Source organism: Benincasa hispida, chromosome 5, assembly GCF_027475165.1.
Source record: "Benincasa hispida cultivar pf3 chromosome 5, pf3_genome.v1.1, whole genome shotgun sequence".
NCBI lineage: Eukaryota > Viridiplantae > Streptophyta > Magnoliopsida > Cucurbitales > Cucurbitaceae > Benincasa > Benincasa hispida.
This window is the reverse complement of record NC_143482.1, coordinates 1,743,458-1,815,546: the sequence shown is the minus strand read 5'-3', so window position 1 is coordinate 1,815,546 and position 72,089 is coordinate 1,743,458. Positions and strand designations below refer to the sequence as shown.

The 72,089-nt window shown below is 34.1% G+C and overlaps 4 protein-coding genes and 1 pseudogene across 24 annotated transcripts in view; 3 read left to right on the top strand and 2 right to left on the bottom strand.

The window, feature by feature from the left end:
* The first annotated feature begins 28,987 nt into the window (after positions 1 to 28,987).
* Positions 28,988 to 39,644, top strand: LOC120078027 (RING/U-box superfamily protein). Of its 15 annotated transcripts, XR_016529738.1 has the most exons (8): positions 28,996 to 29,253; positions 29,356 to 29,486; positions 30,042 to 30,300; positions 30,418 to 30,472; positions 32,376 to 32,491; positions 33,910 to 34,134; positions 36,718 to 37,740; positions 38,676 to 38,946. XR_016529738.1 is itself a non-coding variant. In XM_090313990.1 (7 exons), the coding sequence occupies exons 3-6, from the start codon at positions 30,067 to 30,069 to the stop codon at positions 34,123 to 34,125; spliced, it is 621 nt and encodes a 206-aa protein (XP_090170116.1). In that variant the 5' UTR covers positions 28,996 to 29,253; positions 29,356 to 29,486; positions 30,042 to 30,066; the 3' UTR covers positions 34,126 to 34,134; positions 39,076 to 39,644. The 15 variants fall into 15 exon arrangements, 14 of the variants coding, with proteins under 14 accessions (XP_038888129.1, XP_038888131.1, XP_038888132.1 ...); XM_090313990.1 differs by lacking the exons at positions 36,718 to 37,740; positions 38,676 to 38,946 and adding an exon at positions 39,076 to 39,644; XM_039032205.2 differs by lacking the exon at positions 36,718 to 37,740.
* A 6,035-nt stretch (positions 39,645 to 45,679) lies between these two features.
* LOC120078592 (putative CCR4-associated factor 1 homolog 8 pseudogene) lies at positions 45,680 to 46,724 on the bottom strand (annotated as a pseudogene).
* A 4,897-nt stretch (positions 46,725 to 51,621) lies between these two features.
* Positions 51,622 to 55,343, top strand: FHA2 (SMAD/FHA domain-containing protein). Its single transcript, XM_039032605.2, has 3 exons — positions 51,622 to 52,506; positions 53,793 to 53,953; positions 54,956 to 55,343. Exons 1-3 carry the CDS (start codon positions 51,861 to 51,863, stop codon positions 55,163 to 55,165), a joined length of 1,017 nt encoding a protein of 338 aa, XP_038888533.1. The 5' UTR covers positions 51,622 to 51,860; the 3' UTR covers positions 55,166 to 55,343.
* A 314-nt stretch (positions 55,344 to 55,657) lies between these two features.
* LOC120077544 (ethylene-responsive transcription factor-like protein At4g13040) lies at positions 55,658 to 60,802 on the bottom strand. Of its 7 annotated transcripts, none has more exons than XM_090313803.1 (7): positions 60,601 to 60,802; positions 59,189 to 59,293; positions 58,839 to 58,966; positions 57,779 to 57,878; positions 56,790 to 56,967; positions 56,396 to 56,521; positions 55,658 to 56,312 (listed from the first exon to the last, which is right to left on the bottom strand). In XM_090313803.1, the coding sequence occupies exons 2-7, from the start codon at positions 59,229 to 59,231 to the stop codon at positions 56,282 to 56,284; spliced, it is 606 nt and encodes a 201-aa protein (XP_090169929.1). In that variant the 5' UTR covers positions 59,232 to 59,293; positions 60,601 to 60,802; the 3' UTR covers positions 55,658 to 56,281. The 7 variants fall into 7 exon arrangements, with proteins under 7 accessions (XP_090169929.1, XP_038887390.1, XP_038887391.1 ...); XM_039031462.2 differs by having other exon boundaries at positions 56,400 to 56,521; positions 60,365 to 60,795; XM_039031463.2 differs by having other exon boundaries at positions 56,400 to 56,521; positions 60,601 to 60,737.
* Positions 60,803 to 70,864: 10,062 nt separating this feature from the next.
* LOC120078208 (wound-induced basic protein-like) overlaps positions 70,865 to 72,089 on the top strand; it is a 1,964-nt gene continuing 739 nt past the window's right edge. The window contains exon 1 of the mRNA XM_039032434.2: positions 70,865 to 71,074. Within this exon, the coding sequence (XP_038888362.1) occupies positions 71,001 to 71,074 (74 nt within the window). The 5' untranslated portion in view covers positions 70,865 to 71,000. The remainder of the gene's footprint in view (positions 71,075 to 72,089) is intronic.

Here is a 72,089-nt window from a genome sequence, read left to right as displayed (position 1 = left end):
ATCATTATACGTGATTGGGCCATGATGGTTTTGGCAAGATTTTTCTATACAATCGTATAGTAAATGCTAAACGATCGTTTAGCTCTGGGAGCGCTGGTAAACAATAGAGCAAAGCGTTTTTTTTATCGTGTAGACAATCGCGGGATGCTTAGTACACGATAGTTGGAGAAGCGATGCTTTGCCCGAGCGGTTCAAGATCTGGTTCGCCTGTTTGAACCAGAACTCCTTGTCTTTGTAATAGTTGGCTTTATTTTTGTGTTTTTAAGGCAATTTCACCCGGTTCATCAACTTTTATTGCTTATACATGTAATGTATGGTGCTTATATGTCAAAGTGTTTGTCATATAGTTAAAACCCACCGGTTGTGCAATTATTCATGCATCATGTATTATAAATGTTATAATATTGCATGAAGAAATTACTTGAAAGCATGCGCATGCATCATGAAATATAAAAGTTATATTTTACATGCAGTGAACATTAACATGCATCATCCTTTTATTATAAGTGTTATAGTCTAAGGGTGAATGGAAGCATGTTTTGCTTGTTTCATTGTTGTTTTGTATAAGTGTTATATAAAAGAAGTAGCAATGATTGGACAATGCATTGAGCATGACATTTAGGCTGTTTATAAACGTTATTAATGCCTTGCATGTGTTAGCTTTTCATTGTGCTGGTTGTTTCTGTTTATAAGTGTTATAAAGGAAACTAGACCTAAAATTGATAATTCAGAGTTGCATGTGGACTTAGGGTGAACTCAAGTTTTTTAAAAGGGTTTTAAAATTGGATTGAGATATACCTAAGTTCAAGTGGTTCTAAAGAGTTTAGTAACCTAGATTAATCTTTTAAAATCGGTTTAATAGGATTAAGTTGGTTGAATAAAAGTTTAAATTTGTTGTAAACCTACTTATAAGGGACCTTTTGTCTAAGGCGAGTTTCTGGCTAGGTTGGGTTCTTAAGTTGATGGAAACATAACACCCCTACTTGGGAACCTACTTGGAAAGGTGAATTAGATAGATTTTCAACAAGCATTCGACAATTTTGTCAAAGATTCCGTTAAAGAGTTTAATGGATAATGATCAAAAGTTGTTTCACTATCCAAGGTAAATGTTACTCTTGAGAAAACCTAAAAGTCACTTAGTTAAAATCCTTAGCCATGTTTTTTCTAAGTAAGCTAAATCCTAGGTTATAAAATACTCAGTAGAAGGAAGAGGCGTATCAGATATGTCTATGATTCCACCCTATCCATGTATGTTCACACCATGAGATTCATGCTTGGCCTCATGGTGCCCAGGATGCATCCCCCTTCGGATGGTGTTTACATGAGTCAATATCAAGGTGAACGGAGAGAGTATTTATAGTATGTGGGTGAAGAGTGTGTGTCAACACGTCCTATGGTCTCTGTCATTGGTTCACACTGTGAGATCATTCTGTAATCCCTTGTGTCGCCTTTGGTGTGTTCCCATTCGGATGGGTTTTGTGCAGTTGGTCAATATCAAGGTGAACTCCATAAATGGATAGGGTCGCTTTAGGTTTTGGCCCAATCGGATTTTTTCCCTTTGGATTGCCCTTTTGGGATGGACCTCTAGGGCTTAAAATGATAGGTGACACTTACAGGAGATTGTTAAGCAAGTTAATGATCTCTTGGCCAAACCAATGATGGCTAGTCATTATAGGAGCAAAAGTTGTTCTGATATTAATGACTGGTTGAGAACTTCTCAATTCAGAGGAGGGATAATTGACCTCCCTTTGACGGCTTTTGTCCTAAACCTTTGAAGCGTCATTGCGAAACTAGATGTCACACGGGGTTCATGTTAGTTTTTCTAAAATCTTATTGGATGTTGATTTGTTTTACAACGGGTATTTGCTTAAAACCTAACGTAGATCAATGTGTTTTTCTTTTCAGTAACTCGTTAGTATTTCCGTTTAAAGTTTTTAAAAATGACTAATTACTTATGGTGGATAGAATCGTGTGAAACAAATTTCGTGGCAAACGAACTCGAACCCACTACTCTCCACAAGAAGAGACAAGACAGTAAATATGATTTATTGGTCTTGGAGACGTGTTTGGTAGAGAATGATGATTCTACCTGGATCCTCGATTCAGGTGCTACCAATCATGTCAGTTCCTCTTACCAAGGATTCAGTTCGTGACAAACGTTGCCACAGGGAGAGATGACTCTTCGAGTCAGTACTGGTGAGGTTGTTTCAGCTGTTGTTGTAGGCAGGTTGAAGTTATTTATTGACAAGAAACGTTATTTGTTACTGGATAATGTTTTTGTAGTTCCTCATATTAAGAGGAACTAATCTCGGTTTCTTGTCTAATTGAACAAGGCTATATCGTCTTCTTTTATGAGAATAAAGTGTTTATTTTCAAGAATGGAATAAAGATTGGTTATGGTTCAATGGAAAATAACTTATATGTACTAAGGCCATTAGTCATAAAAGCCTTGTTTAACACTAAAATGTTCAGTACGACAACAATAGCTAAAAGACCAAAGGTTTCTCCAAAGGAAAACACCCATCTTTGGCATCTTAGGTTAGGTCACATCAACCTCAATAGGATTGAGAAGTTGGTGCAAATTGGACTTCTAAAGAGTTTAAAAGAAAACTCCTTGCCGGTATGTGAATCATGCCTCGAAGGCAAGATGACCAAACATCCTTTTACTGGAAGAGGTTACAGAGCCAAGGAAGCCTTGGAGCTTGTACATTCAGACCTCTGTGATCCGATGAATGTTAGAGCTCGAGGTGAGTATGAATATTTCATCTCTTTTATAGATGATTATTCAAGGTTTGGGTATCTCTTCCTAATGTAACTTAACTTTGAAGCCCTTGAAAACTTCAAGGAGTATAAGGCTGAAGTTGAAAACTTATTAGGTAAGAAGATAAAAACACTACGATCTGATCGTGGTGGAGAGTATATGGACCTCCAATTCAGAACTATATGATAGAACATGGGATTGCGTTCCAACTCTCGGCCCCTGGTACACCTTAGTAGAATGATGTATCAGAAAGGAGAAATAGAACCTTGTTGAACATGGTTCGGTCTATGATGAGTTATGCTCATCTTCCATACTCGTTTTGGGGTTATGTAGTGCAGACTGCATGTTATATCCTGAACAACATTCCCTTGAGAAGTGTTTCTAAAACACCTTTTAAGTTATGGAACAGTCGTAAAGGTAGTTTACGCCACTTCAGGATTTGGGGCTGTTCGGCACATGTGCTAGTGACTAACCCGAAAAAGTTGGAACCGCGTTCGAAGGTTTGCCTCTTTGTTAGCTACCCCAAGGAAACGAGAGGAGAATACTTCTATGATCCGAGTGAGAAAAAAGTGTTTGTTTCCACAAATGCTATCTTCTTGAAAGAAGATCACATGAGGGATCATAAGCCACGAAGTTAGCTCGTTTTACATGAGATCTCAAGTGAGACCGAGACTGCTGAGGGTTCAACAAGAGTTGTTGAATAGCCGACAGATCAACAAGATTTGTTGAGGTCGGAACGTCTAGTCAACCAGCTCAAGAGTTGAGACTGCCTCGACGTGGGAGAGTCATGAACCCATTGGATCACTACATGGATTTGACCGAGGCCCAAAACATCATTACGAATGATGGGGTTGAGGATCCGTTGTCTTTTAAGAAAGCAATGGAGGATGTTGACAAATATGAATGGGTTAAAGCCATGAACCAGAAAATGGAGTCTACGTACTTCAATAACATCTGGGAGCTTGTTGATCCACCTGATGGGGTAAGACCTATTGGGTGTAAGTGGATCTATAAGCGAAAGAGAGGTGTAGATGGAAAGGTGCAAACCTTTAAGGCTAGACTCGTGGCAAAGAGTTATACCCAGGTTGAGGGAATTGACTATGAGGAAACTTTCTCACCTGTTGTCATGCTGAAGTCTATCAGAATTCTTCTGTTCATAGCCACATTTTATGATTTTGAAATATGGCAAATGGACATCAAGACTACTTTTCTTAATGATAATCTCGAGGAGACCATCTATATGACTCAACCATAGGGGTTTATCGTTCCAGATCAAGTGCAAAGAGTTTGCAAGCTTAGTAGGTCCATTTATAGGCTGAAACAAGCATCTAGATCTTGGAACATTAGATTTGACAATGTTGTCAAGTCGTTTGGCTTTGACCAGAATGTTGATGAGCCTTGTGTTTACAAGAAGATCATCAACAGCTCAGTAGCTTTCCTGGTACTATATGTGAATGATATCCTACTCATTGGGAATGATGTAGGGTATCAGACTGACATTAAGAGTTGGCTAGCTGCCCAGTTCCAAATGAAAGATTTGGGTGAGGCACAATATGTTCTCGGGATCCAGATCATTCGGGATCGCAATAACAAACGGTTAGCCTTGTCTCAGGCATCGTACATTTATCAAATGTTGATAAGGTACAGGATGCAGGATTCCAATAGGGGTTTGTTACCCTTTATGTATGGAATCATTCTATCTAAGGATCAATGTCCTAAGACACCTCAAGAGGTTGAGGAGATGAGATGGATTCCCTATGCTTCTGCTGTATGAAGCTTGGTGTATGCAATGTTGTGTACTAGACCCGACATTTGCTATGCAGTAGGGATTGTCAGTCGGTATCAGTCCAATCCAGGATTTGATCACTAGACGGCGGTCAAGATGATCCTCAAGTATCGTCGGAGAATAAGGGACTACATACTCATGTATGGAGATAAGGATATGATCCTTATAGGATACACAAACTCTTACTTTCAGATCGATAGAGATTCTCGCAAATCGACATTAGGGTCAGTGTTTACTTTGAATGGAGGGGCTGTAGTCTGACGAAGCATCAAGCAAAGATGCATCGCAGACTCTACTATTGAAGTTGAATATGTAGTGGCTTGTGAAGCAGCTAAAGAGGTTGTTTGGCTTAGGAAGTGCCTTTCAGATTTGGAAGTTGTTCTAAATATGGATTTACCTATCACTTTTTATTGTGATAACAACGGGGCTGTGGCAAATTCAAAGGAGCCTCAGAATCATCGTCGGGGTAAGCACATAGAATGGAAGTATCACCTGATCAGGGAGATTGTGCATCGCGGTGATATGATAGTCATGAAGATCGCATCGGAGCACAATGTTGCTGATCCCTTTACAAAGGCCCTTACGGCTACAGTGTTCGAGGGTCACCTGGAGAGTCTGGGTCTGCGGAACATGCGGCATCTTGTTTAGGGCAAGTGGGAGATGATACTGAGGTATGCCCTAATTTATTGTATATTATACATTTTTTTATTGTATAGTACATTAGTCTCCCGAGTCATTAGAACAAGTGGGAGATTGTTGGGATTGGTGTTCTAATTCTTCCGGAGTCTCGTTTTTTTGTAAAAATACACATTGTTTAATAAATAAAATAAGTGTTATTTAATTATGGCATTTACTCATATCTAATAAACAAAGCTCTTTGGTTATCTTATGTGAACTTAAACACGTATATGTGATATACAAGTGGATCATGCATTAAGTGATAACCTAGATAAGTTAGTAGTATAAGGATTAAGGTGGGATACCTAATCCTAGTGACACTACGGGTACGACCCGCATTGTAGAGGTTTGCAAGTGTTCTAAACTATTACAGATGGTAGATCCTGACCATTCATGTGGAGACGTGCGAGTGGGGGTGTCCTATACAAAAAGTTTATATAAGACCTGAACCACGAGATGACTAGACTCTGTATATAACGTCGTTGATACTAGAGACTTGCATCTCACCTAAACGACCATAGGTGACACGAACTCAATCCTGAGTGTTTTGGGAACTCCTGCCTTTGAGGGTGGTTCTTTGATTAATATGGGTGAGAGTGGCCAGATTACCAACTTAACGTGCCTATCTTTTTGGGGACTTGTCTGATCTGGAAGTTGGGAACTCAATCCAACAAAATGGAATTCACTCATTTCCCAAAGCAGGGATAAGTAAAGAGATTGCTCCCTTAAGGGCTGATTTCGGGGCTTGAACATAGTGGTCATAGCTTCTCTTTGGAAGAGAAAACTCAGTCATAGTAGGACTATGACTTATGCTCATCAGAGGGAACAGTGGTACTTAAGGAAACAGATCTAACTATAGAAGCATAACAGTTATTGGCCCAGCTGTACTTACAAGCGATCTGTGAAGGGTTTTCGCACTGCTGATTGGTTAAGATGGACACATAATATATATGTAGTAAAGAGAGTTCAATTATCGGTCTTTAGTGGAGTGCCTGACAGTTAACGAATGGTGTATCTCGTGACTAAAGAGTTTAGTCAGTTATTCACGTACCGTTGGAGCTTCGAGCTACAGGTCCATAAGATCCCCTTGGTAGCTCAATGGATTTAGTTGATGATCAGTTCTTGGTGTTGATTTGAAATGTTCAAATTGACAAGAGGTATTTTTATTATATATGATATAATCGGCATGATGTATAAGATACATCTAGTGGAAGATTGATGTAAATGAGATTTATATTAAGTACTATGGAATAGAAAAAAAACTATGGTTTATATGTTTCGTGAGATGAAATATTAAAACTATAGGTTATAAATATAGTATGGTAAGTTGGTTATCATTTATATTTATAATAATATTAATTATTGGATAATTAATTCTTTTTCCTTAATAACCAATTGAGTGGGTGGTTATTGGATTTTCATGGTAACCGTGAGATAAAAAGAAAATGGTTTTCATAATTTTAGAAGATTTACAAACTGTTGAAATTTTTTTCATAAAAAGTTTTGGAGATTTCTCTCTGCGCGAAAAAGGATCTCACGGAGTCGTCAAGTAAATATAGATTTACTAAACGACGAATTGGGCGAGCTAAATGACCGCGTAGTATTTACCAAATGATCGTATAGCTTTTGCTAGACAATCACTTGCCCAAAGTAAACAATTGTATAGTGTCTGTGGCAACAGACCGAGCTAAACGATCGCATGACTTTAACTAAACAATTGGGCATCGACCTATATGATAGGTCTCCGCCATCTTCCACTTGCCCAGTTGTGTACATGATTGGTGTTTTCTCCTTCGTCTACCTCATACCAAGTCCGAACAGAGCCCACCCTCTGGATTCTCACACCGAGAATACCAAGGTAGCCTTGTTGATGGTGTCATACTAAACTCGACACTGTCGAGGTGCGTCGAGGGTCGTTCATGCTATTGCTGAGGAGTTCGTGGCCGAGACGATTATTGAAGACGGGCGCAAAGTGTTCATGTTATGTTGTGGTCGTGTAGATCGACCTTCGTTGTTGCTGTTGTTCAAGCGATTGTGCACAAAGGAGCGTGGATACGCATCTTCAAATATTCGCAGAGTTTGCTTTTTGTTCATTTGAGTTTTCATGCTGTAATTTCTATATTAATTGCATAACCTCTTGTTTTGTATTCGACTGTAAATGTAATATTCATTCATGATTATGATTTGGAATAACTTTTTTTTTTTCCGTTGCTCATGAAAATCTCATATTCGATTTCCTTCAATTACCAACTCAATATGCCTACCATTTTGGGGATTTGTCTAGGGGGAGTTGGAAATTTACTCATTACCTGATGTCGAGATATGTAGATAAATTGCTCCCTTAAGGGTTGATTCCGGGGCTTGAACAATGGGGCTGTACCCTCTTCTGGCCCGAGAGGGACTTGATCATAGTTGGACTATGACTTATTGTTTATTAGAGGGATTAGTGGTACTTAAGAAGTTAGGTGTAACTATAGGGGCAAAACGGTAGTTCTAGCTCAATTGTACTTACGAGCAATTTGTGAAGGGTCATCGCACTGTTAACTAGTTATATATAATGGATACAGAAATATATTTGTAGTGCGAAGAGTGCAGCTGTCGGTTTTTAGTGGAGTGACCGACAGTTAATGAATGTTGGGTAATTTAATTAAAAAAATTAATTAATTATCTAAGTATCATTGGAACTTCAATCTACAGGTCCATGAGGCCCCCTCTGTAGCTCAACGGGGATTATAGAGAATTAATTTTGGATTAATTTGAATTGTTCAAATTAATTTAGGGAATTAGTTATATATTATATAATTAATTTAATTGATTATATGTGATATAATTAACACAATGTATTTGATACATTATAATATATTTTATTTCAAGAGGAATTAAATATTTGAATATGATTAAAATATTATTTATATGGATGAGATTCATATAATTGAATTTAGTATAAATATGATGTATATTAAATGTCATGTAATAATGAGAGAAAATACAAACTATAGGTTATATTGTATGTTATACAATATAAAAGCTATAGGTTATATATTATATTTGATATAACATATATATATATATATATATATATATAATAAGTTGGTTATTGTATTTATATATATTTATAAATTATTTAATTTATTTTTTTGAATTAAATTAAATGATGGAGTTATCAGAATAACTCCCTCCCTACTTTTCTCTCCTTCACATAATGGGGTTGGGGGGTTACGTGAGAGATGGTCTTACACTGGCTTCTTTTTTCCTGGAATTGACAGAGAAGAAAGACCTCTCCTTCTTCTTCTTCCTCTCACCATCTTTCCCTCTTCCAAAATTGTGCAGAGTCCACCACTCCTGCATATTCTCATTCCTAAAAGAATACAAAGGTTCTCAAATGGTGTTGCCCATTTGGGTTTTCAATTTTGGAGTTCGAAGCGTTCGTGATCGTGGATTGAGAGAATTACGCGATGAAGGTATTCTTCAAGGGTATGTATTTTTCTTCCCTATTTCTCAAATAAGTATGCTGTAATTTTAGTTTATAATGCATAATCTTTTGTTTCTGTTCTGTAATTTTATAATTATGTGAAAATTAAAATTGGGAACGATCCCCGCTTTCGCTGTAGAAACTTCACCGGTTCCTTTCAGAGGCAACACTTAATTTTCAACAAAGTCTCCATTTAGTTTGACCAAAGAAAGATTCAACCCTGATGCCACACTATTTCCCTCTTCCATCACAACAAGGTGGTAAGCACTTTTTATCGAAAAGAAACCTATGGGGTCCAGTCCCCAAATAATTTCATCTCTAAAACTCCCCCTGATATGGATATTACGAATATAGTAGACATACAGAGGATCAAAGCTCGTTAAGATTCTATCAACTTCCAATCCCATTCACCAACAACTCTCTGACTCTCTTGTCTTTGAGATCCACTACAATCCTAAACGAAATTCTAGAACCTTTTGAGTTCAACCATAAATCTTGGTTAATGACTTAATATAAATGCTCGTCCCATTACCAACTTTTCATTTGTATATTTCTTGTAACAAATCCATAACCCATACAATGTTTCTCCACATCAGAGAGGGATTGCATCCAAGAGATGCATTGAAAAAATCACCAACCTTGAAGTATACACCTTTGAGGACATTAGCAAGCAGGCTGCTAGGATATCTTATAACCCTTTTGCTTGTTTTTGGCTAGCATGACGTGGTCGAACAATCTTATCTCTAAAACTCATCACTCTCGCATCTTTGATGTAATAGAGCTTTTTCCAACTCAACTAATGTGCTTTTTACTTATTCGTCGAACACAAATCCTGTTGATATCTTCGCAAATGTTCATTGGAAGCTTGAAGCAGCTCATCGTATAAATCAGGATGGCCTGGGCTATGGAATTAATAAGAACTTCCTTACCTCTCGTAGAGAAAAACTTCTCCTTCCACCCATGAAGATGAAGGAACTCTTACTCAAGAGTACCTACAAGCGAAAGCGGATCTTTCCAATTCATAGTGAAGAATTACCACATATACATTCAAACATACTAAAATGCATTCATAATGCTAAAGAGATCGAGAGATCATACCAGTTGAAGACTTCTTCTTTATAGCAAATCTAAAACTCAATCGTTTACCTCGAACAGTCTTCACACGAACAGAAGGAAACGAAGATGACACCACCACTCAGAGCCCTCAGTATTCTTTGAGTGAGAATCCAAAGGAAAGGCTATGTTCGGATTTGGTAGAGGGAAAGAAGAAGAGAGATCGTATACAACGATCAAGCAAATGGGAGATGAGCCCGTCTATCGTATAGACAAAATGTTTGATCGTTTAGGTGAAGTATGCAACTCGTTGAGGAGAGTGGTAAGGGAGTAGTCCACTTTGTTAAGAATCGTATTGCTAACAAAGTGGAGCAAGCTCTACAGCAATGAAGGCAAGATAATGCTAACCTGACTGCCCTCATCGATTTTAGACCCATTCATCTCCGCCACGTTAAAGTGGACCATCATATTCAACACGTGTTCACGAACAGAGGTGCCTCCTCCATTTTAGAGCTGAAGATGTGTTTCAGAGCCTCATGCTTGAGCTGTCCAGACAGCTTTCCCAACATTCCCCGCAAGGACTCCATGATCTCATGTGCTGAGACCATGGACTCATGTTTCTTGGCCAACACGTCACTAAAACTAGCTAAGATATAGGCTCGGGTCTTCTCGTTTGCCCGTGTTCAACGCTCATACGCCGTCCGAACATTTAGAGTAGTGTTTTTAGGTGGAATAGGAGGACATTCCTCTGTAAAGACAAACTTCAGATCCTCGATGATGAGTATCGTCGTGAGCATATGTTTCCAACTTAAATAGTTTTGGCCATTCAGTTTTTCGGCGCTAAGTAAACTGATAGTGGTTGTACCCATTAAAAACCGTTGTTGAAAAAATGAATAACCTTTCATAAGACTTTGCAAAAACCACGTTTTTTAACCAATTAGTTTTAGTAAAGAAAATTCCAAGTACCCTAAGTGATAAGACTTCTATTTTGCAATGATGCCCCAGCAAGGCAGGACAAACGTCACCGGTGGGGTGATCAGATGTCTCTTCACTGGGATGAGACATTCTCAACCATTAACAGGAACCAACTCTTGGAACTGAACGAAGTAGCCACCATTTGTTCGGTCCTGAACTGTTAACCCTTAACAATTTCGCGTAAGTGTAACCCCTTGTTTTCGGCCCTAGAGTCCCGCCCTAATGCACCCACCGTAGGGAAAAAGTATATTAGAAAAAGAGACTAAGTAACCTTATCCTCTTACAGAAGATCAAATAAATAAACGCGCAAAACTGCCATTCTATAGGGGGACACGCCAAGGGTGCCACGAGGTGATGCGCAGAAACTTTATTCAATCTAACGAGAGAGACCGTGGGATATGTTGTCGCACTTCCCACTCCCACTTATTATGAACATTCTCTCAATCCACCTTGATATTGATCTACCCAAACACCATCATTTAGGGGGACACTCCCAGGGTGTCACGAGGCCGAGGATATATCTCACGGTGTGGACTATGAGGGAGAAACACGAGAGGTGTAAAGGAAGCATCAAATGCCCCAAGTCCCTCCCACCGAATGTTCTACCTAAGGGTTTATTAACCTAGACAATTTGGCTACTGATTATAATCTAAGTCATTTATTAAGTTTGCTAAAAAACAACTTTTGTCTTTGAAACAAAAAAACAAGCCCAAGTAGTCACATTAAACTCTTTAATGGACTGGCCTTAACTTGCATGCATGCATCAAATCTATCTAAAACACCTTTCCAGGTAGGTTCCCAGGTAGGAGTATTCCGTTGCCGTCACCTTAAATACCCCAGCCTAGACAGAACCCGCCTTAGGCAAAAGGTCAATTATAGATAGATTTGCTACATATTAATATTTTACTAATTATTTTAGTTCTAATTTCATTTTATAACCATTTATAAAATAAACAACTAAAACACACATGACACATAACGAAGTATTTATAATGCTTATAAATATTACGTTAAATAAATAATGCATACATAAATATAACCCTTATATTATATGATGCATGAGCATGCACTTACGTAAATTAAATCATGCTTCACTAAATCATAACACTTATAATAAAGAGAATATGCATGACCTAAGGTGGGATTTATCTATGTGTAAAACCATGGATTAATGGATCAGGATGAACCAAAATAAAACCAGAATGAGAAAACAATCTATTTACATAATTTTGCTGAGCAAACCGGTTCACAAGAGAATCGGGTTTTGAACCATCGGGCGAAGCTCCCATCATTTAGTAAACGCCTCCAAGCAAACGATCGTGTAACGCACACTAGACGATAGCGTAAAAGTTAAACGATCGTATAGACAACAATGAGTCTGCGAAGCCTGATTGTCTAAATAATCGCTTAGCATGCGACAAGTAAACGATTTACCATGCAATTACTCCGCGATCGTATAGTCAGTAACTAAGTGATGAGGCTTGCTGAGCTATACGATCGTCTAGTGCGTGCGCGCCTTAAACGACAATCAAGCATCCGATTCTCATTGATCGTCTACCTCATCGTCTACATGACACGATCAACACTTGAACGTCTTCTTCAACGAAGAATAGCAACCCTTGCTCTGAACTTCAACATGAACGACTCAAGACTCAAACTAACTTTGAATTTACAGACTCGAAAGCAATTAATTGTGCCAAAAAATGCAAGGGCCTTTACAATTAACTTGAGAATTTAACAAACCGAGGTTACATCCCAGAAAACTCCATTAATCCATACATCCACAAACGAATTAACAATTAAAACAGAGAGTAGACATGCTGCACCCATCGTGAATGTAAATGCAATTCTTTTGCAGCAATGAATTGGAATATCAGAAACTGAGGGCTCTGATACCAATTGAAGGAACTTTTATTTAAGAGTACCTACGAGCAGAAGCGGATCTTCCCAATTCATTGTGACAGAATTACCACATATATATTCAAACATACTAAAAGGCATTCATAATGCTAAATAGATCAAGAGATCATACTAGTTGAAGACTTCTTCTTCACATCAAATCTAAAACCCAATCGTCTACCTCGAACGGTCTCTACACGAATAAAATGAAACAGAGATGACACCACCACTAAGAGCCCTCAGTAATCTTAGAGTGAGAATCCAAAGGGTGGGCTATGTTCGGTTTGGTAGAGGGAAAGAGGAAGAGAGATCGTATACAACGATCAAGCAAGTGGGAGATGAGCTAGTCTATCGTATAGACAAAATGCCTGATCGTTTAGATGCAGTGTACGATCATGTAGGAAAAGGTAAGCGATCATCTAAATGATTGTGTAGAAAAAGGTAAGCGATCGTCTAAATGATCGTGTAGAAAAACTAAGCGATCGTCTATACGATCATTTAGTAAATATCAAGAGCTAAACGATCGCTTAGGAAAAGGTAAACGATCGTTTGGTAAATAGCATGCGCAGGTGTAATCGTTAAGTGATCGCTTAGCAATATCGTATAGGTAAGCGATTATGCAGGCACTATCATATAGGCACTGATTTTCTAAGCGATGACACATTTTATAACACAATGTTCGCGTATCTCATGTTTACACACCGTGAGTTATTTATGCGTCTCAAAGTGATCTTTCAACTCACTCATCCATTATTAAAACAAAAAAGGCGCCGTTCCATTTCCCTTTTAACCGTGCAATGAATGTAATCTCATCATATTCATAAATATGAATTAATATCATACATTAATTATAGTATTTTTCCTCCACTAGATATAAATCATATTTACATCCAATTTCCTCCAAATTTAATGAATCTCATACATAAAGTTAATTATATCATATATAATTGAACTCCCTCTTGTCAATTTGAACATTTCAAATTGGCCCAAAAATTGGTTCTCAACTTGTATCCAAGCTACCAAGGGGACCTTATGAACCTAAGACTCGAAGCTCCAACGGTACGTGAATAGTTGACTAAACTCTTTAGTCACGATATCCACCATCCGTTAACTGCCAGGCATTCAACTAAAGACTGACAGTTGAACTCTTCTTGCCATAGATATATTTCTATGTCCATTGGATATAACCAATCATCAGTAGGATGACTCTTCACAGATGCTCATAATTACAGCAAAACCAATTTACCGTTTTGCTCCTGTAGTTACATCTTTCTCCTTAAGTACCACTGATCCCTCTAATGAACAATACAACATGGTCCTACTATGTGTGAACACCTCTCGGGCTATGAGAAGGTGTGTGGTGCCACATCGTTCAAGCCATGTGATCAGCCTTTAAGAGAGCAATATATCTATTTACTCCTACTTCGGGGAAAGAGTGAACTCTATCTTATGAAGTTGAGTTCCCAGCTCCCAAATCAGACGAATCCCCAAAGTGGTAGGTTGGAGTCAGCGCTCTGGCCACTCGCACCCATGCAAATCAAAGGATCGCCCTCAATGGCAAGAGTTCTCAACTCACTCAGGATTGAGGTCATGTTACCTATGGTCATCCTAGTGAAGTGAAGTCTCAGTCATGAACGGATTTATATGACGAGACATTAACACTTCGAGGTCAGGTCGTTTACAAACTCTTTGTATAGGATGCCCCCACTCGCATTCCACTAAAAGAATGATCAGGATCAGACCATCTGTAACACGTCATAACAGTTGCAATAATTCCACAAAGCGGGTCGCGTCCGTAGAGTTACCAGGATAAGGTTTCCCTCTTATATCCATATACTATAGGCCATTTTGGTTGTCAACTAAAACATGATCCACTTGCATGCCACTACATACATGCTTAAGTTACATAAAGACAACCAGGGATATTATGTTTATTGGTTTGTGGTAAAATAAAAAACATCTAAATGTGCAAAGTCAATAAGTGAGGTCAATATCATATATATTATACATCACAAGTGTTCTTACAAAGTTGTTTACAAACTACAGAACACGACTTTAGGGTACAAACCCCAACAGAATAAGGGCTTTACATGCCCTATCCCGGATTATTCTGAACAACTTGGCCTCCTCTTCCCCATTTTAAACAGGGAGACCCAAGTGATAAGAGCCCGCAATGTTTGTTGGATGTAAAACCATAGGACATTCTATGATCCTTACAAACACTCACAAATAAAGCTAACTTAGATTAAACTTATAATCTATAATGGTCACTCTTAGATCCTAAGACAACTCACTCCTGAATTAGCTTGATCAAAACTAATCGTATGCATTAATTTAAACATCAAGAAAAGACAACACCAACGGGTTGAATAAGCACAAACTTTTTAATATTGATCATATGAGTTTTCAAGTATATTGCAAATCAAATGGTCGTGCATAGGATGGAAGCTTGAAAGTCATTCAAATACAATTAAATGCAAATTGTAGAAAATAACACTCAACAACTTGAAACTTAATTACATACTAATTTAGTAATCAAAATGCAAAACTAAAAATGTAGAAAGTCTCCAAATTTTCTTAATATCTTCTTTAGAAAGCCACAAAGTTGTCGTGCATGTTTGACAAAGTTCGACATCACATTTTCCCATGTTGTGCACATTTGACAGTGTTTTCTTCACAAAGTTTACACACTTTTTTTTACCACTATACCATATTCTAAACTATAGGACTTTTCCCGTGCCTCTTCATGCCATTCTTTTTTTGACTCATTGAATTAACATTATATAAAAATTTTGATTTAAATTTTTTTGTCGCTTCTAGTGAATTTGCTATCTTTTGAAGGTGTAATATGAAAGCCTCTTGAATTTTCTTTGCCTTGCTTCTTGTAGTTGCTCCCTCAGTTACATGCAATGGTTCAATGGTTGAGTTCACAATTTCACATCACTAGGTATTGATCCAGATACAGTGTATTATTCACGCCCAATATCCTATACAGTTCGCTCGCCTTGCCGACATTCTGAGACTTACTAACCCTACATTCCAACTTTTCAAAATTGATAATTTGGTCTGTCACACTCTCGTACAATTTGGGCAAATCCTTGTAACTCTAACACTTCTTAATACAAATACCATGAATGTTAGAAAGAGACACTTAGATCGCCAAAAGCCCGTTAGCACAAACGAGGAAGAGAAATAGAGATAGTAGGTGAAGGAACTCTTATTCAAGAGAACCAGTGAGCGGAAGCAAGACTTTCCAAGCCCATTGTGAAAGAATAAATGCATTCACAAACATACAAGAACAATTATGCATTATAGAAAAAATTACAACATTCTTTATTACTAAAACAAAAGGAACTAAGAGACATACCTTTGAAGAACTCTTCTTCTGGAAATGTCTCGCTCTCGTGAGCAATTGTCTAGCAAAATCTCGCTTTCGTGAGCAATGGTCTAGCAACCTCTCGTTCTAGTCACTATCACGAACTATCTGATCCTTAAACAACGACCCCTCGACACTACACTCGGCAACCTTGGTATTCTCGGAGTGTGAATCCAGAAGGTATGGGCTCTGTGTGAATTTGGTAGAGGGAAGAAGGAAGTATATGATCGAGCTACACGGTCAAGTAAGTGGGATAAAGGTTTCATCTATCGTATAGACAGTGGGTACTTGATCGTCTAGCAATCTCTCGCTCGATCGTTTAGTCTCTCATGAGCAATCGATTAGTAAATCAATAATAAATCGATCTTCCATAAAACGAAAACTATTTTCAGTTTATTCTTCAACTATTAAAACTAAAAATAACCTCCCACTTGCAAGATTAATGGAGAAAATAAATAACCAACTAAACAATTATCTCATAATTGTTTTATTATAAATAAATATAATTAACTTATCATATTATATTTATAACCTATAGTTTTAATATCACATCATATGTAATATTTAAACCATAGTTATTTTCTCATTTATTTAATATAAATCATATTTATATCAATTCCTCCAATTAATGTATCTAATACATCAAATCAATTACATCATATATAATTGAACCAATTTAATTATACCATATATAATCAAATTCTCTTCTGTTAATTTAAACACTTCAAACTAACCCAAAAACTGATTCTCAACTTGAATCTATTGAGCTACCAAGGGGACCCTATGGACCTGTAGCTTGAAGCTCAAACGGTACGTTGACTAAACTCTTTAATCACGATATCCACCATCCATTAACTGTCGGGTACTCCACTAAAGACTGACAGCTGCAATCTTCTTATTACAAATATATTTCTGTGTCTATTGAATATAACCAATCAACATTACGATAACCCTTCATAGATCGCTCGTAAGTACAGTTAGGCCAATTTACCGTTTTACCTTTGTAGTTACATCTAACTTCTCAAGTACCACTAATTCCTCTCATGAACAATACATCATAGTTCTACTATGAATGAACACCTCTCGGGCCATGAGAAAGTGTGTGGCGCCACATTGTTCAAGCCCCTAAATCAGCCCTTAAGGGATCAATCTATCTACTTACCCCTGCTTTAGGGAAGGAGTGAATTCCTTATTGTGTAGCTGAGTTCCCGCTCCCCAATCAGATGAATCCCCAAAGTGGTAGGTTTGAGGCGGCAATCTGCCCACTTGTACCCATGTAAATCTGTTGGAAACGGCAAGACCCTCAGAAGAACGAACAACAAATGGTCAAGGCACGACAGTCAAGCAAAGAACAAAACTTGCAAAACAAAAACTCGTTATAGGCTGAATCGTGGAGCTCGCTCTCTTGAAGACATATCGTGACTCTACCCAAGTGTGCAAGTTGGTCTGGAATATTGCCACATCGTCCTCAGGATAAAACAACCAAAGAAACCCGATAAAAATGCACTGTTATTGATCAGAACACGCACCATTTCTAACTCATTCCTCGGAAAACGGAAAATGGAAGAGTATGAGAGGAAAGGAGAACATTCGAATGGGAGTGAAAAGTTTTGTGTGAATGAACTGCTGAAGGCCACGCCTTTTATAGGCCTTTAGCGTGGAACGATAGAGTGAGAAAGAGGCGGAGAGCCTAAGAATGTGTAAGGCTCGCACGGACGACTCGGACTCAAGTGGATGACTCGCTACAAGGGAGGACTTTTCTTTTCTTTTTTCGGTTTTAAAATAATAAATAAAAATAATAATCACACACACACGTGCCTTGCCACGCTCGATCGGACGGACGGACGGCGGCGACGTGCGTGTGAGACGTCCACCAAACTCACGTTGGTCTATCTCCTCACTCTCTCCAAAACATGGGTACCCTTGGGACCCAAATCCAAAGCTCAAGATTGGAGTACATAAGGGAGGCTTCCAAATCAAAATTTTTCAATGTGGGATTCTCCAACCAAAGGTTGGTTCCCTCTTATTTTTTAAAATTAAATTTTCACCCAACAATCCCCCACTTAGAAATTTAATAAAAAAAAGAGAAAAGAAAAGAAAATCATCGAGCAGTCTCAGTCTCTACAACACAGTGCATAAGCAAAGATGTCTTACAACTTGAACCTTTACGTAGTGTAGATGATTCATAATATACTAGAGTTGTTGGGTTTTATATCCTAAAACTCGTAGTTTGTAAAAAGACAAACATTTTTTATAGTCAATAAACTTATCATTGATTTTATAAATTGTATACATAAAAGTCTAAATCCAATAAACTAAGACACATGACTATTACATGAGTACTTGAACTTTATATGGAGACATAAAAGTGGATCAGGTTCGAGTAAATAGTCAAAATAATCTATAGTATATGAATACGATTGGATGCCTTATTCTGATAACACTATATGATGTGACATACTCTGTGGTTGTTACAAAGAGTTGTAAAGTGCTACAAACGAAGTGATCCTAATCCGTACATTTTATGACATGAGGAGTGGGGGTGTCCTATGCAATGAGTTTGCATAAGATCATACCAAGAAATAAGTCACTCTTACTTTATAACGTTGTCGACTGTATAAGACTGACTATTTCACTTAGATGACCTAGGTAACTCGATCTTAATCCTGAGTTAACTATGAGCTTCTGTTTATTCGGGACTATCCTTAGATTTGCATAGGTGAGGGATGACTCAACAGCGCCGGCTCAATAAGCCTCCCATTTCAGGGGTAAGACCTATTTAGGGATAGCTGGGGACATAGAGTACAAGACAAAATTCACGCCTACCTGATTTAGGGATAGGAGAAAGGTTGTTCTCTCAAGTATTGAATCCAGGTCTTGAACAAGGGGCCTCACCCTCTCACTGGATTGAGAGAGTTTTGGTTTAGTGACTGAATCACAAACTATTTGTTCATTAGAGGATCAGTAGAAACTTGAAGAACAAGACGTAATCTCGGGGGTAAAATAGATATTTGACCCAACCGTTATTACGAACAACCTGTGAAAGGTCGACTTACTAATTATGGTTAAATCATGTGGACATAATATATCTACAGTGAGAGGAGTTTAACCATGGGCTTTAGTGGAGTGACCCATAAGTTAACGAATGGGGGTTAATTTGGTGTAATGAGTTTAGCCAATTAATCTTGGATCGTTGGAGCCCATGATCTGTAGGTCCGTGAGGTCCCCCTACTAGCTCGTAAATGGATTAGTTTTAGAATAGTGTGATAAGTTAATTTGAAACGTTCAAATTAGAATTAAAGGAACTATATGAGATATAATTACATGTTTAATTTTAAGAATTAAACAGAATAGGATAATTAATATTTAAATATGGTTTAAATATATGAAGGTGGATTTGTGTAAAAATTAATTTAATATTTGATATTGAATTAACTAGAATTATTTAAATTATTTAAATAATTATTTATTAATTTATGAAATTGATTTTGTAAAATTAATAATATTTTGATTTTTGAAATCAAATTGATTTTTAAATCCAAAATTGAAAAAGATAAAAACACAAAATGGAAAAATGATTTTTCCATTAAAGCCTTTAATTTGCTCACATGAAATCCACTTTCTTTATCTTCAATAATTCCAAGCATGAGCTGCATCTCATGCAGCCATCTTCTTTGCATGATAACCTGCAATATATTGAGAAAAATGGAGTGGAATTGAGGCAGCAAATATAGAGTTTTGCTGGAAAAATTGGGTTGAAGAAGTTATTCTTCAAGTGGTGGTGACCGTGAGCTTTTCTCCATTTTCCCTACATTTAATCTTATTTTGAGTCCCACAACTCAATCTAAAGCTCCAAGAGAATAGTGGGGAAGATCTTGAGGTGGTCAACAACAAGGTTTGGAAAAGTTTTCAATTGAGCATCGAGAGTTGAAGAAGTTTTTCAAAGGTATGGTTTGAAGCCCTTTTGTTCTAGCTTGAGCATGCTTTAGTTACTGTCAAAATTAATGAATTAGAGTGCTTATTGATCCTTGTTGCTTCCGCTGTTGCTAATACAATCCTACAATTAGTATCAGAGTATCATATAAGTATTCATTATGTTTAATTTTGGTGTGGTGGGTGTTTTTCATGAGTTATATGAAATTGCTGCACTGATATGGTTTTCTGAGTTTTGGCTTTTAATTTCTCTTTGATTTCTCAATTAAATTTGTAATTGGCTATTTTTTATGAGCTTATATGTGTCCTCAAGAGTCTGTAATTTATTTAGAGTCATTAGAGTTGAAATTAAGTTGTAATTGAAGAAACAAGTGAAGAAGGCCGAGTTGCAGATTCCAGTTTTTCAGCCTCTACTCAAATATCGTCGTTGAGATTTATATACTAAACAATCGTTTAGCTACCGATGCTAAATGATGTGAAGAAAAGCTAGACGATCGTGTAGCTTCGGGTGTTGGGTGTTGAAGTCTTGTGCGCTAGACGATCGTGTACATGCGGGAGCTAAATGATGTGTAGAGGCGCAATGCGATAGCGCTACACGATCGTGTAGCTTTGCGTGGGAGCTAAACGATGTATTGAAGTGTATGATGGCACTACACGATCGTGTAGCTTTGCGCGGCAGCTAAACAATGTGAAGAGATGCTATGCGATAGCGTTACACGATCGTGTAGCTTTGTGCGGCAGCTAAACAATGTGAAGAGATGCTATGCGATAGCGCTACACGATCGTGTAGCTATGTGCACGCTAAACGATCAACAAGAGGCGTTGTACGATGATACTAAGTGATCGTGTAGTATTGTCCGGTGCTAGACGATGGCACTGCACAATAGTGTTAGACGTTAAACGATCATGTAGCATTGTCCGACGCAAAATGATGGCACTATATGATAGATGGAAGACACTATACAATTGTGTAGCTTGATCAGGCGCTATACGATGACGCTATACGATCAAGAAAACAATAGACGATCGTGCTAAATGATAGTCTTCAGTGCAACAAGATGAGCTTTAGCGAGATTTTGAGCATGGACCAAGAGTAGCCAGTTCGATCAGTTTTCTCAAGTCTTGTCTGATTCAGCCTCAAAAGGTTTTTGGTTGGTCCGGTTCAGACTTTTCCAGTTCGGATTAAGTGGTTTGGGTTCGGTTTGGAGCGGTTCAGAAGCGGTTTTGATGCTGTTTTGTAATAATTAGGCTTTTGTTTGCTTGTTTATGCCAAAACTAAAACCATATTAATATGTGTTTAATTATTTATGCATTTGATGTATGTTATAATTAAATAAATCTTGTATGTGTATACAATATGCCATGTAGATTTAAAATCCTACCGTAGGAAGCATGTTACACGCATTGTAAGTACGCTATCAAATGTTAGAATATATAGTATGCATGTTAGGGTATCTTGTATTTAATATAATTGTTATATTAAATATTGAATGCCTTTGATGTATGTTGTGGATGTTTAGCATGTCTAAAATTTTGTAAGTTGTTATAAATTTTGTAAGTTATGCCTACTATATTAAAGATATAGCCACTTTTAGCCTTTGAATCATTCGAAAGAGAGTTCCAGTCAGCATTGCTGAACCCTTCCAAGACAACGAGAAACTTTTAATAATGTAATCCTATGTTTTGGGTTTTCTTCAAGTATCTCATTAACCTTGATATAGCATTCTAATGCTCTTTACTAGGTCTGCTTGTAAACCTGTAAAGTAATCCTACAGCATGAGCTATGTAAGGCCTAGTGCAGTCAGCAACGTATCTAAGATTGCCTATGATGCTCGCATACTTAGGTTGATTAACATTGTTACCAGTGTTCTTAAACAACTTGACACTAGGGTCATAAGGAGTACAGGTTGGTTTACAATTAAAGTAATATATTTCTTTAGAATATTTTTTATATAGTGAGATTGATCCAAAGAAATTCCCTTTTCAGACCTATTCACTTTTATGCCTAAGATTATACTAGTTTCTCCCAAGTTTTTCATGTTGAAGTTTGCACTCAATATTGATTTCACATCATTTATGACATGCAAGTTCAACCCAAAAATCAATAAAGCATCTACATATAGACACAAGATAGTGCAAAGATTATTTTCAAACTTATAATAGATGCATTTGTCACTTTCATTAACTTTGAAACCTTTAGATAGGATAAGGTCGTCAAATTTTTCATGTCATTGCTTAGGAGTTTGTTTTAGTCCATAGATATCTGTCTAATTAACACACCTTATTTTTTTGACCATGGACTACAAAAACCTCAGGTTGTTCCATGTAAATCTCTTATTCAAGTTCACCATTTAAGAAAGCGGTTTTACATCCATCTGATGTACTATGAGGTTATAAAGGACAACGAGAGAGAACAGGACACAGATTGAGGTAATTCTAGTGATAGGGGAGAAGGTGTCAAAGAAATCTACGTTTTCTCTTTGTCTAAAGCCCTTTGCTACTAACCTAGCTTTAAATTTGTCAACAGTCCCATCAGGTCTAAGTTTCCTCCTTAAGATCCATTTGCACCCTATTGCCTTACAGCCTGGGGGTAGATCTACTAAGTGCCAAGTTCTATTTGACTCAAGTGAGCCCATCTCATCATTTATGGCTTTTTGCCATAGGTTGACATCTACTGAGGACAGGGCAGCTCTCAGATCTTTAGGATCTTCTTCTACATTATAGGTCAAGAAGTCATTTCCGAAATCTTTGGTTGTTCTAACTCTTTTGCTTCTTCTAGGTTATGGGTCGGTTTCCTCTCTAAGGTTTTGGATTTCTAACTAGGGTTAGACTACTTGATCCTGAGTCCCTACTATTTCTTGATTTAAAAAAGAAATCTATCTTCAAAGAAGTCGGCATCGTTTGACTCAATGATCACTTGGTTCACTAGATCATAGAACATGTAGGCTTTACTATTTAAGACATAACCTATAAAGATGCACTCATAAGCTTTACTAGCCAACTTTCTCCTTTTTGGGTCTGGAATCCTTACAAAAGCTAGACAACCTCATGTTCTAAAGTAGGACAAGTTTGGTTTCTTATTCTTGAGAATTTCGTAAGGTGAAGTTTTGTTTTTAGACTTTGGGATTATATTTAGAATATAACACACGGAAAGGATGATTTCACCCTACCAATAAGATGCGGCTCCTGAACTAAGTAAAATAGCAACTACTAGCTCAGCTAAAGTTCTATTTTTCCTTTCGGCTTTTCCGTTCATTTGAGGAGAATAAGGTGCGTCTTTTTGTGTATTATTCTATGTGAGTTAAAGAACTCATTAAAACTGTCTGAGTCGTACTTGGTTCCCTCATCACTACGAAGTCTTTTAACCTTTCTATTAAACTGATTCTCTATTTCAAAAACAAAAAGTTTGAAGGCATAAAAAACATCACTTTTGTTTTCAGTAAGTATACAAAAGTAAAATCAGAGCAATCGTCAATAAAAGTAATGAAATATCTTTTACTATTCCTAGTTAAGATGGCATCAAATTCACATACATAAGAATGAATTAAATATAAAGGCTCGAAATTCCTAAGTACAAATTCATGCGGAGTTTTAGTAATTTTAGCATGACTACAATACTCACATCTATCAAAATTATTCGTGGATAACTTAGGTATCATTTCCTGCCTAATCATGTTACTAATTAAATTCTTATTCACATGACAGAGTCTAGCATGCTAAACATTCATAGAACACAACATATACATAGAAGATTTCATTTTTTTTACGTCTAAATTCAATTTGAACATTCCCTCAGTTGCATATCCTTTCCCCACACTTACATTGTTTTTGGTAAGGGTATATAGGTCTTCCCCTATAGTTTGAGTAAACCCGACTTTGTTGAGGAGATTGCTTAAGACCAAATTCTTTCTTATCTCCAGAGTGTGCAGGACGTCCTTCAACGTGAGGGTCTTCCCAGAGGTAAAATTCAATTCCACCTCGCCGGTTCCAACAACTTTTGTGGAGTGGTGATCCTCCAACAAAATATTTTTACCCTTAGTTTCAGTATAAGTTTTAAATAAACTAAGGTCATGATAGACATGGCGCGTAGCGCTAGTGTCTATCCACCACCCTTCACAACCATCAATCACATTTACTTCTGTGATCATGGCGACTAACGGTTCTTCTGTCAGGTTCGCCTGACCAGTAGGACGACGACTGTTCCTATAGTTCCTAGTCATGTGCCTAGGTTTATTACAATTAAAGTAGGGGAACTGTACCATTTCTCCTGAAGAGGGCTTATATTTTTTCTGTTGATTCTAGTTGTTGGAGCCACGGTTCTGACCTTTCCTCTATGTTTCTTTAGATTTTTTGTTAGGTTTTACCACGGTAGAGGCGGGTTTCCCAGGTACTGCGTTCACCTCCTCCCTCTGGTCCTGCTTTCGAGCTTCCTCCTCGATCCTTAGTCGGGTGATAAGACTCTCCAAGGAGAACTCCTTGGTCTTATGCCTCAAAGTGTTCTTAAATCCTTCCATAAAAGGGGTAGTTTATCAATAATAACAACAACTTGGAATTGTTCGTCTAGAGGCATACCTTCGGTAATTATCTCGTGGGCTATCTTCTAGATTTCATGGGACTGGGCCTCCATGGATTTTTCATCCTTCATCTGGAACTTGAGATAAGGCTAACACTATATTTCTTTGACCCAGCCTCCTTGGTGTCGTACTTATTTTGCAGGGCATCCCAGACCTCCTTCGCTGTCTTCATTGTACTGTAGTAGTCATACTTCTTTTGCAGGGCTTCTTTTATCTGTTGTTCAGTTGGTTCTTCTAAAGGGACGGTAGGCTTATCTCTGGTACAAGTTTCGGCAACTTTCTTGACGGTGAGAAAGAACAACATCTTTTGCTTCCACTGTTTGAAGTTTGCTCCTTCGAACCGAAATGGATGGTTTGTTGGGGTTTGTGCCCTAAAGTCTCGTGTCATGTAGTTTGTAGACAACTTTGTAAGAAAACTAGTGATGTATAATATATATGATATTTACTTTACTTATTGACTTTGCACATTTAGATGTTTTTATTTTACCACAAACCAATAAACTTAATATCCCTGGTTGTGTTTATGTAACTTAAGCATGTATGTAGTGACATACAAGTGGATCATGTCTTAAATGACAACCAAAATAGTCTGTAGTATATGGATATAGGAGGGAAACCTTATCCTTGTAACACTACGAACGTGGCTCGTATTATGGAATTGTTACAAGTATTGTGACTTGTCACGGATGGTCTGATCCTGATCATTCGTGTAACGAACATACAAGTGGGGGCGTCCTATACAAAGAGTTTGTATAAGACATGACCTTGAAGTGTTAACGTCTCGCCATATAACTACGTTCTTGACTGGGACTTCACTTCACTAGGATGACCATAGGTAACATGACCTCAATCCTGAGTGAGTTGGGAACTCCTGCCATTGAGGGCGATCCTTTGATTTGCATGGTTACGAGTGGCCAGAGTGCTGACTCAAACCTACCACTTTGGGGATTCGTCTGATTTGAGAGATGGGAACTCAGCTTCACAAGATGGAGTTAACTCTTTCCCTGAAGCAGGGGTAAGTTGATAGATTGCTCTCTTAAGGGCTGATCCCGGGGCTTGAACGATGTGGCGTCACACACCTTCTCATGGCCCAAGAGGTGTTCACACATAGTAGAACTATGTTGTATTGTTCATTAAAGGGATCAGTGGTACTGAAAGAGTAAGATGTAACCACAGGGACAAAAAGGTAAATTGTCATGCTGTAATTACGAGCATCTATGAAGGATCATCGTACTGATGATTGGTTATATCCAATGGACATAGAAATATATCTATGGCAAGAAAAGTTCAACTATCGGTCTTTAGTGGAATACCTAACAGTTAACGGATGGTGGATATCGTGACTAAATAGTATAGTTAGTTATTCACGTACCATTGGAGCTTTGAGCCATAGGTCCATAAGACTCCCTTGGTAGCTTGGATATAAGTTGAGAGTCAGTTTTTGGGTCAATTTGAAATGTTCAAATTGACAAGAGAGAGTTCGATTATATATGATATAATTGAACTAGTTAATTATGTATGATATAATTAACTTTATGTATGAGATACATTAATTTGGAGGAATTTGGATATAAATATGATTTATATCTAGTGGAGAAAAAAATACTATGATTAATACATGATATTAATTCATAAGTTATGAATATGTGTGATCATATTTATTGTTTATTAATTGGACGGTTAAAAGGGTAATGGGATGGCATCTCTTCTGTTTTAATAACGGATGAGTAAGTTGAAAGATCAATTTGAGATGCATAAATAGCTCACGGTATGTTAAGCATGTTATGCACGGATATCGTGTTGAAATGTGTCATCGGTTATAAAATCTGTGCTTATACGATAGTGCTAAGCGATCGCTTAACGATTACACCCATACACGCTATTTACTAAACGATCATTTACCTTTTTCTAAGCGATCGTTTAGCGCCCTATATTTACTAAACGATCGTATAAACGATCACTTAGTTTTTCTACACGATCGGTTAGTTTTTCTACATGATCATTTAGACGATCACTTACCTTTTTCCTACACGATTGTATACTTCACCTAAATGATCAAGCATTTTGTTTATACGATAGATGAGTCTATCTTCTATTTTCTTGATCGTTGTATACGATCTATCTTCCTCATTTCCTCTACCAAATCCGAACAAAGCCCACCCTTTGGATTCTCACTCCAAGAATACTGATGGCTCTAAGTGGTGGCGTCATCTTTGTTTCCTTCTGTTGGTGTGGATACTGTTCGAGGTAGACGATTGGGTTTTCCTGAGCAGTAACTTACTGTCTTAGCAAAAGTGAGATTTGTTGTGAAGAATAAGTCTTCAACTGGTATGATCTCTCGATCTCTTATTTACCGTTCTTCTGAGCATGTCAATATTTTAGCATTAAGAATGCATTTTAGTATGTTTGAATGTATATGTGGAAATTCTATCACAATGAATTGGAAAGATCCACTTCCGCTCGTCCTCTTGAATAAGAGTTCCTTCAATTGGTATCAGAGCCAAGTTTCTGATATTCCAATTCATTGCTGCAAAAGAATTGCATTTTACATTCACAGTGGGTGCAACATGTCTACTCTCTGTTTTAATTGTTAATTCGTTTGTGGATGTATTGATTAATGGAGTTTTCTGGGATGTAACCTCAGTTTGTTGAATTCTCAAGTTAATTGTAAAAACCCTTGTGTTTTTTGGCACAATTGATTGTTATCGAGTCTGTAAATTCAAAGTTAGTTTGAGTCTTGAGTCGTTCGTGATGAAGTTCGGAGCAAGGGTTACCATTCTTCGTGGAAGAAGACGATCAAGTGTTAGTCGTGTCGGGTAGATGATGAGGTAGACGATCGCTTAGTATCAAATGCTCGACTATCGTTTAACGCGTGCGCACACTAGACGATCGTATAGCTCAGAAAGCCTCATCGCTTAGTCACTGACTACACGATCGCAGAGTAATAGCGTGGTAAGTCGTTTACCTTTCGCGTGCTAAGCGATGTCTAGACGATCAGGCTTCGCGGCCTCATTGTTGTCTACGCAATCGTTTAGCTTGTGTGCTATCATTTAGTGTGTGTTACACAATTGTTTACATGGAGGCGTTTACTAAATGATGGGAGCTTCGCCCGACGGTTCAAGACCCGGTTCACTTGTGAACTGGTTTGCTTGGCAGAATAATGTAATAGATAGTTTTCTCATTCCAGTTTTGTATTAGTTCATCCCGATCCATTAATCCATGGTTTTATATATGTGATGTATGTTTATTTTATGTCATATGGTATGCACGTATAGATAAATCCCATCTTAGGTTATGTATTGGTTATGCATATTCCCTTTATTATAAGTGTTATGATTTAGTGAAGCATGATTTAATTTACATATGTGCATTTAGTGCTTCGCCATACTACAACCCATCCGTTAAGAGTGAACATTGATCGTGAAGTAGATTTCCTATAATCCTTATGATTAGTCTGAAAATCAGAGTCTGTGTATCCAGTAAGGATCAAATCCTTATATCCATACACGAGCATTGTAGTCCCTCGTTCTCCAAAGATACTTGAGGATGTTCTTGACGGGAGTCCAGTGACCCTATCCTGGATTAGACTGATATCTACCGACTATCCCACAACGTAGTAGATGTCAGGTCTAGTACATAACATTGCATATATCAAATTGTCAACGACGGATGCATAGAGGACCAATCTCGTTTCTTCAATCTCTTGAGGTGTCTTAGGACATTGTTCCTTAGACAATGTAACTCCATGTTGAAAAGGCAGTAGGCCTCTTTTGGAGTTTTGCATCGTGTACTTTATCAACATCTTGTCAATGTATGATGTTTGAGACAGTGCTAACACTTTGTTCTTTCAATCCTAACAGATCTGAATCCCAAGAACCAACTGAGCGTCTCCCAAATCTTTCATTTGGAATTGGGTCGCTAGCTAGTTCTTAACTAAAGTCAGTAAACCCACATCATTCCCAGTGAGTAGGAGTAGGTTCCTTAGTGAAGCCCTCTTATGGGTTTGAATTCTTCTTGGGGCACTACACAAGAGCACTGAGAACCTTATAGACTCCATGTAGTTCACCCTATTTACTTTAAACCCCATTCAGAGTCACTTCAATCAATTTTATTATAAGTCTTACTCATGTCAAGCTCAAACGTCATTTGCCTCTCTTTAATATGCTTAGACTCAACTATGACATTAATAGTAATAAGTCGTCCACTAATAAAAGTAGATTAGAGGGAAAAATGATCAACACCAACACTTTTCTGAGCCAATTTGCTAGAAATTTTTTGATGACCTTATACATCACGAAATAATGAAAATATGAGATGGTTAATAAAAATTAAATACTATGACCATAGCAAATTGATCCAAGGTTGGTTTCAAAAATCGATAGTGGGAGTCGGTGACGTTGGCACGTGCGAAAGGAAGATGGAAGAAACATGTGAATACGTGTCACACAATTATTGGTTATGAGAAGAAGACGTGGCGCATTTCAGGCTGGGCTCCTCCTCCTTCACTGTCCTGTCCCGCAAGAACCCTGGAACTTCCCTCTGCCGTGTCTCCATTTTCATCCTCAATCCCAACCTTTTTCTTCATTTTCCCTTTATAATGCCCGCCTCGCCTTCTTTTTCCCTTCCATCTCTCAACCCTTAGAACCCCAACTACAAATTTCACAAACCCTAGAACTAATCATCTCATCTCATCTAATCTATTTACCACCTCAAATTTCGAGATATTTTTTCAACCGCTTATTTCAGGTACACCATCTTCAGATTCGACGGATTTTTTAATTTTTTTATCTGGGTATATATCTTGTTAATCTTAGTTATCATCTCTGTTTTTTTTTTTTTTTTTGAAAGTTTTTGTGAATTTTTTGACCGATGAAAGATTGAAGACTTGATGTTTTGGTTCTTGATCGAGTTGGTTTGTGTAGTTGGGGCTAAAGATCCGATGAAGTAGGTATTGTGTGGAGATGGATTTTTATGATCGGGTATGAATTTTGTGGTTTATTGTAAATTTTATGATTAATTCGAGGATTTGATGTATTTGAATCGTGTGCTGTAACTGATTATTAATGAATGTTTAGGGGGGAATGGTTGATTTTAAGGAGTGGGTCTTTGTGAATAATGTGGGGTTTTCTTTTTAACTATAAATTTGGGAACACATTGTTTGTTGATTAACGAGGATTTTGTTGTTGTCTTGGTTTCTGAGTTACAGGGATTTGTTTCTTGTGTTCTTTGCTCTCTGTGAATCTTCTTGTGTTTATTGCACGACTAGACTTCACGCTTATGGGGTGGTTGTGGGAAATGAGTGTGATGAATAAAGATATAAAGTTTTTGACTTGTGTGCCATTTCAGTGATAACTGAAGTACTTTTTAGTGTTTTCTTATCAAGGTTTTCAGACTATATTTGAATGGTGGTAGTTGTGGTTTTTGTCTTTGTTGGAAGCCATCAATTTCTTTCTCCAAATTTCCTTTGTTCACTCTTACATGATACATCAGTTGGCCTCTTGTTTGCATTCAGATTTTAAATATATGTATAGCAGGTTGCTGAGGAGCTCCAAAATATAGATGAGTACTCAGGCTATGAGGGGACATACCGCAAGAGGTTATCATCGTAGGAAATCATTGGACTTGGACCTGAACAGCATGCCACCAACTGAGAACCGAGATCAAGGAGAGACATCTCAGTTGAGGTTTCAGGAAGCACAGGTTAATCAACAACAGCACGTACAACCTGCAATGATTGACATTGAGGCCATTGATGATGATGTCATTGAATCATCGGCCAGAGCTTTTGCTGAAGTATGTTTCCTGCAGCTTCACTTGAATGTTTAATACTCACGATTATTCTATCCATATTCTATTCTTGTTCTATTGATTCTGATCTGTATTTCATGAATTCCATTGATTATCTGTCAGGCTAAAAATAAATCCAGACGGAATGCCAGGAAGAATATAGTTGACGTGGATGCAGGTATGTTTGTTTCAGCTGGCGGAGGACTATAGCTAAGTAGATTTTTTCCATTACCTCCCCCTTCGTTAATTGGGGAAGAAATTGGTAGCATGTTGGTCTATCTATTTTAATGTCTTATCCTGCAATGCAATTTTATTCTCTACTTAGTTTTTTTTATAAATTCTAACGGTATACGGTTTGCTGCTTGTTCTATGGAAGGAAGCTTGGAAATTTGTTATATTAGAATATTGAACATTGGTATTAACTAGGAAAGTGTTCAGTTGGGATTAGTGGTCACAGAAGCAGCAATTGAAACAGCCTTTAGATTTGGTGATTCATGTTTCAAACATATCCACATTACAGACGATCTTAATTTTAGGATGTTTAAGAAGTTAGACATCTGGAAGCATTAAGGACTTAGAAATTGTGGAAGCACAGAAGGTGTATTTGTAATTCCATCATTGAGATTTCTTCTAAATCTTAGCATCCATTAGTAGTCAGACCCATTCTAGCACTGATTTTTGGAATACTTTGTTCTCCTGTCTAGAGCACGGTAAGAGAAATGAATAGAAGAGAGATTTACATTCGATCCATACATCCTTCCCAAAATACATCATTATTCCAAATTACCAACGACCATCTGAAGGTCGGAGCTAATGATCACAATAGTTTTTAGCTTGATATTTGTAACCTAACCCATGTTTTCAATTTCTTGTCTAGAATAGATTTTGCTATTTATTAGCCAAACCACCATATTCTGCCGTTGCATACTCTTTTGCTATGACATGACTGTATGCCACATGGCATCACTTACAAGAGTTACATTCATAGCCGTTTGGTTAACATTGTTTTTGGGTTTAGCTAGCTTACCTACTGAATCTTTCAACTTCATCATCATGGGATGACTAAACGCTGAACCATTCATTAAAAAAACTAGATTCTCCTACCAACCATCCACGGAAGTATGTATATCAGATTCATTTACTCATGTATTCTCATATTCAAAAGGAAGAAGACCGACCCCAGTTGAACTTATTGCGCTTAAAAAGAAGTGGGAAGTGATTGGAGATAATATCGTACTAGTATGTCCGTGTATTCTTTCATCTCTTTCTAAAGGAAGTCAGGTCTTTTCATTAAAAAAAAAATGTTACTGGTATACTCTCTAATCTTGAGGACGTGTCCCTTTTATTGCTCAAAGGAATATGCAGCAATCATCATTGCTGCTTGGAACAGAGGCCTCCCAAATATTTGAGATCCTTTATTAGAAGCTTCATGAAATTGGTTCTTCCTTCATTCCAAGCTTGGCCATCAGTGAATAAAAAGCAAATATTCTTAATGCCATAGGAAGGATCAGACCACATTACAAACAATGATACCCCCCAAAGAACTACAAGAATCAAGTGTCGCCCAACCAAAAATCTCCTATCTGAAAGATTTTGTTTCCTGTGGAGAATGACAAAGTTTGGGCTGAAACATATAACTTGTCGGTGAACTATTAGGAAACCTTTTTTTAAAGATGTTTATTATTTATATTTATGGTTGTACCCAAGGATTGAAGTGTCCGTCGATATGTATCGTTAGATGTAGTTTGGGCGAGGGTTTGACATCGAATTAAAGGTCAATCAATCTCTCCAATATCTTTTATAAGTACATATAAAACATAACAAATTAGTTTGGAAGTAAAAACAACTATTATTAATTTATAAATTTCTTTATTTATAGAAATATTTGTCAATATAAAATATTTTATCGAGATATCCATAAAATTTAAATCCTAATATTGATGACGGCAACGATATTTAAATCCTTGATTGTACCATCTATGGACTGTAAGTCCCAAGAACCTCTTGTTCAATTGATGTGTCTGTCAATCACTTGTTGTGATGCTTGCTTCTCTCATTCTCTCATCTTCTAATTGTTGCAGAAGAGTGGACCAAGGTGTCAAATAATAATCGGAGCAAGCGTAGGAGAGATGTGTCTAATCAACAACCTGTAAATTCTGATTTATTAATCAATTTGGAAGCCAGCAACAGCTCTATGGTACTGGGACAACTTATATCTTTGTTATTCTTATTTTTTTGTGCAAGATTTTTCCTGTGTTGTTAGGTTGTAGTGTAGATCATGTAATTGTCCTTTCTTGAGATTGTAGTTTTTAGTAGAAAAGCCAAGTTTGGCATGTTCTCCCCTTTCTCCTGGATTAGTTCTTATGGCTATTTCTTGCATATATGGTACATCATTATTTATTATATGATAAAAAATTCAAGAAAAAGGCGAGGGGTGAGCTTTCTTTTGGAGTTATTATGTTTGTGGGGAATGATATCACCCTAGAAGCATGGGTGTGGAGATGGGGAATAGCTGTGACATGACTAGGGCACGAGACAAGGACTTGGCAAGACTTCCACAAATGCCCAATGCTTCAAACAAGTTGGATTATTCATAGTTAAAAAATTTTATGGTATCAGTCTGTTGGTTTAGAAATATTGAGATAACATATTTGTTCCAATACAATATTCAATTTTGTGAGAACTTGAATATTGAGTAACAAATTATGTATATCTCTTGAAGACGGACCAAGTTTTATGTGCCGCCATTGGAATGGTAAGTCTAGTTTGCATTTCCCCCAATGAGTTGCTGCTGAGCTCTCTCGCTCATGGGGACCTTGGTTTATCAGCTGATTGGGTTTGGTAGCTTTTGTTTCTCCCCTCTGAAAAAGTTTAATTTAGTTTGTTTTATGGTTTTTAACAATAGTTCACTAACCTCTCTCTCTCTATGTTTGAATGCTGCTGTTCCTTTGGTTGATTTATCTTCAAAGTTAGGGTTGTTCACAGGTTGAATTGATTTGGTTCATCACGTAATGTAGAACCAATCCTTATGTTTTGGTTTGATTTCAATTGATTATATTTGAAAAAGACAAGGATGGATGGTTTGTGCAAAATAATTAAAAACTAAACCAAAAGATGCCCTCATTGGTCTAGTTGTCACTAGGTTTAACTTTTCCCTTGTGACTAGCAGTGTTCATCGGTCAGTCAGCATTAGCCTCGCCACCAGAGACTTATCAGTTGGTGAATGTGCAGTTCTTGAGAAATGATTGAAAACAAAGATGGAGAAGAAATATTGGGAGGGTCTCTTTTTTTCACTTCTCATTCTTTTAACGTTGGGTTGGGCAGTCTGTTTTTCTATAACCGACGCATCCATGTATCCATAAAACCATCATCCAATGTTGGTTTCAGGCAGTCAGAGCATGTTTTGGTCCAACTATGTTCAGCCCTACTTGTCGGTTAACTCTTTAATCTTCAGAACCATCATGGATTGGTGATCTTTATTTTTAGTTGTAGCATATTATTAGCTGTTAGTGTTGAAAATGTGATCTTGTAAAGATAAACTAAATGTGTCGAAGATGGGATTATGTCTCTACTGCATAATATTGAGCCAACATGTCATTTCTGTGCCATTGGCAGAAAGTGAAGCCTGCTCCACCGAAGGAGCCCAAATTCAGTTGTCCAATATGCATGGGTCCGTTAGTAGAAGAAACATCAACAAGGTGTGGTCATATTTTCTGCAAGGCATGCATCAGGGCTGCAATAGCCGTCCAGAATAAATGCCCAACATGTAGGAAGAGAGTAACTGCCAAAGAACTGATTAGAGTATTCCTTCCTGGGACAAGCTTGGAGTGAGGCGTACATGTAAGTTGCTTTACTGTTTGGTCATTCTCTTGTTCTCACGGTACAAAAAGTTGCATATGCCCCAATTTAATATGCTTTTTGGTTATTGGCCTAGGTAACCTTGTGTCAGTGGTTATACTTATGGGTGAGATCTTTGAGATCTTTTTTTGTATTATCGCTTAGGGTTTAGGATGGTTATTCAGTTGTAATTTGGGGCGGGAGCAGTTATGAATGCCGTAAGAGTGCCAATGTAATTGCATGTTTCTGTTTAAAGGGACATTTGAATTAGTTGTATTTATGAAAAGTTTGATTATTTATAGTAATTCAGAAAATTGGATTTGTATATTAGGGAAGTATATATATGAAGTAAATCCTTTATAGCTCAGTTTTTCCTATGCCACTCTTGTATTTCATTTAGGCTAAATTATAAAAATACTCCTGAATTGTGAGTTTTACCCTCAGTTTGAAAAATACTTCATAATTTCTGAAGTTGTAATATTATCCTTCACCTATCATTAATATTTCAAAACTATCCTTGGAGCAGAAATCCTATAAAATGTTGGAGTGAAATCAAGACTTGAATGCTGTGGCGATCACTTAAAATGATGTGGTGCTTCGAACTTACGTTTTAAGTCACTGCCACAACATTTCAGCTCCCAATTTATATATGAAATTCTAAAGAATTTCTACTCTAGTGATTGTGTTGTAATGTTTATGAAGGTGCAAGGGTAATATTGTGACTTTTGTAAGTATCGGGTACTTTTAAAATCGAGGGTAAAGTTCAAGGTATCTTTTATAATTTAAACAGGGAATGTGTTCTAGCCTAAGTGACCTTAAGAAGTAATCCTCCAAGAATCAAGATTGTGAATCTTTTATTAGAATGATAATGTGTTTCATACATGCGGAGAATGTTCCTATTTATAGAGTTTTATTACAAGTGGGGTAAAAAGGGAAGTAACCTAGAGTATTGCTTAGTTACCCAATTAACCCCTATTCTTCTTACATCATTCTACCCCTCCAAAAAGAAAACTCGTCCCCGAGTTTTAAAAACGAAAAATGAAACAATCAAGAAGTAAAATTACCCCGTTCAATGGCATATGGCAAAACTAACCTCCTACATTTTGAATAAAATTATCCCGATTAAAGAAGTAAATTCGAGACAGAAGTCCAATATTGCCACCAAAAGATGAACTTCTCCATTGGCCATAAACCCAAAAAAGAAGTTTTCATCAAGCTCATTCCAAACCGTAATCATAGGACCAATCACAAAAGAATTAGCTTCCGAAGAAAATCCTTCAAGAATCACATTTTCTTCATCTTTTGCTTCAAGTTGACGACGTTGTGTCCAAGCAATTGGTGTCGTTCTTGGTCGATTTTTTGATTTCTGCCTCAATGTTTAGAGTTTCGATGTTCGATACCTCTCTTCCATCTTCTCGATTGGATTTTTCTTCTTCACTCGAGACTACTTCCGAATCCATTTTTTCTTTGGATAAGAAACAATTTCATTGATTGAATGAAATATCTGTGATAAAGGATCATAGAGCCTCATTTAGAGGGTATACAAAAAATGTTTCTAATTAGCAATAAGGAAAGATAAGCTATGACTATGTGTAGTCTGTAAATCTTTACACCAAAAAAAGCAGATTGAATGCAAATATCTATGTTGTCCTTTGTCGATGAGATTTTCCTTGGAAGATTCGTGAGTTCCTTTCGTCCCAACTTTTCCACGAAACAATACTGATAATGCTCAGCCATAGAATCTTCTACTTTGTTCGTGTGATTTTTGTCCCAATCACCTCCGTCAACAACATGGGCTCAACAAGATTTTTCTGAAATTTATCTTCAAAATTTTCTATTTGAAAGATTTCCAATCGTGATTCCTTTGTTTGTTTCTTCCGTATATGAAATCAATCCGGTCTTGAACTCTTGTAGATGACTTGATAATTGATCAATATGTTGGGTCATTTTTCCCGATGAACATTAGATTTCTTTTGTTGTTTTCTTTATTCCCTCCAATGTTATGAAATCAAAGTAGTCATTTTGTTGGATTCTTGGATATGTTTCAATCTCGTAGTGGGTATAGGGCTCATCCATTGGTTTTCTTCGATCGACCTTTCTTGATCGTGTTTCATAACCAAAAGAGTAATTTCGAGTCTTGAATGTTCTTCTTGGGCTGTAAACATCCATTCTTGATGATTGTTTAATTTATTTAAATCCCAATCTTTATGTCGATTCCCTGAAAAATGAGTTTGGTTGGATCGTTGGGCCTTTTTCGACATTGATGCCTTTGTATTCTATTCTAGACTGCCTTAGAAACATCATCGGAATCACTCAAATTAAATTTCTAATGTGGATAATGATAGGTTCTTTGAGAAAATCGATCATGGGCGAAACTAATATATTGGAATTCTTCTTCTGTATCATGTGAATCAGAATCTCAGCATTGTTTTTGGAAGTAAAATTGATTTTCTTCCCTATACCAATTGCTGAATTTTTTCTTGGACATCTTCTTTGATCGGCAATAGTTCATTTTTGCAAATCTTGAAAATCTGCAATTTCTTGATTCTTCCTTCCCTTGAAATTTCATGGGTTTCTCCTAATTAGATGCGTGTTCTTCGCCAACGAGAAACACGCACGAAGCTCCCTCTTGTTATCAGCATCTCCAAGAGTTCCTCGGTCTTGCACTGGTGGCAGTCAACATTGGTCGAGACGGATACTCTGATACCAAATTGTCCGAACAACACACACCTAACCAGAGAAGCCCTTTAAATTTAAGAAGATCGAGAAGAAGTTTGAAGAATCATCCCAGAACGGAATTTTATAGATGATTTAATGCATTTTGGGACAAAAATTATTATTGGTGCTATGAAGAACGACCAAGAAAGATCAAAACATGGTCGAGAAAATTCAAGAATTGATCCTACAACGATTATGATGATGAAACTTATTCAAGAACACCTAATTTGTACATCAATCTGAAGTATTGGAAGAAATGAAGAATCCAATATTTGTTGGGAGAGATGACTAAAAACGTGGAGCAGCTTTCAAAGCATGGGCAAGAACTTAAAAAAGAATTAATTTAAGAAATTTATTGGGAGGAAGAACCCACACAATTTCAGTAACAGCAGAAAATATGGTCGGAATTCTTGGCGTTGAAGCAAAAATCACTGGTGAAGACAAGGAGATTGAGATTCAAATTGAAGAATATGATAAGCCGATTAAAGAAGAAATAACTCATGGGTATGAAATCAACACAAATACTTTCAAATTGGAGGGTGAGCAACCTAATTCGGAAGAAACCGAAGCTTGTAGAGGTTGAAATACACAAGAACCATGTGCGTCATACTTATATGATACGTTCGGAATTGGAAAAAATTTGATTTTTTAGTGGAATTGATGACAACACAGAAGAGGTCGAATTGAAAGAGCACACGAAGAAAGAGAAAGATGCAACATTTGTGAAGAAGGAAGAAGGAGACGTTGTGGTTCTCGAAAGAAATCATCGAAAGTTAATTGACACACCATTTGCCGTTCTCCAAGAAAGAGAAGATCCTCGGAAGCTTGTAGACAACTCATTTGCAGTCCAACGCGAAACTGAAGAACACGAAGCAGCCGTGCGACCCTGAGGTGAACATTTTCACGAATTTTTTACCTGAATTTTCCTTTCTGACCCGACCTGGAAGACACAACCCCAACTCCGGCCTGATTTGACCAATTCCCGCACCCATTTTATTTTCCCTGACCCGACAAAGAAAATCCAATACCCTCTTACTGAAATTTTGGGGTTTTCAGCCCATGACCCACACAATTGGAACCCAAATACTCCCCAAGCCCAGTTCAAATTTGAAGTCCCCCTTTCTTCATGGAAATTGAAGTTCATCCCCAATTTGATTTTATTCACACTTACAAAATGGATTTTCCTCATTTTCTAAGAAATCTGCACATTCTTTTTACAATAGAGGATTTTTTGAACAAATTAGTTATTGGGTTCATTGGCTTGATCATGAAAATTGGATATCTTTTATGTTGAATGTTTCGATATGTTTCCGTTCGAGTGGCACATATATATATATATATATATACCTTTATTTTCGTTTTAAAACTCGAGGACGAATTTTTTATGGGAGGGATAAAATATGATGTGATAAGTTTGGGATATTTTGGTAAAATCAAGTTAATCTTGGTTAATCATTGATTGATTATATTTTAGTTACCAAATTAGCTTTTAACCTCTATCCTTTTAGGATTCTTATAATTCTCTATAAATAGAGAGTTTCCTCTTGTATTTAATATCTTCTCATTCATGATAAAGACTTTATTGGTTTTCTTGGAGATTTCTCTCCTTTGATTACTTAGGCTACATCTCAGAATGGTAGGAATATGAATGCACCATGTTAAAGAGGATGAAATGATGGATGGAAATTTTAGATTTTGGTTGATTCAAAAGTGTGGAAAATTGGAAAATTAGGCGTCTATGTGAACACATTGATCCTTCGTCATTTTGTGCCAAGTGCAATCATCTGAACTTTATTTTCTAAATTTGTGTTTTAATATGATTACAGCTCACAGGATTTTGTTTATGAAGGCTTCGAAAGAAAATGGCTGAAGTTTTCTTGTAAGTAAGAAAAGCTAATTTTTAGGTGGAAATTTCCAGTGCATTCTGCTGATTGCTACTGCGTCTTGATGATTCATAGTTGGATTAGGAAGAAGTAGCAGGAAATTCTAATTTTCATTTTTTTTGTCAACTTTTGTGGTGTTATGGGAGTTGTAAACGAACTGACAATGAAATCCAACAGTAATGCAAATGAGATTACACAATTATTATTCTAGAAAGTTGCTTTTGTTGGTTTACTTCTGGTTGGTCTATGTATGTTATTATATATATGATATCATGACGTATTATATGTTTGCATCTGTTTGAGAGCCTTGTTGCAGTGCCTATTATATTTGTTTTTCTTGCAGCGCCCATATCATGAAAGACAAGGTTATTGGATGTTGTTGGAGAAAGTTCTAACTAAAGACTGGAATTCTGAAGAGAGGGTTATTGCAAGTCTTTTTGGCAAATGGCATATATATTTTTCATTCCATTACCTTTGGCCGGCCTTACATATTTAGTTAAAGCACAATTTCATTAAGCAAGACCTACTTATATTTCACACATTTTATTCATAGAAACCACAAGCAATACTATGCTTATGGGGTTGGTTTAGCTGCACTGCCTTTCAGGGGAAATTCTGGTGTACTCCATGCTTTTCGGCCATTTCTTTCAGCTTTGGCATTGGTTTCTTTAGAACTCCAGTTGTATTGACTGTCGTCATCCTCATTGTAGGGAGATTTGTCACAGTTGCCATATTCATAGCAATCTTTATCTTTATATTTGTATCCGTCACATTCGTAGTCCTCCTTTGGTTTGTATCCCTCGTAATTTTCACTTAAAACATGGGGATAAGCTTTTGCAGTTGCTTCCTTCAGAGTCATCTCTCTTCCTCTAACATTTTCCAGAAGCGCCATTGCCATTGCCATTGCAGAGACTACGAGCACGGTGACGAGAACCTTGCTGAACGTCATCTTCTCTTGCTTTGGTTTCTCTCTCTCTCTCTTTTTTGTGGTGAATTTTATGGTTTTGAGGCCTCCAAATTTATAGGCAGCAAGGGAGTTTAGGTAGCCTTTTTGGATCAACTAATTTATGAGCTTCTGCATGGGAATCTTTGTTCTAATAGAAACAAATTAGTTGAGTGGCTCCATTCCAATTCATTGCCTTTAAATTTGCATGGCCCCATATGCTTCTATTGTGTATTGATATGGTTTAAGGTTCTTTTGATTTCAGAGAAATTGCTAAATCTTAGCAATCACTCAAATATGAATTCACATTTAGTATACTAATCACCCAAATATGAATTCACATTTAAAATACTGTCATTTTTGTTTTACAATCATTTACAGTTTACTATAACATCATTTCTTTGATTTACCATTGCTGTTTACTGTTTATTATAGCGGTGGCATTTTTTATGGATTAAAATATTCATATTGATAGCATAATTGAATATAATTTGGTGGTTATTGACATGTATTATCTTTGGAAGTTGAAGGTTTAAATGTTTTTTTTTTTTTTTTTTAATAATTTTAATATTACACTGCGGTAAACAGGAGCAAGGTAAACTCAAAATTATTAAATGCATGCAATTGGATCACTTATTTACTTAAATTATTAATCAATTAGTTAATAATTTCTTTAAAATATTTAGTTAGTAAAATAGTATTAGTTAAATTAAGGGTTTGTTTTGTTTAGGAGATAATTTAGATTCTATTTAATATTTTTAGATTCATTGAGTTTAATAAATATGTGTTTGATAGACAACTTAAATTCTGTTTTTAAAATTGTTTTTGGATTTTGTGATTCAAATAGTACAAATTCATAAAACAATTTTTTTTAATACTTTTGTTGTATCTAGATTTTTAATTTTAAATTTTAAAATGGAGGATTATACTAAATAAAGATGTAAACATTTTAAAAATTCAATTCATTTTTAAAATAATATAATATGTATTAGGTAAAGTTTTATAAATTATATACTATTACAAAATAATAATCGTATATTTTTTATAACATAAATCATATTCATAAATAAATTAATAATAGCTTATTGTAAATTAAATATTAATGGGTAGCTACAACTGATTTTATGATTTATAAAAATATAGTGTTAAATACATATTAAATAATTGTTTAAATTAGAATTAATTTTTAAATTTGTTGCCAAAAACATTTACGAAAATATGAAATACAACTGTTTTCATTGAATCTCTAGTTTTCAAATTTTTTTTTTTTTTTTTTTTTTAATTTCACATTCTTTGCCAAACGAGCCCTTAAATGAATAGAAAAACTCATTTTTCAATAAATATAATTGATTAGTTATTATTTTTATAATTAAACAATCATTCATTAAAATTAATTTTAATTAAATAATAACATATTATGATTTCAGAACATGTTTCTAATATTTTTTATTAACTTCCACTATTATCTTATTTTTCAAAGCCCATGTTTAGTTGGTAGATCTTGGAAAAGACAATTTCTAAGCATCTTTTAACCACACAAGTGAAAGAATTACATACACAAGTGTGAGTTTTCACTTCTTCTTCCCATTCCTACCAGCAGCTTAGTGTTGCCTTCCATTGTATAATAAAAATAAAATTGCACAAATTAATTATTTAAAATAAAAAAAAGTTGATAACATTTCCTACACAACCTTGTTTTCCTATGCACAACCAAACATAACCAAACATAGTCATTCTTAATTCCCAGTAATAATTCCCAGACATCCTTGATTCCTGGGCATTGAGAAAACCTTAATCCAAACGATCCCTAAATGTTTTTGTTTCATACTCTTCACACTCTTTATTTACTTTTTGTTATTCCAACCTCAATGTCTTACAAATACTAAGTCATCCAATAGAAAATCCTTTTGTCCAATATAATATTTCTATCAAAAGATTTAATTTGTTACTACAAAGTATTTGTATGACAAGTGATTTTATTTTTGTTATATTTGTAAGACTCAACCTACAAAATTTTCATGGTTGCAAAGTATTTATGTAGCCCAATTTTAAGCATGTTACTTTACTTTTCGTTAGAGGCTATCATGGACACCAAATCTCTACAAGTATATATATATATATATATATTTCAAAAACATCATTTTTTTTTAGTTTGTTAAGTTAGTATATTTTCTTAAACTAAGAAATTTTAGGGGATCTATGGTCGAGTAGTTAAGATTATTAGATATTTTATTTCTAATTTATTATTTTGGTTTAAAACACACCATCAATGGTAGGGACAATAAGGGTATATTTGTTTATTTTTAGATTCTAAAAAGTAGAAGATTTAGTTCTTGGGCCATTTTTCCAAACTGAAATCACTTTGATCGTTTTTTTAGAAATATGGTTTTATTTTGGTTATTTGTCAAATCAACCGTTTCATAATCTTGAATGTGTTACAAGTTTAGTCTAACTTTCGATCAAATTGTATCTACTTAGTCTTTAAACTTCAAAATTTGTCTAATAAATCTCTGAAATATTAATTTTATGTTTAATAAATTTCTCAACTTTAAATCTGATTTATATTAGATTATTAAGGTCCCGTTTAGTAACCATTTTATTTTTGTTTTTGTTTTTTAAAATTAAGACTATAGACTCTACTTCTACCTCTCCAAATTTCTTCAATTTTGAGAACTAAAAAAAGTTCAAAAAATTGTTTTTGTTTTTGGAATTCGGCTAAGGATTCGATAACTGTACTAATCATTACAAGAAATGTGGATGAAATAGGCTTAATTTTCAAAAACAAAAATCAAAAAGTCAAATAATTACTCAACAATGCCTAAACTTTCAATTTTGTATCTAATAGGTTCACGATATATTCAAATTTCTTTAAAATATTAATGGATGATTCAGAGTTGCATTAGGAGGAAGGTAACATGAAATCTAGGTTTCCATTTTTTTTTTTTTTTGTCAAATTAACTTTGGTGGTTTTATGAGTAGTAATTGTAATGAGATTACATAATTATAAATCCAGAAAGTTGCTTTAATTGTGGATTAACTTCTGATTGTCTTATCTATAGTATTTATATAAATTTGTATATTTGATTTGATATTATATGTTTTTATATTACTATTTCTTGTTTGTTGGTTTTGTTTTGTTTTGTTTTTTTTTCTTTTTCTCTTTTAAGTTTAAATATAATAAATATACTTTGGTTATATATAATATAAAAAGTACATAATATGCATCTAAGCACATTAAAAATAATTTATCAAAAGCTTACATTATCTAATACAAACCACTCCATATGTAAAAATAATAAGAATAATAAAAATGTTTCTATCCTTTGAATATTTCTAAAATTTGATTTACAATGTTTTCTCTCTCGAGATATTTTCCTTAAATGATATCGACTCAAATCCAACTCAATTACACTGCTACATAGATGTCGTGGTAAAAAAAATTAAATTACATATATTGCAAAATTTAAATTCAAAATTAAAAGTCAAAATGAGTATAATTTACCATAAAGCTTGTACTATTGAGGCCGAGATGGTAAAAGTTCAAATCTTTTCTCTCCAAGTCAAATAAAATTTAAAATTTAAAATTAAAATGATATATATATATATATATATATATATATATATATTATAGTTAAATATTATTTAACTCTACATATTTTAAAAATATGTAAATATAAATATGGTAAATTAAAGAAATGAAACAAAAAATAAATAAAAATAATATGTGAAGACATAAAATTAAAAAACCAGTTGCCAAGTTCAAAACCCATAACTCATTTCATGAAAAATATAAATAGGAAACAACAATATTAATAGGAAACAACAATATTATCAAACAACTCCTAAATGATTGAAAATATGAAGAGAGGGGGAAAGAATCATTTTGACAAATAGCAGAATATTATCAAACGACTCCTAAATGATGAAAATATGAAGAGAGAGGGGAAAGAGTCATTTTGGCTAATAGCAAAATATAATCAAACTACTCCTAAATGATGAAAATATGAAGAGAGGAGAAAGAGTCTTTTCGGCAAATAGCATAATATTATCAAACGGCTCCTAAATGACTAAAATATCAAGAGAGGGTGAAGAGTCTTTTTGGCAAATAGCAGAATATTATCAAATAGCTCCTAAATGACTGAAAATATGAAGAGAGAGGAAAGAGTCTTTGGTAAATAGCAGAATATTATCAAACGGCTCCTAAATGACTGAAAATATGAAGAGAGGGGAAAAGTCTTTGGCAAATAGCAGAATATTATCAAACGGCTCCTAAATGACTGGAAACATGAAGAGAGGAGAAAAGAATCATTTTAGAAAATACTAGAATATTATCAAACGTCTCTTAATTGACCGAAAATATGAAGAGAAAGGAAAGAGTCATTTTTGGCAAATAACATATCTATAAAGAAGATATTTCATTGCATTACCTTGGCCTTACTTACATATTTAGTTAAAGCATAATCCCATTAAGCAAGACCTAATTATATTTCACACATTTTATTCATAGAAACCATAAGCAATTCTATGCTTATGGGTTGCTTTAGGTTTCAAGGGAAATTATGGTGAACTCCATACTTTCCGACCATCTCTTTCGGCTTTGAAATTGGTTTCTTATATGGACTCCAATTATATTGGTGGTCGTCGTCGTCGTCTTCATCGTAGGGAGATTTGTCACAGTTGCCATATTCATAACAATCTTTATCTTTATATTTGTATCCATCACACTCATAATCTTCCTTAGGTTTGTATCCCTCGTACTTTTCATTTAAAACTTGGGGATAAGATTTTGCATTTGCTTCCTTCATGGCCATTTCTCTTCCTCCTTCAACATTTTCCAGAATTACCATTGTTGTTGCAGAGACTACAAGCACGGCGACGAGAATCTTGCCGATCGTCATTTTCTCTCTTCTTTTTGTGGTGAATATTATGGTTTTGAGGCCTCCAAATTTATAGGCAGCAAGGGAAATTAGGTTGCCTTTTTGGATCAACTGATTTATGAGCTTCTGCATGGGAATCTTTGTTCTAATAGAAACAAATTAGTTGAGTGGCTCCATTCCAATTCATTGCCTTTAAATTTGCATGGCCCCATATGCTTTCTATTGTGTATTGATATGGTTTAAGCTTCTTCTGATTTCAGAGAAATTGCTTAATCTTAGCAATCACCCAAATATAATTACTTCTCATTTAATGTACTGTCATTATTGTTGATTTACTATTGTTGTTTATAGTTTACTATAACAACTAACATTTCCACATGAAAGAGTTAAAATAATTCTTATTCATACTAAGGATTATTCTAAACATTTGTATGGATAGTTTAAGTGAGTATAATTTAGCGGTAATTGTCATGTATTATCTCTTCTTAGATCGTTGGCTTCACTTGTTCATAAAGTAAGCTTTCTTAATTTTTATTTAATAATACATGTGGTAAACCCGAACAAGGCAAGCTCAAAATTGCATTAACATAATTTGTTTCCTTGAAAATCCTGATAATATTTTCATGCACGACTGAAAAAATAATCTACATGTTACTCAGTTTTTTTTTAGTATTTTTAAAACCTTAAATTAAATAGTCCCTAACAACATTTTAATCATAACTTGTTAGATATTATAATTAAATTTACCTTCTTTCATCGACAGAAATTTTTCGGTCAATAGGTGATTTAAGATAACTCAAAAAGAAATTTCCATGAAAGCTTTAAACCATAACATAAATGAAAATGAAATTTGTATTAATTTTATTAACGAATGTGATCTTATACACATATTGTAGACAAGTATATGACACTACACAAATTTATGCACAAAATTGACCTTGTGAATATATCTACAACCAAACTAAAACTATTGATTACGAGGAATCAGTAGGTGCACCTAGACATCCCAACTATATTGACACGACCTTAGCACCCTCATCTTTTGACCTCGTACCAATAATTTATAAAAGAATGACAATAATGTTCTAACTACCGTAAATCAAAAGAATAAACACTAATCAAAATCCTCACCCAATAATAAGAAAATCGCCGATGAATATTGGTGACGAACGACTGAAAGACGACACCAAGCATCTGGATGACGGAGATGGACTGACGATAGTGACAGGTTGTCGGAAGGCTCGAATTGGGTGAGGCAATCCATACAAAATGCCTTCGGAGAGTTGTTCAGGGAGCTTGAATATGGTCTTCATCTTAGCATAAACGGAGGCCGTTAGCAAACTATCAGAACCAGCAAAATGTGCAGTACCAATTCGATTAACACCAAGCAACTTAGCTAGTTTTTTTAGGCCTAAGTTGTCGTCGAGGAGACCATCGCAGTACCGCGCCATATGTTTGAGATCAGTGACAGTACCCAACAAACGTTGAGCAGTTGTAGCGAAGGTAGCCATAGAAGTAGGCATGAATCTAATCTGGACAAGCTTCATAAGATAACCAATATCGTAAAATCCATGGAAGGTAATCCATCTTTGGATTACACCACTCTGAAGAATGGGTAAGAATAACCTACCAAATTCCTTAGGCTTAATTCCATGGCTTCTCAATTTCTCAAAATCAAAACCCTTGTTCTTCAAAAATGAATCCAATGAAGAAACCTTTTTCATATCGGAAATCTGATCAAACTCTCTAAAATTAAACTCCCAAGTCATTCCTATGTTTCCTTGTTGATCGCAGAGTGTGAGACCCAATTGAAGTATGCTCAATCGATTCACGTTGAATTGTAGACAATCATAAAATTCTTCCTCTGTAACGCCTTTTGGAGTGTATCGGAGAAACCCTATAAATAATTCATTCACTGCTAATGGTAAAACCAACCCTAAACTCTTAACAATCCATCCATAATACTACGCATAAAAATATACCTGGAAACTCTGTATCAATAGCGACTATCGGAAATTTTGGAAGATATTGTTTCAAAAGCTCTATTTCTTTCGTGAGATTCTCAGACCAAACCTCTCGTTTCCAATCGATTGGGCTAATCGGCGCTTCTCCAATTGTCGGCTTCTTTCGTATCCCGTTTCTTTCAAGTGATTTCCCCTTCGGACTCCTCATTATTGGAGAGGAAATTTTTTTTCTTCGGAAATCGGAATTAACTTTAAGGTATGAATAGCGTGGAAATAAAGTGTGACATTATATAGTGTTCAAAAATTTGGGCTTCGCGCCCAAATTTTTATATGATCAATTTTAGCGCTTCTCCAATTAGAGAGATTCCTGCCAATAAAATGTAAAGTGAAAAAATAATAACAATAATAAAAATAAAATAAATCCCGTGATCACGTTACCTTTCCCCTACCTACATTTTTTTTTAATTTATTACAATAATTACTATAATGATGTTATAATTTGGGCCGTGAAATAGTAGATTTTAAATATTTATTTTGAAAAGGAGCAAAAAAAAAAAGTTTCAAAATTAGAAAAACAGCAAAATAAGTTTAAGGATTATTAACTACTAATTATCAAAAGATGAAAATAGTGACTGATAAAAAAATCTAAAATTCAAAACATGGAAGATTCTATTAACTATTAAAAATCCTAATATTTTCAAACTTTACACTTGAAATTAAAGAAAAACGTACATAACACAAAAGAAAAAAAAATAAAAAAATCATAAACAAATACAAGCAAATATACTGGATTAAAAAACAATCTTGAAGAAATTGGACAACCAACGTCATTATGATCAACCAAAATATAAATACCTTTATCCAAAATAGCTATTAAAATATCTGTTTGAATCCCCTTTGTTTAGTCGTTGAAACTCATGGAAATAACAATTTAGTTATTGAACTATATTGAATAGTTAGTAATGGTTCAGTCACCATATTTTTAATTTGTAACAATTTAGTATATGAAGTTTAATGAATAATAATTTAGTCCCTATACTTAAAAATATGTAACAAATTAGTCTCCATCATGAAAAATCTCATCAAAATTAAGTGTCACTTTTTACGTAATAACTCATTTTTTATAGTTTATAAAAAAAAAATGATCTCAAATCAATTTATGATCTACACGTACTATATATCTTTAATTAAATCCTAAAAAGATTTTTAGGATAGAAACTAAATCTTTGCAAATTATAAGTTACATGGACTATATTATTACATATTAATGTTTATACACTAGATTGTTACCATTTCAAATTTATTAACTAAAAGTAAAAGCTAAAGACCAAAGTAAACATTAGTATCATGAATAAAAGTATAAAATATTAAAACTTAGAAATTAAATGAAAACTAATAAGAATTTTTAAGCTACTGGGACATATTTTGGTGGAATGTCCCAAAATTGAAACAAAAAAAATTTGTTTCAAACTCAAAATTTATAAATCGAGAATAAAAAAAAATTCTTTCTATAATTTAAATGTAATTGTATTAAATAATAAAATTACTTGAAATAGTTTCACTGCCTATTGTTTTGCTATATTTATAAATAAGTTGATCAATTTTTATATATTCGACAACAACCCTTAATTTATAAATATATTTAAAGAAATTTTCATGATATTTGTGGGAAATTTGTACGGATGACCTAAAAATTAGGCCATTTGCCCTTACTTCGTCTTCTTACCTTTTTACTGAGAAAACCCACCAAAACTAAACTATTATTCATTCAAATTTTCCAAGGCTAACGGCTGTATTGCTCATAAATGCAAAAAAACTATTTCCGGCTTGCAAACGATTCTACTTCCGGCTTTCAATCGAATCTTATCGGTAAATCCTTCTTTCAATATGGTTTTTTTTGTTTGTTTTTTTGGTTTTGGATGTGTTCTGTGGTTGAAGACGGGTAGAAAGAGTTTGTGAGCGAGATAAGTGAAAGTGAAATCGGTAGAGCGACATCGGAGAGATAAGTGAACCTATGGTTTTTTTTGTTTGTTTTTCTGGTTTTCGATGTGTTATGTGGTTGAAGACGAGTAAAAAGAGAGAATGTGAGGGAGATAAGGGAGAGCGACATCGGAGAGAGCAAGATTGTGAGAGAGAGCGACACCGGAGAGAGTGACACCAGCGAGAGTGATGCCAGCGAGATCCATTCTAGCGAGATTTAAACAGTGTTTTTTTACATTTTTTTTTCTGAAAAAGTTTACTGATTGAATTTTTTAATAAATGCAGGAGTGATTTAAGATGGCTACACGTCTCAGAATAGTTGAAGGTGACAAATTTCTCGGTCAAGTAACCAGCTTGGCCCACATTGCCAATGCAAACAAGATTGTCAAAGAGAAGCTCACGCGAATAAAACTTACACCTGGTGACTGGTACTGATCCATCCGTAATCACTCAGGAGAAGATGAGTGAATATAGGATGCAATTAGCGTGTCAGCTATGGGCAAACACTCCATATTTTTTATATGTAATATTGTATTTTTTATTCTTTGTAAAAATATTCATTTATTTTTTATGTATGTAAAAACATTCATTGTATAATTGAACATATATTTTTTATGAAAGTTTAAAGTTCAAAGTTCAAAGTTCAGTGTCAGAATTTTATCAGAACACCTGGCCACTGCTCTTTTCATTACATAATTGAATTTGATCAGTAGAGCACATCCAAAACCAATTATACAACACATCCAATTGAAAGAACATTCATTGTATAATCTTTGTTTGTTATCCATTTTGTTTCAAGTTTGTGTTCTGTAAAAACATTCATTGTATAATTGGTTTTGGATATGTTCTGCTACTGCTCTTATCAGTATCAGAATTTTATCAGAACATGCATAATTGAGCTTAGAACATTACATGGTTCAAGGTTCAAAGTTTAAAGATTGAGAGAGCAAGATGTTCAAAGAGAGCAAGATATTTAGAGAGAGCGAGATTGTGAGAGAGAGAGCGAGATATTCAGATTTAGAGGTATTTAGCCACTTGGGATTTTGTGTTCAGGTTTGAGTTTTGATTAGAATTTTTTCTTTTGGTTTTTTTTTCTTCTTTTTATATTTAAGTGAGATGTAAAATCAGATTGCGGCAGTATAGCAAAATACGTATCATCATGCATCTTCAGTGAGGTGGGGATCCACAAAGTTATAGACTATGCCTTGTTTTTTTTTTAAGGTCACCCTTTTAATTTTTTAAGTTCATCATAATTGTAGCAGTAATACCTGAGGCAAAGTTGTGAGCTTTGTTTAGGAATGTTGTTTGTTCCATCATTTTGGTTTTTTTTTTAATAAATTTGTATCAGAGTTCCTCTTTTTGTTGAATTGTTAGTGTGAAAAACATTCAAGGGATATCCATCTAGCTCCCTATGAATAAATAACCACAAATTCTTCGTCTTTTCTCTTTTCAAGTTAGCTTTCATAACAACGTGAAAATTCTTGTTTGATGCTTTTAGTTTCTGCTTTGAATGTATAGAAGAACAGAAAATATGGCTAAAAACTTTATATGTTGTACTGTCAGTCCATGTAATTTTTTATGGTGGAACAGGAACAATATTAAAGGAGCAATACCAATCTCTTCTTTTCCTACTTCAAAATTATCCACCCTTCCTTCACCTTGAATATTGATTCTAATAAAAAATAGAAAGTCTAAGGGTATGCACTTGAATCTTGCTCTCTCTGAATATCTCACTCTCTCTCAACAATCTCGCTCTCTCTCATAATCTCGCTCTCTCTTAAAATTCTGATACTTATAAGAGCAGTAGCAGAACACACATCCAAAACCAATTATACAATGAATGGTTTTACAGAACACATACTTGAAACAAAATGGATAACAAACAAAGATTATACAATGAATGTTCTTTCAATTGGATGTGTTGTATAATTGGTTTTGGATGTGCTCTGTTCTGATACTGATAAAATTCAATTATACAATGAAAAGAGCAGTAGCCAGGTGTTCTGATAAAATTCTGATACTGAATTTTGAACTTTGAAATTTGAACTTTCATAAAAAATATATGTCCAGTTATACAATGAATGTTTTTACATACATAAAAAATAAATGAATGTTTTTACAAAGAATAAAAAATACAATTGTCCTCTTCACTTCTCTAAGCAACATGTGATAGATAATTGGACTGTTGAACACCATATCAACGTCAACAAATCGCCCAAAAACTGTTCTCTTGAACATGGCCAACTGCGTTGGCGTGAGCTTCTCTTTGACAATCTTGTTTACATTGGCAATGTGGGCCAAGCTGGTTACTTAACCAGGAAATCTGTCACCTTCAGCTATTCTGAGACGTGTAGCCATCTTAAATCACTCATGCATTTATTAAAAATTTCAATCAGTGAACTCCTTCAAAAAAAAAAAATGTAAAAAAACATTCTGTTTAAATCTCGCTATAATGGATCTTGCTGGCATCGCTCTCGCTAGAATGGCTCTTGCTGGCATCGCTCTCGCTAGAATTGCTCTCGTTGGTGTCGCTCTCTTTCACAATCTCGCTCTCTCTGGTATCGCTCTCTCTCACAATCTCGCTCTCTCCGGTGTCGCTTTCTCTCACAATCTTACTCTCTCCGATGTCGCTCTCTCCGGTGTCGCTCTCCCTTATCTCCGTCACATTCTCTCTTTTTACTCGTCTTCAACCACATAACACATCGAAAACCAGAAAAACAAACAAAAAAACCATAGGTTCACTTATCTCTCTGGTGTCGCTCTACCGATTTCACTCTCACTTATCTCGCTCACAAACTCTTTCTACTCGTCTTCAACCACAGAACACATCCAAAACCAAAAAAACAAACAAAACAAACCATATTGAAAGAAAGATTTACTGATAAAATTCGATTGAAAGTCGAAAGTAGAATCGTTTGCAAGCCGAAAATAATTTTTTTGCGTTTATGAGCAATACAACCGTTAGCCTTGGAAAATTTGAATGAATAATAGTTTAGTTTTGGTGGGTTTTCTCACTAAAAAGGTAAGAAGACGAAGTAAGGGCAAATTAAGTAATTTGATAAGGCGATAACATCAGCAGCGTGTCAATTGACATTATTTTTTAAAAAATGGTCATTTGACATTTTGGACCAAATTTTTGGATTACAAATTTCCCATATTTGGTCCATATTTCCGTGACATTTTTGATAAACTTGAGAACTTCCTGTAGAAAGGGGGAAGAAATTGGATGGATCGACGGCGGAGGGACGGCAAAAGCAAGAATATTGTTCATCAATCTTAACTGGGAACTTCTATCTTCAATTCCTTCGCCTCTTTTCAATTACAAATTCTTCAATTTTCGATTCCAATTCCCAATTTCTCTGTGATGGGTACAGCGGGTAGTGATGTAGAAGCAGGGTTCGCGAAGCTTCAAGGTGAGGATTTCGAATACTATATGCAAACTTACTCCATAATCCTCGGCCGGAATTCCAAGAAATCCACCGTTGACGTTGACCTCTCCAGCCTCGGCGGCGGCATGAACATATCTCGCCACCATGCTCGTATCTTCTACGATTTCACTCGCCGCCGATTTGCCCTCGAAGTTCTTGGCAAAAATGGTTGTCTCGTTGAAGGGGTTCTTCATTTGCCTGGAAACGCCCCAGTCAAGCTCGATTCTCAAGATCTTCTTCAGATTGGGGATAAGGAGTTCTATTTCCTGTTGCCGGTGAGGAATATTTTGGGTGGTTCGGTTGGGCCGAGGAGCTATATGGGTCATCCTGGATCGGCGTCGGCAGGTCCTGCCGTCGTTGGGCCAGTGGTGCCGCCCCATTCGCACTATAATTTTCATTTGGTTGGCTCTGGAGGAGCCGCTGCTGCAGGGGCGATGGTGAAAAAGGGGCGAGGAAGAGAGTATTATGAAGAGGGATATGAGGATGAGGATGATATTGGTGGAAGTAGTGGTAAGAAATTCAGGCGAGAGGGATATGGACCTGGTGGTTCAGGAGGCAAAGCCGGATTTTCTGGCGGATTGGGTTAGCATCTTTATTATGTTTCCTGTGTTTTTTTTTGATTGACTGTTTTAGAGGTTTAGAGATAATCTATGTTCAAATTCTTCGTTGTGTCACTTTGATTTCCGCTATCAGACTATTGATTCTAGAAGTGGAAAATTCTTTAATCATGGTAGAGTTATCTTATAGTGCCAGATTTTATTGTGTACTGCCGGAAAATCTTGGTTTTATTTTGATGAGAAGCCTTATTACGAACAATGGATGGAGTTTGTGTGATGTTCAGCTATATTGAATGCTTATATCTTCGTCTATATGTTGTTTTTTGTTGTTGTTGTTGTCGTCTCCTTGATCTTTTAGTTCGTGAAAGTTGATTGAAGAGGTTTAAAACACGTTTGACTTCACGATTCTATGGAATTCACGGTGTTTTTTTTTATGCCTTTCTACTATGTAGTTATCCTGAATCTGATTGTTTGGATTGGAGCTAGGGGTTTCTGTATTTTTTTTTTGCCCTATAAGAAATGTAGCTTAATGAAAAAGGAGTACTTTTCTTCAAAAGCAACACCAAAGAGTTTATTTGCCTCTACAAGTCTATTAGAAGATTAATGAGTAAACAGACAGACACGAGAACAACAGAAGGAAGTGTTTGTATTACTTATGGGTTTAGATTTTGGAATCCTTAGAAGTGTTACAATATATTTTTCATACTTCAAATCATGCAAGTAGCTGCTCAAATTTTTGTCCTAGTATGGTTTTGGCTTACTTCCTATTCTTAAAACTCAATATTTTCCCAGATTTTATGTGGGCAGTTGTTTTAGGAACAAAGCTTGCATACTTTGGTTGAATGTGATAATAGCCTTCTTTAGAATCCTTGTCTAGAGAGAGGAAAAAAATGGAATCTCAAGAGATAGAGAAATTTGTTCATTTGTGGTTTGATTTGAGATCTCGAATATATCCTCTGCATGGTGTTCTTATTTGCTAATAGTTTCTGTAAATACTACGTCTTATGAATTAATACTAATTGGGAGTATGTGAATATGTTTGGCCTTTTGCTGGGAGTCTATTTTAAATCTTTCCTTTCTGCATAATGACTGCTCTTGTTTCTTCCTCCCGTTGAAATTCTAGTTTCTTATCAGACGGGAAAAAGAAGTTGCAAACTCCTTCCTTCCCATTCATGATTATGTATTTTTAAGTGTTATCTGTTTCCATACGCTGGGATTAAAGTGAACATAACAATTGAATGAGTGTCTGCCTTGAACTATTATTGCATAACCATTTGAGACACTGTCTTTCTCTTGTACCATAATCTACAGTTTCCATGGACAAGAAGTTAGATGGAAGATCAAGAGTTGATCGAGAAGCTGATAATCAGCTTCTCCAGGAAGAAAAGGATGTGGTGTCATCAGTAGCTACCGTGCTGTCTGATCTTTGTGGCCCAGGAGAATGGATGCCTATGGAGAAACTCCACTCTGAGGTATGTTTTGATTATGAAGGATTCTCTTGATGCTTATATAAATATGAACAGTCTTATTCCTGTACCTGTAGAAAATGAAAAAAGATGGGAGTTCGGATAAAGAATGTCATCTAGAAAGTGACCGATTAAATCTAATTGTTATGCTGTCTAACCTTTATTGTTATGCTAAAACAGAGACAAGTAGAAGGTTGGTAAAGGTAATTTCTTAGCTAAAGATGGGAGGAGAGGCTATGAGCAGGCTGTTTACCATTTCTTTTAGGGTTCTCTCTCTATACGGCTTGCTTTTTTCTGTCGCTCATAACATCTATGGTGGTCAGCCTATACAGCTCTTATATTTAGTTATTAGAGATTTTAGTAATGTGATCAACTACTCTTTGAGTTGCATACTTGATGATACCAAAATGTAGAATCCCAAATTTCAGCCCTCTAAAGAACTGGAAAGTTATGACTGGGAATTACATATCAAAGTTCTGGTGACAGGATATCTGTAGATATTAAAAAATTTCCTCTTTCCATTTAAGGGACTGGTCTGCTTTCATTTGCAAATGCTTGGACATGGAGAAAACTGACACCCAAATGATATTTTCTCGCTGGCATCAAAATATGATTTCCCTTTCACTATAAACAATTTTATTTAGCTTCTGGGATGTCGGGAGGCCTTCTGAGGTTGGTGGGGGATGGGCAGTCTTCGTCGGAGGAGGTGCTTTTGCATCCTTCCTTAAGAGAGAAGGGTATAGTGTTGTCGCATGCGAGTTTCTTTGCCATTTTGTGGGGCATTTGAATTGAGCAGATAGTATGATTTTTAAAGATGTTGAGAAATCTAGAGTGGAGGTTTCGGATTTGGTGAGGTTTGTTTGGGCATTGGTTACTTTTTTTTTTGGGGGTTGTTTTTTGTACGTCGTTTCATTTTCTGGATGAAAGTTCTCTTTCATACCCCTCAAAAAATAATTTCGCTTAGTCCTCAATGTTCACGTTTTTTTTTCCTGATGTGTGTTTTCACAGCTGGTTGAGCTTTATGGCAATGTTTGGCACCATAGTCGTGTAAGGAAGTACCTCACGTCAGACGATTGGCACGGTCCAGAAGCGAAGGATAAACCTTGGTATGGCCTGCTTATGTTGTTGAGAAAATACCCAGAACACTTTGTGATTAACACAAGATCCAAGGGTCGAGTAACACTCGAGTTTGTCTCGCTCGTCTCACTGCTTTCATAGAGTCAGAAACTAGAAATAGGGTTTTTCCTTGGATCTGGGCGTTTTGACATAACCACATATGTAATGACATTCTCATGCTTCACTTGCCATTCCTCATCTTTGTCCAACTTGCAGTGATTTCATGAAACTCAATGTAAATTATAATTCCTACTACCAATCTAAAATAGCTTTTCGTCTAGATGGAGATTTTTCTTATTGTAATCGTAATCGTTGTTTATTATTTAGGTTTCGTATGATAATTTTAAATTTTGATAATTAAGTTTATAAATATTACTCATATTTGTTTTGTTATTGGCTTTCTTAAATTCAAATTGAAAGTTGTTTTTATTTTGGAATATGGATTTAAAATCAATTGTTTTTTAAAGAGAGAATGACCATATAAAAAAAAATAAAGTACAATTTCTCTTCTTTTTTAGGCTGAAAACTTGTCAAATCAATCATTCGGTAGTGAAATAAAAGAATTTAAATGGCATTTAGTTTGCCACTTCTATGTCCCTAAAAGAAAATGATCAAAAAGTAAAATGTCAAAATACTGTGGTATACAAAGAGACCTTCAAATAATAACAATGGACCAATAATAAAGGCATTAACTATGAACATAAGATGGCTAAAAGTCGTATCTTCTTCCTCCATGGGAACAAGGGATAGGCAAAGGCTAAAGCTATGGATTCTGAGCTCGAAAATAGCCTGAACTCATCATAAGAGGCATCTTGAGACTTGAAGTATGATAGAGTAGATTCAAAAAGGGCCCCCTCGTATTGTGACTATCACCATAAATTGCTCCTCTGATCAGCTCAAAGCCTGAAGGATTTGGCTAAACTACTAAAATGATGTACATTCAAAATTTCTAGGAGGTTGATTTGCCCAACCACAGGCTTTTGGACAAAAAAAAAAAGAAAAAAGAGAGAAAAAAAAATCAGGGCAAATCAAAATCAGGGCTGCAGGTCTCCATACTTAAACTGAGATGTTAGAGATGGGAAAGCTAAACTTTTTCTTCTTGAATTTCAAGATGTAGAGGCAACAGGTTCCATGTCTTCTAGAGCTGACGGGTCGATGAACTCATCATGTCTTTTGTTAGAGTCGTCATCGTCATTCCCAGGCGAAGAAAGTTTAGACTTATTTGATTCTGGACTGAGTCTCTTCTGTTCTGAAGATCATGATGATAAATAACTCATATGATCTATATTGGGAAGTGGGAACATTTGCCAAATTGTAGAGAAGAAGAGATACCTACTTCTATTAGTAATCGCATGGCGAGTCATTGCTAGAAATTCGTCCCAATTAAACTTTCTCAGTTCTTTCTTCTCCTCTTCTGGGAGCTCAAAGTTGGGTTCCCTTCCACACATGAAAGCAGCTCTAGGATAGCAAAAGACATGATCAGTTGATTGTGCTTGTTCTTTTTTCCCTCTTTTTTTTTTTTTTTTTTTTGAAATGCTAAAAATAATGTATTCAAGTATAAATGGAATAATTAATACTCCGCAAGCATATAAACGCATATAATATTGGCCACGTTTGATAACCATTTGATAAACATTCGTTTTTTGGTTGGTTATCTCAAGTACAAAATGCCATTATATATTCTATTCATCAATCAGATGGAAATTTATGTCACTTCAACATTTACCTGTCATACAAATGAGCGGCTTCCTCTTGTGATCCTACGGTTCCCAAGTGTATTTGTTTTTTGTCAACCTTTATAGCAGCCTGCCATTTCATGTTCTTGAAATAAACACCTCTCATTAAGAAAGATTCGTCGGGAAAATGCTTTCTCCGGTGTCTCTTTCTGCGCTTTATGGGCGGGTCTGCAAATACAATAGCATGTAGCTTGAGTCATAATACAGCATTTCTTCATTAGTAAAGACGGGAAATACATGATTACAGTATAAATGTAGATTAAAAGAATAATCTCTCATCTCTGGATATTACGATATGTAAATTGTTATTAAACTTACATTTTATACTATTAACCAGAAAGATGTCACTTAAAAAATCAGTGAAAGAAAACCCCATCATATCTTCCTAGTGGCGCACGCACGATAGAGAGTCACAGTGGGTAATCAGATTTTTGTCTCCTTCAGTTAGTAGAACTACTAAATTAGTCCAACTGGGGTTAGAAATTCTCTGATGGTTATATGGTATTTTGGAAATGGTGGCAACATGGAAAAGGAAAGCTGTGTCATTTACAAAATTACAACTTCACAAATCCATTACTGATCCAAACCTATAAGACTTAGAGAAAGTAGAGATGACAGAATTGTTGAGCTATGCACGTGTGGATAGACCCAATACTTTCTAGATTTCAACTATCGAGTATAACATTCAATGAAGTCATAGAAGACATATATTTATCCACCTACACAGCAAACCAAGCAAAAAATAAAAATAAAAAATAAAATAAAATCCCTAAACATGTGTGTGAAGCTTATTGGCTAATGGCTAGCATAAAGCAAATGCGACCTACCCCACCCTTCCCCACCCAAAGATGAATCAAGAGCATAATCTAACAAAAAATGTCACTTCAAAGGATAGATTTATATCCTATACTATTCTAATATCACATCCATTCATGTAACTCATAAATGTGAAGAGATGATTTGAAACAAACAAACAAACCTGCTGCTATTGGCTCGTCATTTGTCGTATCATTTTGCTCTCTGGATGTATCCAAAACAGATACCCCTGATGATTCAGGCTCTATATTTGCAATTGGATTCTGAAAAAGGTCATATTATGGAGATGAATATCCAGCACAAATGTCTATGTTTGTACTAAAAGACAAACCAGTCTTGCATTGAGAGGAAAAGGGAAAGTAAAGAAAAAGGATAATTAATCTTCTTTTATTTATGGAACATGAGTAGCATTCCCCATAAGAACATTGCAAGACCTCCGGCAAATAAGGTTCTATGTCAAACTAACACCAGTACTGACTGAGATGATGGCCATCCATCAAAAGGCAGGGTTATGTTAAGGGTGCTCAAACATGAAACCATTTTATCGATTAACATTATATAGATTACTGGAAGAAAGAATATTTTGTCATCATATTATCTCATAACATTTCTTACTAAAGCAACTCCTTTTTAACAAACAAAAAAACAAAAAAAAAAAACAAAAAAACAAAAAACAAAAACAAAAACAAAACAAAACCTCTAAGTAGCACCCTGCCAACTTAAAGCAGATTAGATACAAGTTTTGCAAAATCTGAACCTTACATCAATAACTAAATGTCCTAAGTTAATTTGGGGACAAAGGATGACATATATCCTATGCTTTTCTACAAAAATGACATACCAATATAAATAATATGATGCATTTCCGTATAAGTTAGCTGTCATAAAGAATATGGGAATATCGAATAATATTTTCTTAGCATGGGTGTCACATTGTTAGAGAAACTCATGCAACCTTGTACATTTATCTAACATCATAATAGTAATTGCTATTAAAAAAAAAAACATGTCCAATTTTATTTTACAGATAATTTTGCCTCAGATAAGAATTGTAAAGTATGAAAACTGACAGCAACTTAAGCTAAGAAACAAAAAGAAAGGAATAAGGTTTTGAAGTGAGAGCCATGTACTAAGGAGGAACAGTCAAGGTAGCCAGTTCTTTTATTAGCAACATGATGTGATTATGTAGTGATTAAAGAAATTGGAAATCTTGATTTACTGACCTCCTTTATCTTGTTAACTTGATCTGAACAGATGGGATAAACACTAACGAAGTTTGTACAGTGCACATGATCTTCAGCAGTCAAATTTTCAGAAAACTTCAAAACTGGAGCAACAAATGAGCCTTTGCCTACAAGTCCCGCATGGGTAAGTCATATCATTTCAATTCCTCTGAGTCAATTTCATTCAAAATCATGAATCAAATACAAAAACTATATGCATATATATATATTTTTTAAAATCAGTTCTTTCAACACATTAATTAGCTTAAGAGAAAAGTGAGTATAAGCCTTCTCCAATTCAAGAACAATGTCCTTTTCTCAATACCATAGCTTTAAAAAGTAATCTTTACCGGTGCAAAGTCCCAGCAGTTTTCGCCTTCTTAAGCTCACCATAGTTAGCTTCAATCCTGTTATCAGTGGTATTGTTTGGTTCTTTTTCCTGGATTACCTCACATCTAGACCAGACAAACAGACAAACTCAATCAGGTTCCATTAGAAAAAAAACACATCTCCAGAACACTGGCCAATACGTAGCTACATAATGACAAGCAATAAACGGATGGATAAGGCTAAAAGAACAGAACCAGTTCGATCATAATGGTATAAAGAATGCAAGTTTCTAATGATTACTTATTTTCACGTCAAATCATATGTCCGAGGGAACTCAGCCCAAATGCATGAATATAAAGTGAGTTCATATTTTCAAATACAAAATAGAGGAAGAAGAAGAAAACATGATGGTGAAGTCTATTCATCTTTTCTAGCCAATGTCAAGAAACAAAATCGACACTACTGTTTGGAATAACTTTCTCTTCTAAGCACTTGGAAAGTCATTCCAAACAGACACTAAATAATACTAGTGTTTAACTTCATTTTCTCTCAACTGAAGCAATCTGAATAGAGTTCAGATGTGCAACATAAGGTAACTAATACACAATTCAAGCATCATACTGTGAACCAATAATCTAAAAGTAGTGCCAAGAAGCATTAAAGAGCAGTACAAAGCTAACAGTTAGTAGCCAATAGCAACTTGCATTGAGCAAAAACAAACACAAACACGGCAAACCTACACCAACTTAGCTGGCTCCATTTACAAATCTAAGTCGTCAAACCAAGCCGAATACTGCTCAACTAGTTAAAAGTATTAACAAGCTCAAAACAAATGAAATCTCCCAAGTCAACTTGAATGACCAAACCATCTTCTTCTTGATCTTCCATTCATATCTAGAACTCCCATCCTAAACGTTGAACTCAAAATTCAATGTAAAAGGGGGGGAATCAAATTCGGTGGTGGGAATTATCAAAGTCGTTCTTCTTGTTATAAGTCAACCAAAAATCCACAGACCCAATTCATGAAATCGCTAATCTAAACAAACCCAATACTTAAAAAACACCAACTCAAAAACCCAAAAGAGAAAAAACAACAACAAACAACTCATCAGCATTCGATTTCTGCCCGTCAACGCCAAATGCCGATAACCGGAGACCAAGCAAAAACGATCAAACAGAGAGACCGCCGTTCGTACCTGAGGAGAAGGCGGCAGCGGCGGCGGCGGAGGAGGAGACGGCGGAGAAGAACGATTGAAAAAACTAAGAGGGGATTGAAATCATGAAGAGAAAGGGGAAGGTGGTAAATATTTAGAAATTTTAAGAGATTATATGAAAAATCCTTAACTCATGCATCATCATCATTATAATCTCTACCACCTTTACAAAAATCCTGGTTCTGTAAATTTGTTGTGTTTGGAGTGATGAACTTTACCATGGATATAGAGAGAGAAAAAATTGGATGTAGAGAGAGAGGTTGAATGAGAAAAAGGAAGGCGCATCTTCTCTGCACTTCAAAAGAATTTTCAACCATACTGCATATGAATGCTGGAAATTTTCCAACATTTTTACATTTTTTTTCTTGAAATTTCATGTGTGTATAAGAAAGAGCTATAATTGTCAACTTTCCACAAAACAAGAATTATAGTAAATTAATAGCTATCTCGGATAAATTGAAAAATTAGATGTTCAAATTTTTATTCCATGCTTCATAAGTTGTTGAATTTAAAAAGAAAAAGATTCTTAACTTATCTTGTGAAGTTAATATAACTATGAATAAATAAGACATTACTTATCTTCTGAAAGGTCGAATTCTTAAACTCATGTAGAGTTTAAAATATTATTTCTATCTTTGTACTTCCAATCGTGTTTCATTTTAGTCACTGTACTTTCAAAGATCTAATTTTGTAGTCTCTATATTTTTAATAAATTCTAAAATTCTAAACCCTAAAAAAAAAAAAACCAGTCTCTATGACAATCTACATTTTAAATTTTGAAAATATATTTATATAGTTTTTTTCCGTTATTGTTTAACCATTTTTTTAAAAAAAATAACATTAATGGACTATATTTAAGATTTATTGAAAGAACAATAATTGAATTTAAGATTCATTGAAATTATATAAACTAAAATTGAACGATCGAAAGTATAGAGACTAAAATGGTTCAAAATTCAAAGTACGGAACTAAATTGGCCTTTTAAGCTAAATTAGCTTATATCAAATTACTCTAAACTTTTGGAGTAGGTTTCAAATGTGTCCCTAGACTTTAAAAAGTCTACTTTTATCTTTGAACTTTCAACTTGTTAAAAAAAAAAAAAAAAAAAAAAAAAAAAAAACCTTTGAACTTTGAAATTGTTAATTAGAAAAAAATATATTTTATGTTAAAATAAATTATAGAAGTTGATATGATATCTTATGTATGAGAATTAGTAACATACTATTTACAATATATGTGAATATTATCCTAATTTAATTATAATCGACATTTACTAAAAAAAAAATGATATCGATATGTTATCTTTCTATTGAGGGTGGAGATTTAAATCTTCCTACCTTGACTTTTTATATAAAAATAGTAATAATAATAATATCGTTGTTACTATTTATTTCATCTTAAAAGAGATGGTTGTACAAATTTCGCCAAAAATATTTAGTATAATTTAGCCAACTAAAGAAATACTAAGCGAATAATTTAGACTTTACCATGTGCAAATTATATATTTGGGATAGGCATGTCTGTATAACTTTAATATCTAGGGAGAAAAAGACAAGCTTTTATAATTATGTGTGAAATTCATAATACATAATTTGCACAAATGTTTTTGTCCTTACAAGTTTAACGGTTTGATCATTGTAATTGACATAAAGCCCTATTAAAAAATACTTAATGTCGATCAATTAAAAGATACGAAAGTGTAGGTAATACCAGTTGTTTGATTTAATTGTACCCATAACTTTATTATATTATTCAACCTACTCGTAAAAAGTCGATTTTTACAAGACAATAGGTACAACCATGATAGCTTTAGCAAGGAATAATTTGATTTTGAGTTATAATCAGATAATTTGATTTTGAGTTATAATCAGATAATTTGATTTTGACTTATAATCAGACTCAATCATTGTAGTACTTTCAAATCAGTATCACATTATTTACTTTTTTTTCAAGGCAGTTATCAATTCCTTACCCAGAGGTGTACATTAGTCAGTCGATGTTGATTTTAGGAGAAAACCGACCATGAAAATTGGTTGGTAATAAACCTCTGGTCGGTCATTTTTGTTTGTTTCCTCTTTCTTCTTCTTCTTCCCACAATCAGATTAGAGACAGAGAGAACTGGATCTACTTTTCACATAAAAAATACTAGAAAATATTGAGGGAAATTGTGAAAGGGAGAGCGAGAGAAAGGTCATGACGACGGTGGAAATGGGAGAGGAGGTGAGAGATGGAGATCATATTGAGAATGTGAAGAGGAAGTGTATGGTAGGATAAGAAAGGGGAGCAACATATTTTTTTGAAAAAAACACTAATATACATCATGGTTAGTCAGTTGGTCGAGGAGTCGATTTTTTATGGGAGAACTGACCACTGACCAACCATAATCTATCACCAACCGATCAATGTTAATTTGGTCGATCTAAACGATTTTTAGTGCTTTACCTCTATCTTTACCCATTATTCGAATAGTTGTATGTTACGTTCAAGAATGGTGAATTGTTCTTGAAGAAAAATCTATTGATTACCTTACAATTGATTGGACTATAGGTGATCGCACACTCCAAGTTGAACCAGAAAAAATATATATAATAATAATAAAATAATACAAAATAATTAAGACATATACTCTCAATCGCGGTATAATGAATTTGAATCTCTCACTTTATATGTTTTTATTCCATTGTCTAATTAAGTATTTGTTAATAATCCAATCAACTAATTATAATCTTTACCCAAAATGTCCTAAAACATCAGCATAATATATTCAAATATTAAATATGGTATAGATCTTTACCTTTTCCTTAAAAATAATAATCAATATGGTTAAGACCTTATGATATGCCACTATATACGATTTGAAAAGCAAAAACATATTCCAATTATCTTTGAGAAATATATTAATGACATTATTATTTGAAAACAAACGTGTGCTTTCAAAGAAAAGAAAAAGATACAAACGTGTGGAAAGAAAAAATTAATCGGTAATAATTATTGACCCATTCTAAGATAATCTCTGAGTCAAACAACGACGTCTCGAATTTAGGATACATACAAAAAATTATAAATAATACATAAGGAAAATTTGTGATTATAATTATTTGAAAAAATTCCAATTATGTTCCTAATTGTTTAAGTTTATCCATTAAAATTTAAACTAATAATTTTATTAATTTAAAATCTGAATTTTTGTGAATTCAAGTTTATAATTTTATGCACTAACTCTAATAATTCATTTTGTTAATTCAGTATGTGAAAATGTCTATACGTGCTTAATAATTAGAATTTTTTTTAATAAAAATCTAAATAAATTCAGTTATGACAATACAAGAGTTTAATGGATATAATTATAAGTCTGATATGATTTTGTTAGAATAAAATTTGAAGAAGGGTTGAAACTTTAAATGAAATATTATTAATGTAACTCGAAAATGTTGAGGTATAAATAGATATTTTTTCTAATTATTTGGATTGGTTTTACTTGGTCAAGGTGAAGGGTATTTCCGTAAATTGAAGAAAGAATTTATAAGAAAGGACATATTGGGGATTTAAAGAAATGAGGAAGGGTAGTTGTGGAAAGTAAAATAATAGGAGCTGCAGGCACCGACGAATCGGTGATTGGATAGGCGGCCACCCACCTATTGCCTTCGTTCAAATTTGTGAGCTTTGAAAGTAGGTTCGAATCTTGTGTTATATTTTACTACTTAAATTGTCAATTTAATCTTGTTTAAAATGCGGATGTTAACGAAAATATTAATATAAAAAATTTGTAAAAATAAAAGATTCAAAAAATAAATTTAAATTAGTAAATAAATCACCTATTTTTCTACGACATAATAGAAACATTTGATTCACTTTTTATATTAATGTTGAACCCATAAAAACATAGAAATATCGACATGTTAATGAAAATTTCTATGTTTTTGTTGATATAATCTCGTGAAAGTTATAATTCAGTTTTTTATAGTTTATAATTAAAATTTAGTATTTTTTTTATATAAAAAATACTTTCTAAATAGTTTTATGCCATAGACTATAATTGAGGAGTTTATCATGTTTTATTGTACTATAAAGACTAACTTCTGACTTTTCAATACTATGAGGATTAAAATTTAACTTTCTCCTAATTATAGAGATAAAATTTGTAATGTTAACTTATTTTATTTCATTAACATTCATTAAAGTGAATTTAGCTCGATTTGTATATTTCCTTTCAAAAATTTGATTCAAAATATTTTTTAAAAAATGAAAAAAAAAAAAAAGGTACATCGCACCAACTAGACCCAACTAGACAAATTTAAGGAGATAATACAATTTAGAAAACTTTATTTCCAAACAAAAGAATCTTAAAAGAGGATACTAAAACAGCAATGGAATGCAATTAGGGACAGAAATACATTTTAGATTCAAAATACATTTTTTTCCTTTGGAATGTTATTTTACATTTGGGCTTTACATATTAAAATCCAACTTAGATTGGGCAGAGTCCATTGACTAGAAAAATAGGTTACTTGTGAAAAGGTATTTTTTTAATAAATAAATACATAAATATTTATATATCAATTTTTGGTTAGACCCAACGGTACATAACACGTATATACTAAAGATATAAGTGGAAACAATATTATTCACTCACCGACGTGATAGTCAAAATAGCAAATATTATTGTCCCTGTGATCCTAAAATTTGTTTTCGAAAATAAAGAATTAGTAGAAAATAAAAATGATTTTTTTTTTTTTTTTACGATATATGAAAACACATTTAGTTCTAAGTTAAAATTTTGAAATTTGATTCAAAATTCAAATTTTGTGTTTGGTTGTGAATTTAAAAATGCGAGAGAAGATTAATTGTTTCTGATAAAATTCATTATTCTAGATAATTAAAATTAACAATTTAGTTGTTTTTGTTATTATGATGATTTTTATTGTTAATAATGGAAATAAAAATAGTGCAGAGAGTACATGATGGAGTAAATTTTTTTTTTTTTTTTCGAAAATACAAGTGATAAAATGTGTAAGAGAATAAAAAAATATTTATGATAAAATAATATAAATAATTTCCATAAGGTAAAAAAAAAAAAAAAGCTTCACCAAGAAGGAAGATCATACTACAAATTAGTAGGATTAATGTTGATAACATGTTGCACAATTTAAATTAGTGGTATATTTATTCATATATTTAATTGTAAAAAAAAATATATTCACTATAAATTGATAAGAGTTACAATTTGTAGATAGAAGCAGGCTTCTCGACTCTAAAGAAAAATATATAATATTCAATCTCTAATTTGTATAGTTTGATATAAATGTGTTAAGTGTATTTTGTATTCATAATTTTTTAAAACAAAGAAAATGACAATTTATTGTTTTTTAAAATCGTTTTTGAAAATAAGTATATCAAATACGTTTTTAATTGTTTTCCTTGTATTTTTTTGTTTTTGAAAACACACAAATGAAAATGAATCACGAATCAAGCGGGGCTACAATTTTTTAGGCATTTTTCCTTTTCTCTTTATATTTTTAATTATATAACACAATTTTCCTAAATTATATCCATTTTGTCTTTACTAAGTTTAATTTTGTTTCAAAGTAATAGACTTTGGTCGAGGTTTGATCATCAATCTATCGATGTCAATATTGGACCTAAATCAATGACGATTTATTGATAGCCAATTTTTGGTGGTCGATTTTGGAGACGTTGGTTATCACAATCAACTGACCACAATAACATAATCGATCAATTTTGATAGAAACCAATGTAAAGAGAGAACTCTAACGAATCATGGATAATAAACAGAATAAGTGAAATAAAAGCGAAAGAAGAATAAGAGAGATGGAAGAAGGAATAAATGGATGAGAAAGAGAGGATTTGAGGAGATGAAAGAATATGGTTTATGAAAGGTAAAAAAAAATAATATAAGGGGGCGTATGCCCTACCAACTTCATAAATTTGTATTAAATAACTCAACTTCAATAATAATCACCATTGAAATTTACACGTCCATCAATTTTTTCAACTTTTTCTGTTTTACACATTTATCGAAAAGATTCATTCTAAACACAAATTTCCTAAAGCCAACATAATAACTTGTTTCCTAAAATATATTAATAAAAAGCTCTACATTTCCCCAACCCATAAGCATTAGCAAAGCTAAAAGAAAGTTTGAATTGATAGTTAAATATGGTTTTCCAATCTTAGTTATTTTAACTAATCTAAATGTGTTTTTTAATGAAGGAAAAATAAGAGATTTCATAGTTTTAAACAAATAAATTGACTCGAGAAAAGTTTCAATTTCCATCTCTAGAGTTTTAAAAGTTTCGTTTTATTTCATGTGTTGGGTTTAGCTTTAAGTTGTTCCCATGATTTGAATTTAATTGAAACTGAATCTCCATCATTTTAAAAATTACAATTTAATACCTATGATTTAGGGCATGTCTAGAATGATTTAAGAAAAAATGTTTTTCGAAAAATACATTTTCATTTAAACCCTTTTAATAAAACCTACTTACACGTGTGTTTGGCAACTATTTTTCAAAATGTTTTTATGTAAAAGTTTGTTTGATTTATTATAAACTAAAAGTATTTTTTATTAATTTCAAATTACCATAAAAAAATTTACGATGGAGATGATGGCCGGAGTTAACCGGCATAGTCTGATGTGGCCGATAGTGGTCAAAAGTTGGCCGACAACAGTCAATGGAGATTGTGGTTGGAGATTGGCTGACGACAGTTGGTGGTGGTCGGAGTTTTTCATACAAATTAGAGAGAGACTAACCATTAAACACTCAAAACTCATTTTTCTAAAAATTGGTTTCTTTATCCTAAACCAACTTAGTGTATTTGGAATACATTTTCAAGTGTTTAATTTAAAAAATAAGTTATTTCGAAAGATATTAGATTGTTCCCACCCAAAATAGTTTTTCGAGTGTATTTTAATTAGTTTTTATCAAAAGTGTTCGAATAAAAATGAGTTTTTTAATTACATTTTTTTCTCAAATCAATCTAAACAGGCTCTTATTTTATAAACTCATTTTTTAAAAATCTATTTTAGGGGTTGCTAAGTATATGATTTTCTTTTTTAAAAACTTATTTTTTAATTTAATCACTTAAGAGAGATATTCTAAACGCATCCTTAATCATACATTACAAACCATTTCTAACATTATCATAACAGTACTTTTCATGGGACCATATTTCTATTTGCATAACTATTTTTTTGTGTTGTTAAGATTTAGGGTGAAGTAAAAAATAAAAATAAAAATAAAAAAGTGCGTTTTTCTTGGAAAAAAAAAAAAGGGTAAAAGTACACAAAGAGTGACCTATGTGATTGAACCAATGGTATAGACAAAAATGAATATTTTAGATTCATATGAACTAATTGAAATTCTTAAAACTATAAATATCAGGGTCGTTTAATAACTATTTTATTTTTTATTTTTATTTTTGAAAATTAAGTCTATGAATACTATTTTCACATCCAAATTTCTTCATTTGTATCTACTTTTTACTAATTGTTTAAAAAAATCAAGCTGAATTTTGAGAAATAAAAAAAATTCAAAAAGTTGTTTTATTTTTTAAATTTGGCTAAAAATTCAACTATTGTATTTAAGAAATATGCAAATTATTGTAAAAAAATGTAGATGAAATAAGTTTAATTTTCAGAAACAAAAATAAAAAATCAATAGTTACCAAATGGGGTCTAAACTAAAGAACATATATTATGTTCCTAAACTTTTAATTCTATATTTATTTGATCCTTAAATTTCTATATTTTATACTTTTACCCTTAACTAACTAAGGTTTGTATTTTGTTGTTGGTGTCAATGATGTGTTAATTTGAAATAATTATGACGTGGTTTTTCACTATTAGTTTCAATGACGATTTTTTTTAAAGAAAACTAATTTTAACTATACTTAATTTAATTATTTTAAAGTAATTAATAGACGGTCAGCACAAATGACTAAATGACTAAAAGTAGCCTTGAGTTAATACTCAATGATAAAAATGTAAAATATTGAAGCTTATTAATCAGATAAAACTTAATCCTACAACTCAAGAGTAAAAGTGTGACCTTTTGAAACTTATAAACTATTTGGGCGCAAAATGGTTATAATAGTATGTGATTATTATTTATTCTCAAAAAGAAAAAAGGTAAGTAGTTATTACAATATGTGGGGTTATAATAGTATGGTTTATGATACATATTTTTTTGTCTAGATTTAAATACTAGTGTTTTGAATGCATACTATTTTAGTTTTAGTTTAGAAACTCTGCATTTCGAGTGCAAATTAATTTAGTATGTGATCATAAACCATGTGTTTGGGATACAAATTATTTTAATCCAAGCAAGCATGTGTTTGGGATGCAAATTATTTTAATCCGAATTTAGGATTTATGTGTGTGTTAGATTGTTGATTCGTTTAACATGAAGTTATTAAGTATGAGTTTAGGGTTTAGGGTTTAGGGTTGTCTTTTATTTGTTGTTGGTTTTTTTTTTTTTTTTTTTTTTTTTGTATTATATAAGTACTAGTACCTTAAATATCATACTTTGTAAATAGAAATAAAAAGGTTTGCTCCATTTATTTTAGTATTACAAAAAAATATTGTCAACTTAGATACATAATTCCAATAATAATAATAATAATAATAATGACGTGGTGGGTTATCATTCAAAAGAAGTTCTAGTGGAGGAGCTTGAAACTAAAATAAGTTATTACAATATATGAATTGAATTAAAATGTATAAATCGTTGAAAAAGATTCATTGGGAGATTTCTTATCTTATTTTCTAGCTAGTTCAATTTTATGAATGTCTTTTTTCCCATATATACAATCTTCTTGATTTAAATTTTGACGAGACCCATGAAATAAGTTATATATTAGGAAATATTTGGTTTGACTAGAAAATAACGTTTTTCAAAAAATCATTTTCATTTAAACGTTCTTTTCCATAAAAAAAATGTTCAAAATAAAAACACTCATGTGTTTGATTACATTTTTTCAAAAGTTTATACACAAGTTTATTTATTTGCTATACACTCAAAAGTGTTTCTACTAATGTCAAATTACTATAAAAGCATATTATTAAACACTATATTGAATTGGTCACTGAAGTGATCATTGAAGTTGGTTGTCGAAGTTATTCACATAGGTGCAAGGTTGCCATAAGTTATCGTTGGAGGAAGTAATTTTTAGGGTTTAGGGTTATTTTTGACATTTTTTGTATTATATTATACAACTACCAACACCTTAAATATCATATTTTGTAAATAGAAAGAGAAAGATTCATTATATCAATTTTTAAAAATGTATTGGATTTTAAATTACATTATTTTTCATCCATTTTGGTCATTTTGAAGATGTATCAATACTCTTGATACATGCACAAAATACATGAGATTGTACTAAAAATCATATTATTGATTAAGTAAAAAAACTCCATATTTGAAGGTGTACTAAAACAGAAAATTCTCTCAAACAATTCTCTAACTTCATAAAATTACACAAAAACGTAAATCTAAGACTGATAATTGGCAAGTATAGGAGTGATAGTTGCCAAGTATAAGTCATCACCACAATGTCACACAAAAAACATTGTCAATTTAGATACATAATTAAAAAAAAAAAAATGATGATGTGGTAGGGTATCATTCAAAAGAAGTTCAAGACATAGGATTGATCAAATGTGTTTCTGAAGGAAGAGCTTGTAATACTAAAATAAGTTATTGCAATATATGAATTGAGTTAAAATGTATAACTCATTGTAAATGATACATTGGGGAAACATATTGTTTCCTAGCTCTATTTGATGAGTCGTTGGCGAAGTAGTCGTCGGAGTTAGTAATCGGAGGTGGTTGTCGATGGGTGAAACTATTAGAAACATTGGAGGGAGAGAGTTATTTTAACCTCACTGAATTGTAAAATAACACTACTCTAACAAAACAAGAGGTTAAAATAATTCTTACTCCCTACTTTCTTAACCCATTCCAAATTGGAGCTCCAAAACACCTTCCTAAATAAATGAAAATTTACTCAAAACACAATGTCGGAGTTTTTTTTTTTCTAATAAAAAAAATAAGAGCTAGTCTGATGGTATTAAACTTCCTTCGACATGTCAAAATTTTCATCGATATTTTCACATTTTCAAAGGTTCGATATCAACATTGAAATGACTTATAATTTTCATTATATATTGAGAAAAGTAATAAAACATTAAAAAATAATAAAATATCATTAATGTGAATATAATATAAATAATAAATATTTTAATTTGCTTTAAAATTATAAATTATTCATTTACTAAGTTAAAATTGAAAAAGATACAAAAATATTTTAAACATTTGATCATATTTCTATTCAAGTGAAAACCTATTAAATTAACGATTTTGATCACAAAATTGATAAATTTATAAGGGCATTTTTTATTATTACTTTTTTTCCCTTCCAAGTTACGGCGGCCTGTGGCTGTCAGTCTGTGTTTGAATTCATTCATCCGCCTATTTCTCTATATCGCCGATACTATTTATACAAGCGAAAGTTGCAGATTTCGAAGCCGGCGACAGACTAGGGTTTCATTTTGCTTGGAATAACATTGTTGCTGTTTCTCCCAATCGCTTCACGATGATCTACGACGTCAACTCTCCTCTGTTCCGCTCTTTCCTCAGCCAGAAGGGAGGAGGAGCCTACGACAAAAGGTATCCGATGCTCTTGTTTTCACTATCTTTACATTCAGAGACCTATTTGTAGAGATATTTTTTCCGTAATGTAGTTAGTTAATTTGATATTCTCTCTTCTTTGTAACTATCTATTTGTTTGATTTTGGATTCTAGGTTGTTTTGATTTTCGTTTACTTCATTTTGCTTTTGTTTCGACTTTTGAGCCCTGGAAATTATCTTATTAGTCTGTTATTCGTTTGTTTGATTGCTGATTAAATTGAACTAGAGGCTCTACAAGTTTAGGTTGTTGAATGGATAGCGAAATTTGTATGAAATTGATCTGGCGAGCGAATTAACTGAGTATGAATGCTCTTGGAATCGATAGCTTATTATCTGGCAATTTAGTTCTCTGTTCGGTCTTCGTATTGGTTTTTCCGATCATGTTTGCTCTCGAATCTTCAAAGTTTTATGTACTCCAAGCGTACTTGTTACTTGTCAGTGACTAAAAGAATGAAGCATGATTTAAGTAGACATTCTATTTTGAGGCGTCATACAGATTTTAATTGATATTAATCATGAAATAGAATTTTGGCCGGCGATCTGTACTGTACCATTAACTTCTACGGAAAACTTCTTAGCGTAGTTTAATTACTTGCGTTTTGGATTCCTTGACACTTTGGATTTACCTGATTTGAATTCAACAGGTTGATTTAAACTTTCTAGTGTAATTATGTTCTTTAAGATTTTGAAGTGTAAATTAAACTTTCTTTTGGAATCTTCTGCTGAAAGGAACAACAGACATTTAACAACACTGCCTTTAGCAATATTTTTCTTGAATTAGTTTTAGTGGCTGCTTTTATCTTGGTGTAAATGTTACTACACTGCTTTTAGCTAATTTAGTCTAAATGATTTTAGGCCCTTTTTCTTTTGTAATTTCTTCAGCCTGGTGTTTAGGTTTCCTCCCTTTTCGTTATAATTCATACTACCGATCTGTTTCATATATATTTATAAAAGAAAGAACCAGAAAAAAGTGCATATTTCAATCCTTCAAAAG

Coding starts and splice junctions, on each gene's coding strand:
- FHA2 (XM_039032605.2), top strand. CDS start 51,861: ATGGGTACAGCGGGTAGTGATGTAGAAGCAGGGTTCGCGAAGCTTCAA. Junction 52,507..53,792: donor CGGATTTTCTGGCGGATTGG/GTTAGCATCTTT, acceptor CATAATCTACAG/TTTCCATGGACAAGAAGTTA. Junction 53,954..54,955: donor TGGAGAAACTCCACTCTGAG/GTATGTTTTGAT, acceptor GTGTTTTCACAG/CTGGTTGAGCTTTATGGCAA.
- LOC120077544 (XM_039031462.2), bottom strand. CDS start 59,231: ATGGTGAGCTTAAGAAGGCGAAAACTGCTGGGACTTTGCACCG. Junction 57,879..58,838: donor AAGTTAACAAGATAAAGGAG/GTCAGTAAATCA, acceptor GACCTTTTTCAG/AATCCAATTGCAAATATAGA. Junction 56,522..56,789: donor GCCGCTCATTTGTATGACAG/GTAAATGTTGAA, acceptor TTGCTATCCTAG/AGCTGCTTTCATGTGTGGAA.
- LOC120078027 (XM_039032203.2), top strand. CDS start 30,067: ATGAGTACTCAGGCTATGAGGGGACATACCGCAAGAGGTTATCATCGT. Junction 30,301..30,417: donor CGGCCAGAGCTTTTGCTGAA/GTATGTTTCCTG, acceptor ATTATCTGTCAG/GCTAAAAATAAATCCAGACG. Junction 30,473..32,375: donor TATAGTTGACGTGGATGCAG/GTATGTTTGTTT, acceptor TAATTGTTGCAG/AAGAGTGGACCAAGGTGTCA.